The 60,948-nt window shown below is 51.0% G+C and overlaps 2 protein-coding genes across 2 annotated transcripts; both read right to left on the bottom strand.

Moving 5' to 3' along the window:
- Positions 1 to 1,445: 1,445 nt before the first annotated feature.
- Positions 1,446 to 22,804, bottom strand: E2f2 (E2F transcription factor 2). Its single transcript, XM_047560004.1, has 7 exons — positions 22,130 to 22,804; positions 16,367 to 16,472; positions 13,559 to 13,778; positions 12,629 to 12,787; positions 11,553 to 11,667; positions 9,750 to 9,942; positions 1,446 to 4,284 (listed from the first exon to the last, which is right to left on the bottom strand). Exons 1-7 carry the CDS (start codon positions 22,376 to 22,378, stop codon positions 4,025 to 4,027), a joined length of 1,302 nt encoding a protein of 433 aa, XP_047415960.1. The 5' UTR covers positions 22,379 to 22,804; the 3' UTR covers positions 1,446 to 4,024.
- Positions 22,805 to 46,782: 23,978 nt separating this feature from the next.
- Id3 (inhibitor of DNA binding 3) lies at positions 46,783 to 48,341 on the bottom strand. The gene is made up of 3 exons (XM_047564576.1): positions 47,962 to 48,341; positions 47,772 to 47,854; positions 46,783 to 47,263 (listed from the first exon to the last, which is right to left on the bottom strand). The coding sequence occupies exons 1-2, from the start codon at positions 48,259 to 48,261 to the stop codon at positions 47,795 to 47,797; spliced, it is 360 nt and encodes a 119-aa protein (XP_047420532.1). The 5' UTR covers positions 48,262 to 48,341; the 3' UTR covers positions 46,783 to 47,263; positions 47,772 to 47,794.
- Between the last annotated feature and the right edge of the window lie 12,607 nt (positions 48,342 to 60,948).

Raw genomic sequence — 60,948 nt, 5'->3', positions numbered from 1 at the left:
TGTTCCAGAGGGGCCGGCACCATCTTGTATTGCCACCAACAATGCATAGGGCTCCCTGGGTGCAGACCTTCTTCACTGACTGGCGATAACTGACGTCACAGTCCTGTGGCTGAATGAGGTCATGCCGTGTGGAGGACCATGCTGTGCCCAGACACGGTGCGGAGCCTTGGCCAAGGCGGCCCTCTCCCCTGGTGCTGAGGCTCCAGACCTGAGGCCTCCCTGCGCAAGCCTTCCGCGTCGGCTCACCCGGTGACCAGCTCAGACCCTCCCTGTTAGGCAGCTAGTTCCCGTGGTCAGACCTGGTCCCTGGACCCCAGTGCCCTCCAGGTCTGTGTAGACCCTTTGTTCAGCGGGCTTTCGGGGTCATTCTTTTTGGCTCTTGGCAGGCAGTGTCCCATGATCTCTGCCCTTATCTGCTGAGACAGGACAGTACTGATCGCTCAGCCTGGAACAGGAGCCTCCTCTCCCCCACAGGCTTCTGGCTACTCCTGCTCATCCTCGTAGACACTGCTTCCTCCAGGAAGCCTTCCCTAATGGCTCCCTGCCCCACCCCCGCTACTGCTCCAACCGTCTCATCACTAGTGACCATGCTTCTGCCTGGTGAGCCTCCGAGGCCTGGCTCTCACCCACCTCCCCTCCCCACTGCCTCGCTCGCAAGTCAGTAACCCGTAAATGACCTTATCTGAGGGTGAAGCATTCATGAGGACGTGTTTGTGATGAGACCCACAAAAGGCTTCTGACCCTGCCCTTGCGGCCCAGGAGGCACCTGCTTGGTGGGATTGGAGCACAGGGCATCCTGGGTGGAGAGGAGTGTGTGCATAGGCCCAGCACAGGCTGTGTGGCTGTGGGTGGCAGGAAGGAGTGGCCGAGGGAGCTGGAACACTAGGTAGAGATGGCAGGACCCTCAGTGACCAAGCGAAGGTCCTCCTGAGGGAAGAGAGGCGCCATGGGCGGGCATGAAGTAGAGGGACTACTGAGAACATTCTGGAAAGCTCTCTGGGTCGTGGTGGGCATGTGCCCTCCAACTCTGGCTACACTAGAACCCTCCTGAGGGCTCACCAGGACCCAGAATTGTCCACAGGCCTGGGTAAGTTCCTAGGTAACAGTGGTGCTGCCGTCGGGGGCCTCCACTCGAGAATCACTGGTGCAGAGGACAGGATGGAGGAGAGCACAGAACCACAGAGACGGTCAGGGAAGCCACTGGCCCAGCCCATTCAAGGGTGACCAAGGTAGGGTGGTCATGTTCCAGATCTGGGTGCTGCTCACCCCTCGGTGTCTTCATGCTGAGATTTCAGGTATGGTGACAAGCCAGGCTGGGTGGGGGGAGGCTGCGTCTGGGGCAATCAGCGGGGTAAACGTGTTCCTGGCGGAGAGCACCCCACCCCTAGACCCACAGTTGGTCATGCGTGTAACTCAGAAAGCAGGACAAAGACTGGCATCCAGAGTCCCCAGGCTGCTGTGCTTTAATGCCCGAACATCCCAAGACAAGGAGGATCCGCCGCGCTCATCAGGGCCCACCCAGGGAGCCCGGCCTAGAGGGAAGTGACCCGCATGGAGTCCCAGGCACAGGGACCAAGTTCCCTCCAGCCGGTTCACCCTCAAGACAAACAACAGCTGCAAGGCTTTTTCACGTCTCGCAGGAGCCGGTAGGTTAGCTGGGCTGGTGGCCGTCCTGGTCACTGAGGGTCCTTGTGGGAGAACGGGGGCGGCAGGGGGCGGGGGGGACCTCGGGATACAACGACAAGAACAGGGAAGACATTTCCAAACAACTTCAAAGCTTTCACTTCAAATGCGCCAAGCCACACGACACAGGGTGCCAGGGCACCCTGACTCACTACACGCTGGCCACTGCAGAACGGGGGCTGAGGACACTGCAGGCGGGGAGGGACAGCGGGACTGCCCTGGTCATCTCCCGCCCTCCTGCAGCCTCGGCGGACGCCTTGCTGTGGAGGGGGCGTCGGGACGCCTCGGGTGGTGTCAGGGAATCTCTGAACCTTCAAGTCCACTAAATAGTTAATGCTATTCAGTTCCCTGGGGTCCCGCGCCTTGGATATCCCTGGGGACATGAGTGACTTGGGGGCTGCTGGTGGGGCTGAGAAATTTCCTGGCACACATCATCTACTTCAGAAAGACACTGGCTTTTCTCTTGCCCCGGTTTTAAAGTTCACGTGGCCCTGAAGGAAATCAACACTCCAAATGGCGTTCTCAAAGCGCTCTAGGATCCGGGGGTTTCAACTGTTACTGGCAAGAAAGAGGCCTGACCCCTCAACCTGCGGGCAGGGTGTGACGCGGGCGCCCAGGAAGGCCCCCTGTCCGGCCCTGTGGGGACGGAGCTTGCGGTCTGGCTACACTTCAGCATCAACTCTTCCCAGATGGTCCCACGGGCCTCTTCTCCCTTTTCTGCAATTTGATTCTGGAAGAACACTCCAGAAGGGCCCGAGGCACGGAGGCCAAGCGTCTGTCCTCAGCGCTGGCGCGTGGCTGAGGGGCAGCCCAGCAGAGACCTCGGGACAGCAACATCACCTCCAGCCCTGCCCGCCCCAAACCAGATCCCACCCCCACCCAGGGGCCGAAGCCACGCCCAGCCTGGCTTCCAGGTGGGCTTCTGGGGAAACCCCTGGGAGGTTTGCGGAGTGGAGACCAGACATTTCTACAAAGCATCCGAATTGAGAGAGGGGCGTCGCGAGCGCTGGCCACGCCGGGGAGGAGGCCCAGCCAACCCCAGCTGTCCCAGCTGGACGTCAGCTCACACCAGGCCCCTCCCTCAAGCTCCCCCAACTTCACAGGCCAGCCGGCCACTCAGAAGCAACCCGACGATGCCAACTTCATATTTTAAATCAACTTAATGCTACAAACTTCAAAAGAAAGAAAAGTGCTGCCCGGCTGAGCCCCTGAGGAGCGCAGCTCCCTGAGGGTGGGTGGGGGCCTTTCGCCAGCACCCCGGCACCTCTCTCCAGAGGGCCAGCCTCCGTTCAGCCCGAGCACCCCCATCCCGGGAGGCTGGGTGGGAGGGCCAAGGGACACTGTGGATGGTCAGGCCCCTGGGGGAGGGGGCGAGGCAAAAGACCTCCTGGGCCCCTCACCTGAAGGGGTGACACACGCCTGTCCCACTAACTGCCACAGCCCAGTCTCCAGTGAAGACCCCTTCAGGGAGCGGGGAGGGCAGCGCAGCCTCGGGCCATGCTTCCTGCAGGGCCCTGCCCTCAGCCCACCTCCCGTGGTCCTGCCTCTGCCTCCCTGGACACGCGACTGAGGAAAGGTGTCTGCCAGGGTGGCCACTCCAGTCCTGCCGGCTTTCCTCTGGAGCTCTTCCCTGCTGCTTCCCTGGAAGATCACTTTTACATTCTAAGGTGATGACCAGGTAAGGATTCCCTAAGGAAGGGGTCTCCTGGACTGGCTGCTCCTATTTCCACAGGAGCCACAGAGCTGCCTGCCCCAAGATGGCGACCAGAACCTCCTCTGAGATGAAGACCGGGAACCCCAGGCTGACACCTCAGGTGGAGAGAGGCCGAGGGCTGGCACTGACTAGAATCACGAGGCCTAAGTGCAACGAGCTTTCTGGCAAACTGGACAGCTCCTCAGAGGCCATGCCCACCACTGTGGGGACAGCCAGGAGTTGGTCTAGGCCCCTGGAAGGCCCACCCCTGGACACTGGGCGGGAATGGGCCTGTCTGAGGAGAAGCCTTGCTAGAAACTAGAACAATCCCTGCTAAAACTCAGGAAGAACAAACAAACAAAACTTAACCTGAAATAAATACAAGGGCATTAAGTGCTTCTTGAAATATCAAGGGTCCTCATAACCCCTCAAAAGGAGGCAGGGCCTTTCCCTGAACCTAGTAATTTAGACCTGTGGTCCTTCACGTGAGAGGTCAGAGGTCAGGAGAGGAGGGACAGGCCCAACCCCATCCTCCTCACCAGCTCCTGCTGGCAGGGAGGTGAGAAGGGAGGAGACTCACACCCTGAGGGTGGCAGACCTGTCAGTCTGTCTGTGAGGAGGTAGAGAGGGGTGGTCTGCTGGGGCCCCTCAATTAATCAGCAGGTCCCCAAGGTCGTAGGAGTCGAAGAGATCGCTGATGCCCTCACCCCCATCCAAGCCCCACAGGTAGTCCTCCTGGTCCAAGGGCGGAGAGAAGCTGATCAGGGGGCTGCACGCCAGGGTCGGGGACAGGAGCTGGTCCTCGGTCTGCTGCAGAAGTGGGTGCGGCAGCTCCAGCATGCTGTCGGTGGCCTCCAAGGGGACGAGGGATGGTGGCGGTGGCCCCTGTGGCAGAGTCAGCACCGGTTCTGGAGACAGACAGACAGACAGAGGTCATGCCTGGGCCCGAGCTTGCGGGACAGCCTTCCTGCTTTCTGCACAGCTCTGCACCCTCCTTCCTCCCGCCTGCCCACACCCAGCACCCCGTCCAGAAACCTCCAGCACCACCCACTACCCTTGGCTCTCAAAACCCACCCCGGCTTTGCCACCCAGTCGGCCCTGAGATGGTTTCCTCTTCCCGCATCACCTAGATCCCTCCCGTCAGCACAGATACACTCTGAGAAGTCACCACTTTCCTAAGCATGTTCCCCTAAGGGACAGTCTGTCTGACAAACAATGCGAGAAAATGGACATCCACAGGCAAAAGAATGAGGCTGGACCCTCATCTAACGCCATATACAGCAGTGAACTCAAAAGGAACCGGAGGCCTAAATCTAAGACCTAAAACTGAAAACTCGTAGAGGAAAGTACAGAACAAAAGCTTCCCGACATTGGATCTGGCAATGGTTTCTTGGATATGATACCAAAAGTACAAGCACTAAAATAAAAAAAAGATAAATTGAACTTTATATTTAAAAAATAAATTTTTTTTGCAGTCCCTAGGATTGCACCCAGGGCCTCACACGCTAGGCAAGCTCTTTACCACTGACCTCCACCCCCAGCCCTTTTTGTTTGTTTTGAGACAGGGTCTCACTTAAATTTCCCAGGCTGGCCTCAAACTTGGGATCCTGAAGTTACTGGGATTACAGATGTGCTCCACCACACCCAGCATAAAATTAAAGATTTCATGCCCAAAAGGCAGGATCAGCAGAGTGAAAAGGCAACCCACAGAATGGGAGAAGACACATGTCAATCACGGATCTCGTAAGGGATTAAGAATACACCCAGGGAGCTCCTCAAACTCAACAGGCAAAAAACCCGATTAAAAAAATGGACGGAGGGCTGGGTGCAGCGGCACAGGCCTGTAATCCCAGCAAGTTCGAGGACAGCCGCAGCGACTTAGTGAGACCCTGTCTCAAATATAAGGGGCTGGGGTGTGGCTCAGTGGCAGAGTGCTTGCCTAGCATGTGTGGGGCACTGGGTTCAATCCTTAGCACCCCATAAAAATAAATAAATAAAAATAGAATTGATATATGGCTTGGCAATGCCACTTATGGATATGCACCCAAAAGAAATGAAAAACGGACAGGGGCTCAAAGACACATTTCCTCTCATGCTCACAGCAAGATGTGCACAGAAGCAACCTAAGGTCCTGTTGACAGATGACTGGAAACGCAAAATGGGGCATATATACGTGCAATGGAATATTAGTCAGTCTTCAAAAGGAAGAAAATTTCGACAGATGCTATAACATGGAGGAATCTTAAGGGCTAGGGTTAGGGTTAGGGTCTTGAGGATGTTATATGACAGTGAAATAAGCCAGTCACAAAAAGACAAATACTTCATGACTCCACTCAGGGATATCAGAACAGTCAAAATCCCGGGACTGTGGAATGATGGCTTCCGGGTGTGGGGAAGGAGGAGTGAGGGTCCTCAGGGAATGGATTAGTTTCCAGCAGGTGGCAGTGAGGGTTGCCCAGCAGCATGAACATGCCAACGATCGCTGCACCGCAGACTTGAAAACAGTGAACTGGCCGATTTTCTACTACGGGTCTTACCACACTCTCAGAAACCTTAAGGGAGAAAAGTCTGCCTGACCTCATGACCCCACCTAATGACTAGGCCATCTTATTGCTCCATTTCATCCTAAACTTCCTCAAATATTTGAGAAAGCCTGTGGACTTTCTGCTTCCCCATCACTATTCTTCTTTAGCCCATTTCCATCTGGGGGTCTGTTCCCAACAAGTCACTGCACCCACGACCTCCATGTTGCTGGATCCTCTGCTGGGTTCTTTGGCCTCCTCTTCCAGCCTCCGCGAGTGCTGGGGACAGCAGCCAGGGCCTTGCTGGGCCTGCATCCCCACCCCTCTCTGTCCTCGACTCATCAGACCTTTCAGCAGCTGTTCATGCCACGCTTCTCAAACGCTTTGCTTCCCAGGCAGATTCCCCTGGTTTTCCTCAGACTGGCCACTGCTCAGTCTCCTTGGCTGGATCCTCCTCCCCTTCCCGCTCCTAAGCCTGGAAGGCCCGGGCTCTGCGCCCTAACTCTCCTCTGGCCGCACCCCCCAGCTGATCTCAGAGGCCTTGCCTTTAACTCCCCCTAGCCCGGCAGCTCCCAGGAAGCATCGGGATCCTGCCATCCCCCCTGCATCCAGACCAGGAGCAGGACTGGTCACCGCACCCCCAGCCACACTCCCTGAACTGCCCTCTCCTCCATCCCACTGTTGTGGTCCTGGTCCTTGCCCAGGCCCCTCACCTACATGGTGGCAGGAGCCTCCTCTGTGTCACCTGGCTGTATTGTCACCACCAGCCATCTACTGAAAAACCTGAATGGCTTCCCTCTGGCTTGAGATAAAACCCAGGCTCTGGCCAGGGCTGAAAGGACCCTTGACTGACCCTGCCCACCTCTCCCGGCCCGCCTCGTCCCCGCCAGCTCACGCCTCCCTCACGGCCACGCCGGACATCTGCCACTCCTCGGCACACCACGTTCATGTTCACCCAGGGAGGAAGGTGGCTTCCCACACAGGGACGTGGAATGGGGCACCAGCAACCGCCTGTCCAGTGGACTCTGAGGCTCGGAATGGCACCATTAGTCATTCCTTACGCTCCAACCAAACCAGCTTCAAAGACACCACAGCGCTGCAGGCAGACTGTGACCCGCCTCTAAGTGGCTGGGTGACCTGGCAAGTGGCTTCACGGTTCTGAGCCTCCGATTCCTCCCCTCTGAAGAGAGGACGGTGCCACCATGAAATGATGGGGAGAGGGTGGAACAAACGGTCAGTAATGACAGCTCCATTCACCCAGGGCTCCTGAGGCCTGCTCTGCTCTCCAGGTGAGGCCCCTCCTCTGACACCCACGCCCCCTGAAGGAGCCAATGCCTTCACCTCTATTACAGACGAGGAGAGAGGCCCCCAGAAGTCAAGTAAATCTGAATTTAAAAAATCGGCAGGGGTGCACATCTGTCATCCCAGCTACTTGGGAGGCTGAGGAAGGAGGACCAGCCTTGGCCACTTAGAGACCCTGTCTCAAAATAAAAAGCACACAGGACTGGGGAAGAGGCTCAGGGGTAGAGCACCCCAGGGTTCAATCCCCAGGACAGAAGGCAGGCAGGCAGACAGACCTACAGACAAACCCTGACATCTGTTTAGCACATTGAGGCTGTTACAGGAAGAGGCCAGGCTCGGGAACAAGAATGCCGTGTGACCCCAGCCCTACCTCTCGCCAGACGACAGACTCAGGGCCTCGTTTTCTCACGAGGAAAACAAGAACCTGCCTCACCAAGAAGTTGGAAGCAGTAACTGAGATATCTCACTGTAACTGGAAATCTCGGCCACGGCGGGAGCAGGCTCCTTCCTACAGCGAGAGCACCCGCGGGCTGGGAGTGCAGGTGTCTGCCACCATGCCAGGCCTTGTTTATTCTTTTTAGAGACAGAGTCTTGCTATGTTGCTCAGGCTGGCCCCAAACTACCAGGTTCAAGCAATCCTCCCACCTCAGCCTCCCAAGTAGCTGGGACCACAAGTGCAGGCCACCTGACCACGAGGGAATTTTAAGGGTCCCTATCTTAGAGACATGGAAACTGAAGCTTGCAGAAGTTAAAGTGACTCACCTACAGGAACCGAGTCACTCAGAGGCGAGGTAGCCTCAAACCCAAATCTCCCAGCTTCAAATCCTCTGCCATCAGTTACCCGTAGGTCTCCCTTGGAGCGTCAGAGCCTGGAGGGGCCTTAGAGGCAACTCTTGCTCCACCCCTCCTACGAGGGACACTGAGGCTGCAGGGGTTAGCAGTTCCCCTGGTGACGGCAGATCAGGGCCAGGTCCTGAGACCCAACACTGCTGTGGCCTCTACTTTGGGTCTGACGGGCTGACCTCTGGTGCTCAGACCTCAAAATGAGTCCACGTCAGGCCAGAACGTGGAGTGTGTGTGTTCCTCCTCCGACCTTCACAGGGACAGGACTGAGGAGGGGCAGCCGTGGCCCGCAAGCCAGCATTGGGCTGGCTCCCCCACTGAGCTGTGCGAGTCTCAACTCCTCTGAGATCTTGACCTGTGAACTGAGGTCGAAGCTTTGCTCTTACTTACACTGTGGGGTCAACCCCTCCACCCACGGCCTCGGGGGACACTGAAGTGGAGGTGGTTCTACCTCTGGAGAGCCGTGCGCATGCCAATAGTTGAGTGAGGAGGCAGAATGGGAGGGAAAACAGGGTGGGGCACGAGCCTGGGGCAGGAGATAGGCACTGGGGAGGTGCCCAAAGGGACAGATGGCTGGCAAGAGGAGCCCTGGTTCCTGGACAAGGCCAACAAACACAAGGGAGCTCACTAGAGAAGAGTTGGGAGGATGGGCTCTTGTCCCAGGTCGGCCATCAACTCCTGTGTGACCTTAGGGAAACCACTTGCCCTCTCTGGGCACTCATGTGTAAAATGAAGGGCTGTGTTAGATCAGGGTCAGTAAACTTCTCTACAGGGCTGGAGAGCATTTTGGGCTTTTCAGGACACTTGTGTCTCTGTAATGCAGTCACACCTCTCCAACTCTAAAACTAAAAACCAGGCTGGGGATGTAGCTGGGGATAGAGCATTTGCCTAGCCTGCACGAGGCCCTGGGATTGATCCCCAGCACCACAAGAAAAAAATAAAAAATGAAAACCATTCTTAGCTCATGGGTCATGTGTCGGCAGGCCAGATTTGACCTGCAGGCAACAGTTCATCAAGCTGAGCTGGAGAAATGGAATCCAACCTGTGCTCTGCGGAGCACCCCCACCTGGCTCCCAGCAGGCCAGTTCTGGCCCTGCCTTTGTTGAAAGGCTAGAGTTCTACTTAAAGGAACTCTGCTAAGAAAACAAATAGAATGCTTGCTCACGGGACCTTGGTCCAGCCTGGTGTGTGATCCAGCCACACAAAAGCCAGCCTGCAGGAGGGCCCTGTACAGGCTCCCACCTGAGGACTTCCACCCTCCGGGAAGCTCCTGGGCACTTCCCCTTCCTCCGTGCTCCCAGGAACTCTCCCCCAGTGCTGCCAACTGCACCTCGCACCTCCCAGTCAAGGGTGAGCCCTCCAGTCGGGCCCCTACCTGGACTGACTGCCTGTGGAGAGAGCTGTAGCTTATCAACTCCACAGCCGACTTCCAGATGAGGAAGTCAAGGCAAGAGCTTCGGTGACGCGCAGCTGTAAAGCCGCAGAGCTGGGTTCAGGTCCGAGCCCTCCCGAGCCTGGGAGGGGCACCGGCTGCCCAGCCAGAGCGCTGCCCACGTGCTTCACAGCACAAAGTGTGGTGCACATGTCGGGGGCAGTGACCGCACGCACCCCCAGCTGCTGGAGGACGTGGGCACCCATGCAAACGTGGAAAGGGAAACGGAGGCCAGCTGCTCTCCCCACTGCTGTCCCCTTGCAGAGGGCCCTACCTGAGGGTGCCTCAGGCTCCGGAACTGCAGGGCCGGTGCTGCTGCTGGGCTGGGCGCAGTCAGGGCTGGGGCTGAGGGTGGAGGGGCAGGGGAGGGGCTCCTTGGCAGGACTGTCCAGCTCCTGCACCTCCTCCGGGCACAGGTAGACTTCAATGGGCCCCTGGGTGCTCTTCAGATAGATCTGCAGGTTCTCCTGCAAGAGGAAGAGAAGCTCATGGCCCTGGGCAGCTGGATGCTGACCTGTGGGTTAGTGTGACTGCTCAGACACAGGCGGCTGCCACTGTCCACCTGAGGAAGCTCAAGCCCTGAGCGGGACTCCAGGAGCGTCCCACCTGGCCTGTGGTGGCCATCCGCTGCTCTGGCTGTCCAGCACCCTAGATCCTGTTCTAGGGAGAGCACCTTGGCTTTCCCTTGGGAAATCAGCCTCCCGAGCCTCCGGTCATGTAGTTTTGGGGAGCGCCCCTCCCAGCTCATGGCTGAGCTTGTGATGCAGCTGGGAGAGGCAGTGACCCCGTCCTGAGACGTGGCCTCAGCCCTGTCCCTTCCCTACCGCACTCCAGCCACACAATCTGCGGGTGTCTGCACACACTCCATTAGGGCACACGGACGGTCTACGGAAACCTGGCTCAGTCTTTTTTTTTTTTTTTTTTTTTTGGTGCTGGGGATTGAACCCAGGGCCTTGTGCTCGCGAGGCAGGCACTCTACCAACTGAGCTATCTCCCCAGCCATATGGCTCAGTCTTCAAGACCCTGTTCAGCTGTCCCTCCCAGGTGGCTTCCTCTGGATGTCCTGCTCAGCCTGGGTCTCTTCCCCACGAGGTCCTGAGCTCCTCTGAGGGAGGGATGGGCCTCCATCAACTCTGTAGGCTCCACATCCTTCAAATTCCTTCCAGAGCCCTCACATGTGCCAGACCCTGGGCTGCGGACACAAGGCACGCAGAAAGTTCGCTCATAAAGCCTACACTCCAACAGGAAGCAGGAGGCTCACGCCACCATGCCACATGTGTCCCGGGGAAGGGAGACTTAGTGTGGTGAGAAAGCACAAGAGGCTGTGAGGTCAGAGGGTGATCAGGGAAGGCTTCCTCCAGGAAGTGACTCATGTTGAGGATAAGTAGCAGTAAACCAGGCAGAGAGAGGGAAGAGCATTATGGCTGGAGGGAACGGCACGTGCATAAGGCTGTGCTCAGTGTGGTAGGAGACTGCACACAGGTCAGTGTGGCCACAGCAAAGGCGGATGGGGCAGGCATGGAAGAGGAGACTGGTGAGGTCAGCTGGGGTCAGGGCACTGGAGGTCTCATAGGGAGAGTTAATTTTGATCTTGCCAGGCTACTGGGGGGCTGAGGCAGGAGGATTGCAAGTTCAAAGCCAGCCTTAGGAACTTAGTGAGACCCTGTCTCAAAATTTAAAAAAGGGCTTGGGATGTGGCTCAGGGGTCAAGCGCCCCTGGGTTCAATCCCCAACACATAAACACACATACACAAAGAAATTTTGACCTTGAACCTCAGCACAGTCAGAAGGAAAGGATTTGTGAGTACTAACATGGCTGAGTGTGGGCACACACACCCAGGGCAGGTGGGATACAGACAGAACAGACCTCTGGAGGAACAGATTTCCTCAGGCTAGATTTCCATCTCCGTTACCTTTTCCAGCTTCTGCCATTTCTGCCCCCAGCTTGGAGGCCACCAATACTGCCATGGGCACCCACATGGAACAGCAAAACTCAGGGCTGGGCAGTGCCAGGGACAGAGTCCAGAGAGCTGCCTGAGCCGTCCAACCCTGCCCTTCACCACGTTTGCCCTCTCACCTCCGCCCGGTCAGGCACTTCCAGTCGCGTCTGTGGAGGGGCCTTGACGGCGATCACCGTCTGCTCCTTAAAACTGCCAACAGCTCGGATGTCCTGGTAGGTCACATAGGCCAGTGTAGGGGCAGGAAGAGTCAAGAAAAGTAACTGTCTGATCAGAAGTCCCACCTCCAGTCTCCCAGGCAGGACCTCCACCCACCTCTTCCAAGCCTCCAAACATAACCTTCTCAAAGCTCTTTAAACATCTCAGAAACACTGCAAAAGTATAATCTGTTCTTCAAGTTGGATCCCGTTAGAAAGCAAATGGATAAAAAAAAATCATCTTAAAATACTACTTTATGCCAGGTGCTACTGAGCTGAGGCAGGAGGATCTCAAGTTTGAGGCCAGCCTCAGCAACTTAGGCCCTAAGCAACTTAAAGGGCTTGGAATGTCATTCAGTGGTAGAGCACCCCTGGATTCAATCCCCAGCACCTAAATAAATAAATAAGAAGTTGGACCATACCAAGTTTCTTTTTCAAAGATAAAAAGTGTTCAAATATCAAAGACTTCATGTGGGTCAACCGAACAGTTCAGGAAGGATATGTAACAACATAGAAAAATTGTATGGTAATACACCAAGTGGAGAAAACCTGGGTAACATGAATAATGTTCAGCAGGCACAGAACTATTTAAATAACACACCCAGGTGTGCAGTTAAGGAACAATGCCTACAGGAAGGTGACAGCTCCCTTCTCTCCGTTTTCTCGATTTAAAGGAATGTACTAGCTGGTGGGGTGGGTCCTGCCTGTAGCCCCATCTACTTGGGAGACTGAGGCAGGAGGATCACAGAATTCCAGGGCAGGCTCAGCAACTTAGCAAGACTCCATCTTAAGAAAAAAAAGAAATGTACTTGTCTTATTTTTAATGAGAAAGTAATTTTAACAGGAAGAAATTTTGAGAAGAAAGCCTAAGAAAGGAAGAACATGTATGTCTAACCACTAGGCAGAGAGACTCCCTGCAGGGAGGGGCTGAAACACCTCTGGACAGCTGTAAACAGGCAGCAGGCCCTGCAGCCCGACCCTTCCCACCACAAGGATATCTCTTGTTGGCTTTATCCTCAGTCAGGTGCTTGAAGCTCAGGGAGCAGCTCTGGATGAGCTGGTCCAAAGCCTGCTCCTTGCTCATCAGCTCCTTCAGCTCCTGCCCAAGCTGCTGCTGCTTTGCAGGCCGAGTGGGGTCTTCGAACAGTCCCCTGCCTCTGGGAAGAGAGCAGCCCCAGTGTCAGTATCAGCCACATCCCGGGAGCCCCAACTCCAGGGTGGCTGCACAGAGCCGTGCCAGTGGATCGGGTGAAACTCCAGAACAAGGGTGGCCACACAGCCGGCAAGGGTGTCCCCTGGGCTGTGCAAATCAGTGGTCGTGCACAGCTCCCAGGGAACTGCCCTGGATTGGAACCCGAGGCTGGAGGATGGGCTGGGGAGAAGCGAGTGAAGGCCTGAACCCCATTTTTGGAGGGCTCTCAACTCCGCCCATCCCGATGCGCCAGCCTCTCTCCCAAATGAACGGGAGTGACCTTGGTCCTGCCTCCCCTGCCAGGGCTTTCTTAGGGTTCATGCCAGGGCTGTAGGTCTGTCCTTGACGTTAGAGTGGGGACAGCAGTCCGGGTTACGCCTACTCAGCGCCCCGGGGACTTTCTAAGCTAAGAGCTGGGGATCTTGACATCCCTGACACCAGGAAGGATCTGGGGTCCTTGCAGGCCTTTACACCTCCTAGAAGTCTTTCTCCACTGTCCCCACCTAACTGTCACTCCAGCATGGCACCAGTCTCTTCCACCCGACTCAGAGCCATTGGCTCCGCCCCAGCATGTAAACCTGTTGGTCGTTCTCAGCCACCCGGCATTTGTGCCCTTGGAAGCTGCCCTCGGCCCCGCCCCTGACATCCACACCCATTGGCTATTGCCCCTGGCTCCGCCCACAGCAGTGCACCCATAGGATGGTGCCGACCTGCCCGGCCCCGCCCGGACACTCACACCCACTGGATGTTGTTCTTGGCCTTCTTGCGGATGAGCTGGATGCCCTCCAGCACGTTGGTGATGTCGTAGATGCGCCGCTTCTGCACATCCAGCACCTCGGCAGCCCAGTTCAGGTCCAGGACCCCATCCTCCGACTCGCTCAGGAGGTAAATGAACTTCTTCGTGAGAAGCCCCAGCGATGTGTCATACCGAGTCTTCTCCCCGGGGGATTTGGGGGCTGAGGAGGAGAAAGGCCCACTCACAGCTCAGGCAGGACCAGCCTGGGCCATCTCCACCGACCTGCACCCTTGAAGTACCACCCTCCGTCACCCACTTTCCAGTCTACAGAACACTGTGAGGCAGGGAGACTGATACCTACTAGCAAAATGACTTGCTCAAGGTGTCAGGCCAGGGGGCACTGTCAAGACTGGAAGACAAGTGTCCTGACTCAGGACACCTTTCCACCACAGCTCAGAGCAACTGGATCAACTGCAGCTGCTGGCTGTGTGCAGGTCACTGATGCGAGCACTTTCTATATGTTAATACATCTAATCCTCACAACACCACTTAAGGTTGGTGTAGAACCATCCCCACGCCATAGATGAGAATAGGAGACACCAACAGGTTAAGTAACCTGGTCAGCTCACTCAGCTACAAAGTGGCAAATCTGGAATTCTAACCCAGGCAGTTTGGCTCTGGTCTTCCTTCTTAACCATTATCCTATCCTGTCAGTTATGCCAGGAATTTGAATTTACCGTAGGGAGGGAACTGGGAAACCTGATTTGTTGGAGTTCTTTTTTTCTTCTCTCAGTACCAGGGACTGAACCCAGGAGTGCCTTACCACTAAGCTACATCCCTAGTCCTTCTTATATTTTGTTTTGAGACAGGGTGTCCCTAAGCTGCTGAGGCTGGCCTCAAACTTGCAATCCTCCTGTCTGTCTTCAAGGGCACTGGGATTACAGGCAAAGTGCCACTGTGTCTGGAGACAAACTTGATTTTGAGAACATTTTTATAGACACACACTTGCCTTCTCTTTCCATGGGTAGCCCTGTCATTATCTGAGGGGAATCAGTCATATAACATCAAATGGGGTGAATTTATAGAAAAAAAAAAATCCCTTCCTCAATGAAGTGGATGTCACAAGACTATATCTCAGCCACAGCATCTTAAACCATAAGGGGCCTTTTGCAATCAAGTGACTTGCAAGTCACATAGCAAGAGAGTGGTCAAACTAGTTCTGGAACTTGAATTTTAGAGATTCTCAGATTCCTCAGGAAAGGACCTGCAGAATTCTTTAAAGCACAGACAGCAAGTGTTTGGCACACAGACTGTTTTAGCAGGTTCTGTGCTCGTGGCAGACATCACTAATTGATCAACACAGTTTTTCACTAATCCTGCTGAATTTAGAATCCTTCAATATAGTGCTCTGGGCAGCCTCTACCAATCAACTGAAGAGGAACCTTTCTCTTCATTCCTGATCTAGTTGTATCTTGTTTTACAGATAAGATGACTAAAGTTCACAGAAGAGTGACCAGTCAAGTCAGAGTCCTGCCTGGACACTCAGATTCCTGACCCTCACATGTCCCACCTTATGATGGTACGGTTATGAGGTGTCCCCCAAAAGCTCCTGTGTTAATGCAGGAATAGTCACAAGTGAAATGACTAGATTATGAGAGCTGTAACCCAAACGGTCCATCCCACTTTGAAGACTAACTGGGTGGTATTGCAGGTAGGTGGGGTGTGGCTAGAGAAGGTGGGTCACTGGAGGCGTGTCCTAGAAGGCCGCTTCCTGTGGCCACTTCCTGGTTGTCATGAGCGGGCAGTGCTCTTTCACCATGCCCTCTGCCCCAATGTTCTGCCTCATCTTGGGTCCAGAGCAATGGAGGGGGCTGACCGTACACTGAACTTCTGAAACCACGAGCCCAAAATAAATTTTTCCTCTAAGTTGCTCTTGTTGGGTATTTTGGTCACAGTGAAAAAAAGCTAACACAGACCTAGTTATATACCTTCTTCATTAGTTCTCTGGAAAAACTGGCATTTCTCACACACATTTGCTTAAACTGCCAATTTAACAAGAATTTGGACTGAAGTCTTGAGAGGCAGAAATCCCCTCCAATTTAGCTTTTGGAAATCTCCAGTTGGACAGCCTCAGGATCTTAAAAACTTCATAGGTGGCCAGGCACAGTGGCACATGCCTGTAATCCCAGAACCTCAGGAGACTCAGGTAGGAGGATTACAGGTTCAAGGTCAGCCTCAGAACTTAGCTAGAGACCCTGCCTTGAAAATAAAAAAATATAAAAAAGGGCTAGGGATGCAGCTCAGTGGTAAAGTGCCCCTGGGTTCCATCCCCAGCACCAAAACAAAAACAAAACCCTCACGGATGGCCCAGGCTGGATTGATCCAAGCTTCAAGGCCCCTTGAATCACATACTTAGCTCTCTGGATGTGGGGAAAAGACCCTGGTTAGCCCTATTCCTGAGCTGCTGTCTCTATTAGAAAAGGTCAGACTGAACTAAATACAAAAACTTAAAAACAGCAGGCTCTCAAAGTGTCGGTCATAACATTCAGCTCATGGGAACAGCCCGTGGTATGGAAGCAGGGCAAGACTTCCATTGACTTGAGCCCTGACTCCACTTACTAGCTGTGTGACCTTGGGCAAGTCACTTGAGCTCTCTGACTCTCACGTTGCCTTAGACAGGATCAAGCAGGAGAATACACAGGAACCTTGATAAACCAGAAAATGCAAATATTGCTCCTGATGATTTGGGTAGGGTTGTTGCCCTCTGCCACCCCCCCCCACCCTGAGATGCCTTTTGGGAGCTCTTACTCTTGGGGCTGGGGAGGCCATCCACTCGAATGCACTTCCCCTTGGGAGTCCGGAATTCCGGGACCACTGGCTTCCCGATGCCCTCCAGGTCCAGCTTCCTTTTGGCCTTGAAGATATAGGGAGAGAGATGCAGTAAGAACCGGTCTGTCTTTTGACTTTCCCTGACCTGGGGCACTAGCAGCGACCTCCTGTTCGCCACCAGTCCTTGAAGCATGACCACACTTACTGGTAAGGAGACATTGATGACCTGAGAGGTAAGCGTTCAGAAAAGGGATGTCCTGTTTCCTGAGGGCAAATAAAAATCCCATTTTTGAGCTGGGCATGGTGGTGCACGCCTGTGATCCCAGCAATTCCGGGTGCCGAGGCAGGAGAATCACAAAGTCAAGCCGGTCTCAGCAACTTAGCAAGCCCTAAGCACTTTAGCAAGACCCTATCTCAAAATAAAAAATAAAGAGGGCTGGGGAGGGGCTGGGGATATAGCTCAGTTGGTAGAGTGCTTGCCTTGCACGCACAAGGCTCTGGGTTCAATTCCCAGCACCACGAAAACAAAACAAAACAAAACAAAAAGGGCTGGGGATGTGGTCAGTGGTTAAGTGCTCCTGAATTTGATCTCTGGTACAAAGTAAAATAAAATAAACCTCTCTGAGGCCCAGGCACTGGAGGCCCTACCAAATCCAGTGTGGCCAAAGGCTCAGGGTTCCTAACCACAGGCCCAAGGCCACCTCTACCCCCAGCCCCAGGCCCAGAGGACACACAAGGGGAAGTAGCAGATGAGGCCTAACCACGTCAGGTTGACCAGGACCAGCCCCTCTGCAAAACACAGCTGACCCAGCCAGCTGATGCCCATCACAGCCCCACAGCTGGCCCTTATCAGGGTGTGGCCTAGCATCCGCCCAGGCCCTGGGGACTTCCTGGCGTGATGCCACACCCCAGGGAGGCGTCCACACTGGGAAATAGTGCAAACACCCCCCACCCTCATGCTTGGGCTCTGCCTCGAGGGATCCAGGGTCCCCCGAAGAGGCTTTTAGCCATTCTTTCTCTGCTGAGAAGCAGACAAAGCCCTTCCCCAGTGTCTTAAAGACAGGCAGCTGAGGCCCCTGCTGCCCCTCCCCATTCCCAGCAAGCTTGGGAAACACCTGCTGGGGAAATCAAACCACAGACCCATCTGCTCCTCTCCACCCAGCAGCCGCGGCCCAGCTAGGGCCTTTCTGCCCGGAAAAGGGCCTCCCTTCTGGTTAGGGCTGGGCAGGGGCAGGGCAGGGCCAGGGCTAGGGCACTGGGGCACTGGGGCACAGGTCAGAGAGCCATCTGGAGTCTCCAGCTCCTCTGCAGACTCACTATGTGACCTGGGAAAATGCTCTGCTTCTAGAAGCCTCAGTTTCTTTCTCTGTAAAATGGGGCAGATAATACTTCCAGGGCTATTGTACAGATTCAGAAGGACAGTCTGTAAAATTTTCAGTCTGTGACTCAGCACACAGTAGGTATTCAGGAAATGCACAGCCCCACACCTAAAATCCAATCTCACCATCTTCCGTGACACAGTTCTGGGGGCCACTGGGCCCATTTCCTTCCTCTCCTGTCCTGAGTTACCCAGACACCCCCACCCTGACTTAAGGGCTTATTTTAACACTCGGTGGTGAGGTCATGCTCAGCAGGCTGAGTCTACTAACCGCTGCTAAGCACAGCTGGGCTGACAGGTGTGGGATGGGGGGACGGTGACAACTCCTGCAGTCAGCTCCCCTCCCCCACTCCTGCCTCCTCCAGGAAGTCTTCCTGGACTGACTGGAGGAACTCTGCTCCTTGGTTGGAGGAGCCTGAATATGACTCTTCTCTCATCCACCCCTGCCCAGGCCCAGACATAATCCAAACACCTCCCTGCTCATTCCTCTGGAACCTCCCTTGAATATTCCTTATCTGCCTCTCAACTGGTGAAGTCCTAGATTCTAGGAATCAAGCCTCATCCTGGCATTAGAGAAGCCCAGTCATTGCGCAGTACGAGCCAAGCCTCAAAATCCACTTCCCTGAGCCTTCCCAACACCGCCGGTCCCCACTTCACAGTTGAAGGAGTTGAGGCTGGTGAGCTCCCGGCCTCTGTCCAGCCTGTCAGGGTCGCCCACCCCAGGTCCCTTCATCTATCCCTTGTAAGAAATACAAAGGGCAGGGAGACAGGTGGAACTGACGCCCCCAGAGTCTCCAGAGCACTCAGCTCCCCACCAGAACCTCACCCCCTGCAGAGCCAGAGGCGCGAGGGCCCTGAGCAGAGACCTGCAGGGGGCCGGGCACATGCTCCTGCAGTCCTGCCACAGTGGGACTGGCACTCCTGGCAGGCAAGAGGACTCTGGCGTTAAGCGGGCGCCCATGCTCACGCAAAGGCAGAGCCAAGGTTCGAACCCAGGTCCGTCTGACTCCAGGGCCACGCAAAGCTGTCTCAGCTCAATGCCACATACATTCCCCCAGGATTTGCTGGTACTGGGGCCAAAGCTGGCATAGCCAGCCGTCACTACACACATACACGCGAGCCCCCTCCCTTCTTTTACTCCCCCTGACCCTAGTCCTTACTCCCAGGGTCCTTAAGCAGCAGTGTCCCCCACCTCGGGACACCTCCGACACCAAGGCACTACCCAGAAGTCATTGGGCAGTGGCTGGGTTGAGCCTGCAGAACTGAGGTGGCAGAGAGTAACCCCAAGGAGAGGCTGATCACAGGCCTGGGGACACACCGACCTAGTTCACAGCCCGGCCTCCCCCTTCTTAGGTGGGTGAGCAGCAGTCAGGTGGCCTCTTGAACCACCTGTAAAATGGGGACAATTCACTCCACCTCTGCTGAGGAGTGAGCAAGTGAGTGGCAAAAGCCTCTGCCCTGCCCAGGCCAGTGCTCACGCAGGCAGCTGCCAGGACTAAGGCACCAGCAAGGGTCAAGTTTAAGGGTGAGCTGAAAGAGACAGCTGCGAGGGGCCAAGAAAAGCAGAGGCCTATGACCCAGAGACCAGGAAGGCTCCTGCCTCCTTGACAGCCCCTTCAACCTGGTTAGAATTCAAGAACATCCTGCCCACCCTCAGAGAGAACACAGTGACCTATAGGAAGCCCCAGGTCAAGCCCCTTACTGGCAGCAAGGTAAGGAAACTCAGGCTCAGAAAAGGGGAAGTGACTTGCCCAAGGTCACACAGAGTGGAGCCAAGTCTCTCCCAACCCCTAAGTTAGACAGTGAGGAGTGGAAGCACACAGAAGGGACTGAGCCTCACTTTCGGCCCCCATGGGTGCCACCTGGCAGCCAGCCAGACTGGGATTTCCGGGATGTAGGCCCCTCTGAGCCTACATCTCCTGATCTGCCTTGTGGGGGTCAAGAAAAGAAGGTTTATTTTCAGCCTTTGCAGCATAGCACACACCTGTAGTCCCAGCTACTCAGGAGACTGAGGCAGGAGGATTGCCTTGAGCCCAGGAGTTCAAGGCGAGCCTGGGCAGCATAGCCAGACTCCCACCCCCAGCTCAAAAAAAAAAAGTTTATTTTCTTTTATGGTTCTCAAAGGAAATTTGGAAAATATAGACAAAAAGACAAGAGAACCATTGCAGAATGGTGCAGAATCCCACTGTCTTCACAACTTCCTGCAGAGCAGAAACAGAATTATGTCATGTGCCTGGCCAGAGGGACTCGATGAAGGAGTATCTTCTGAGTCTTCTCCAGGTGGTGGCAAGAACACTGGACAGAGAGCAAGCAGACCTGGGTTCTAGCCTTCATCCTGCCCTTGAACTAGGTTGCCAACACTTTAAAGGACAGCTCCCCCCACAAATCCTGCTCACCCTGCACTTTGCAGCCTGGCCACAAAGCGGGCAGCCACACCCAGGGCTGGGTTTAGAGCTGCTTCAGGTCACACCCTTGTAAAATGAGTAAGCAGGGGGCAGGCCTGCAGATGGGGCTGAGGCCCTGGGCATCTGGGCACCCACAGGAGAAGGGGGCCCTGGGCCTGGCAGGTCTATAGCAGGATCTGATGCAAGCAGAGTCCCCCACTTCTTGGCTCGTAACTTGGGCAAGTGACTTCACTACTCTGCTCAATTTCCTTACCTTCAAGGTGCCTCATCCTAGGCATTTTGACCAAGATAACAAATTTGAAGAGTGCCAAGTGGTGTCTGGCATATGAGAGGCACTGAGTAAAAGAGGGCTGTCCTTGCTAAGATTGCTGAGCCCCTCCTGGGACAGGTTTCAGACAGATGCACTCCTGGGAGCATTCAAAGTAGTTCAAAACCACAGCTGTTATTGAAACTCTGAGTCTAAAAGCAGCTGGCCAGAGGAGAGATGGCCCTGCCACAGAGTCCCCTTCCCTGGGGACACTAGCTTCTATTTCAGTAGTACTGGGGAAAGTCAAGGCTGCATAGAAGGATGCCTGTGGGTCAGGTCCCTCTACCCAATCTCCCTGTATGACCTTGGACAGGTCACATCCCCTCTCTGACCTTCAGTTTCACCTGTAACACAGAGCTACTAATTCCACCTACTTAAGAGGCTACAGAATGCTTTCAACTATAAAATACTGAACACAAGACACTGGAAAATAATGGTTATTCTCAGTTGCTTGACCTATAAAATGAGGATGATAGCACACTGCCTCCTGCCCTCCTAGTTGGAAATAATGGGCAGGAAATGCTCTGGGGCAGTAAAACAAACCCTGATTCCAGTAGCAGGAATTGGGGCTCTCCCTGCAATCAGAGATGGCTGGGAATCCGTGCCTGTTGACTGGCACAGGTCTCACCAGAGGCCTGGCAGTGGCAGGTACCCACTTAGTACACACACAACTGAGCCAACTGCAACACCCCCACTTCCTCTCACTGGAGCATGTTCCCAAAACCAAGGACCTGGAGCTGGAAGTGACCCACGGTGAGCTAGCCCCACACATAGCCCACGCACACATGCACTTTAAAGAAGAGGAAACTGAGGCCCAGACTCATCCAAATACAGTGGATTAGTGGCATAAGGACTAAAACCAGGCTCCCCTAGCCCCACCCCATCCCCAATCCCCCAGGCCCTTTCCCACTCCACCCCCAGTCTAAGACTGTTTCGGTTCACATTGGCTCCAGGAATTCCACTCCCACAAAACACACCCTGTGCTGTTGGATGCCACCATACTTTGGGCCCTCCCTGGCAACGGGCAGGGGCATGAGGGAATAGCCCAACTGAACAGGAACCCCAGGGGGTTGCCTGTATTTGCATCTGCTACTGCCTATCTGGGAGCCAAGGCTGGGCTGGGGAAAAGACCTAGGGCATATACTTGGGAAGGAGTTGGCTGCGTGGACAGTCTGGAGTCTGTCCAAGCCAGACTGGATCAGAGAGAGCCACCAGACCTATCTTCCTGTCTTAAGTCCCCAGGGTATCCGCAGCCCTGGGGACAAGCAGCAGGTGCTGGGTACTGGGTTTTGGACCAAACAATAAAGAAATGAATGAATAGTGGCAATGTTGAGTGCCTTGTGGTCTTCTCCAGAGTCACCCGGTACTAAGGACATTGGATTGAGTCTCCAGACTCCCAATTTTGTGCCCAGTACACCCCACTACAGGGGACAGATTATTTCATCCGAACTCAGAAAACGAGGGTTTTTTTGTTTTTTGTTTTTTTTTGGCTCAGTTATTAGGGGCAATGGATTGTTTTGGAAACTGAAAGCTCATCTTTTCCCTCCCCCAAACTCAAACCTGCTTCGCTCAAACTGAGTCTCAGGAGACCCTCCCTCCTATTCCCCACCCAGAAAAGCACAGGGAAAAGCAGTGGGGGTCCCCAGAATTACCGGCAGCCGGCCTGCCGGCGAGCATCGCACAACTTGACCCTCCGGTCCGTGGGGAGTGGCGTCGAGGCAGGTGCTAGATGCCGCGGCAGGAGGCACCGTCTGCGGGTACAGCGAGGTGTAGTAGGTGGTGGCCCGGCAGAGCTGGGGGCTACTGAGGCCGGGTGGCCACAGCTCGGTGGGGCTCAAAGAAGTCACCCCCTTTGGGGGCTGCGCAGCGGCCGGAGCCAGGGCGCGGGGTCCGCGTAGCATGGCGAGTGTGGCGCCCCCTACCCAACGGCTCTGGCGCGCCCGCGGGCACCTGCGGGCTCCGGAGCCTGCAGCGACTCACACAGCCGGCGGCATGGCGCGGAGGCCGGGGGAAGCCGCCAATGGACGTCTACCCGGCAAGGCCGGACCCTCCCTTCCTGGCCTAAGGCCGAGCAGCGCTTGGAGATCGCGGCTTGGAGACCGCCTGGCGGCGGTGGCACTGCCAGGAGCTGTCCCGCCCCGAGGGCGGCCGCCTCCCGGGACTGCCCCGCGATCCGAAGGCCTTGGGGCGCTTGGGGTCCGGCCGGCTCTGGGCAGAAGCCTCGGGCGCCTGCGGGCTGGGCAGAGACGCGGCGTGCTCGGACGCGGCAGGGGTCCCTGACAGCCCGGCTCGCTCCCGGCTAGCTCTCCGGTCCCCAAGCCTTTCTCTGTCTCTTTTTTCTTCTCTCTTTTTTTTAGCGCCAAACTGCGTGCCGCGAAATTCAGATCTCCCGCGGAAAATGCGGCGCTTTGGTTGGCTGCTGCAACACGTGCAGGCTCCGCCCCCCGGAAAGGACCGGTCTTGGAAGCGACGATTGCAACACGAGCTTTACAGCTTAAAGGGGCCGTGACACCTGCTGTCGGCCCTGTAGCCGGGCGTCCGCAGCCCGCGAAACTGAGATAGAAGCTGACGGGACCCACAGCACAGGATTGAGCAGCTCATTGAAAAAGGGGCCTGGCTTCCCTGGGGATGGGGGGTCTGGTATGGAATCCAAACCTGAGCCTGGACCCTCCAGTGGATTTCCGAGGTCACAGGGCCCTTTGTTAATTTGCATGGTTCGGCTATATTATAATGCATTTATATCCCTTTTCCCACTAAAATGAAAGCTAGGAACCTGTTACCTCACTTGGCAGGGGGACGAGGGATGGATCCTAACATTTATGCCTCTTCACAGAGAAAACTAACATCTATTGGGTACCTACTGTATGCAAGCACCATGCTAGATCATTAAATGTGTTGTTTTATTTAATTTACACCAACAGTCCTGGGAAGAGCAATGATTATCCTTATGGGAAAGGTGGAGAGTCTGAGAAGCAGGATAACTTACCCAAGGTCATACAGAGAGATTAGAAAACTGACTTGAAACTGATTTGAAAACTGACTCTAGAATCTGGGACAATCCAGCTCTGGAGTCCTTGTTTGTTCCAGTAAATGGTTTCTCTCTAACTCTCCTAAACCATGCCCTGCCCCTCGTAGGCACAGCTGGAGTGAGGGTCCAGAGTACAGAGCTGTGTCTTGTTTACAGTTGTATTCTGAGGACTCAGGGACACTTGCACATCTCTAGGTTTCTCCTAGACAATCCTTTTGTCACTAGAGCCTCGCTCCCTCATTCAGAAACCTTCATTCCTCATTTCTCCAGTTCAGAGAGGCTCAGAGAAGTGACCTTGGTAGTGAGGGGCAGAGCTGCCACTCACTTCCAGATCTGCAGAGTCCTGCCTGGTGCCATGTGGCTAGTATGCAAGTCTGAGCCTTGGCATTCAAAACCTGGAGTCACTTCCCAGCTACAGACCTCATCAGTGATCTGGCCCAGGCTTTGTTGACAGCAGGTCTGGATTGAAACTGGGGTTCTGTTGCTTTACCAGCTGTGACACCAGGCAAGTTTTGTTTGTTTTCTGGTACTGACAATTAAACCCAGGGGCACTTTACCACTAACTCCCAACTCCCATCCCCGTTTTTTTTTGTTTTTTTTTTTTTTTTTTTTTTGGAGACAAGGGTCTGGCTAAGTTTCCCAGGCTGGCCTTGAACTTGCAATCCTCCTGCCTCAGCTTCCTGAGTTGCTTGAATTGCAGACCTGAGCCACCATGTCTGGCCTCAGGCAGGTTTTAAAATTTCTCCAAACCTTGGTTTTCTCCTCTCTAATCCCACTTACCTTATGGGATTGTGGGGAAATCTCATGAGATAAGGCATGTAAAGCTTTTGGCACAGGACCTGGTTCATAAGGGGCTTCGAGAATTGGCAGCTGTTGCTACCTCTCTTACCTTATCTGCCCTGTACAGACCCTTTTAGTCTGCATATCTCACTGATACTTGGAGGCCCAGCTTAAACCCCACTTCCTCCAGGAAGCCCGCCTTGCCTGCTTTCCCTCTCTCAGCTAGGGTGCCTCTTGCTTTGGACCCTTAGTGTATCCTGCTTCAACAAACAAGGCTTTGGTTCCATGCCTCGTTTGTCAGGTTCTAAGCTCCTTGAAGGGTCTAGATCAGATCTCTGATTGCTCCTCGGCATGCAGGGCCTGGCTTGGCACACGATAGGTAAATAATAAATATTGATTACGGTTCACTTATCTACCCAGCAGAGTAGCAGAAGCTAATGAGATCTGAAATCAGAAAGTCAGGAGGCCTCGATAAAATCCTGCTCTCTCTTTTCTAGCTGAGCACCTGGATGACTGTTCCTCCACCCTCTCAACCTTAGTTTCCTCAACCATCAAATGCAGATAATGCTTCCCCACAGCCTATTTCCCAGGACTTCTGAGACATTATTAAAATGATGATGGTGCTGATGACCACTTGTGTTTATTGAGAATCTGCCATGTGCCGGGCTCCAGCCACTGCACCTTGAACATCTCCTCTGATCTTTACAACACACCTCTGAGACAGGCACTGTTATTATCCCCATTTTACAGATGAGGGAACCTGGAAGGAATTGTGGCAGAGCAGGTTTGGGGAAGAAGCAGGGCCCCAGGGCCAGGGAGGGAAATGGGGGTGGCAGGGTGAGGCTGAGAGGAAAGAAGGGAGCCAGCGAGGGGGCCCAGAGCCAGCTCCCTGTGGTTGAGTTTCGGGCAGCTGGGGCTGACTTTAGAGTTTCACCGCCTGGGAACTGACAAATTCCTGCAAGAGGTGTGGGTGCGGATCTGAAGCCTGTCTCCCTGGGCTCCAATTCTTTTTTTTTTTTTTTTTTTTTTTCATTGATACCAGGGATTGAACCCAGAGGTGCTTAACCACTGAGTCACATCCCCAGCCCTTTTTTAGTTTTTATTTTGAGACAGGGTCTCACTAAATTGCTTAGGGCCTTGCTAAGTTGCTGAGGCTGGCTTTGAACTTGTGATCCTCCTGCCTCAGCCTCCTGAAATGCTGGGATTACAGGCTTACGCTACTGTGCCAGGCTGGGCTCCAATTCTTACTCCAGGTTTTCTAAGCATGATCTTGGTCAGGTCACTGAACCTCTCTGAGCCTCAATTTCTTCATCTTTGAAATAGGAATGGCAAAAGTGACCTCTCCCTTTACAGTGAGGATTCAATAGAGTGTTGGATATGATATCCTTAGGGGGGTGCCAGGCACCCACATGCTTGATGTAAATACCAAGCAACACATGTTACATACATTGTTTTGTTGAAACCTCCTGACTACCGGATAACACAGGTTCCATTTGGATAGAGGAGGAAACTGAGACTGAAATGTGTAAAGGGATCTGGCGAAGTTCTGGTTAGAGATGAGAAATCAGGGGGGCTGGGGATGTGGCTTGGGGGAGAGCACTTGCCTAGTATGTGTGAGACCGTGACTTTGATCCCCAGCACCAAAAACAACAACAAAAAATGAAATCAGGATCTGAGTTCAGATCTGTCTCCTTTGGTCTTTTGAACAAAGAAACAGTCCCAGAACCCCTGCGAAGGAGGGTATGTTCTACCCTTGAGCCAGGGGCTCCAGGGCTGCAGACATTGTTGAAGACGGACACTGTGTCCCACAACTAGATGAACTGGAGATGATGGGACTATCTTTCAGTTGAGGAAACTGAGGCAAAAGGGCATTAAGCAACTTGCCTGAGGCCACAGAGCTGATGAATGAGGAATTCCCTGTCCCAGCCAGGCCCAGATAGCCCTGGAAACCCCTGGAAACGCCCCCAAACCAATGCAAATTCTCTCTCTCTCTCTCTCTCTCTCTCTCTCTCTCTCTCTCTCTCTCTCTCTCTGTCTCTCTCTATCTATCTCTCTCTCAGACAGTAAAGGGCCTCAAAGTTGCTGAGGCTGACCTCAAACTTGTGATCCTCCTGCTTCAGCCTCCCAGGTGACTGGGATTACAGGCATGCACTTCTGTGCCCAGCTGCAAACTTCCATTCCTGCTGGGTAGCTTATTGCTGGTAGATCTTCTCCTGAAAAATATCTCAGATCCTTGCAGGTAAAGTCCTCCTGAAGGCACAGACCTCCTGTTCCAGGAACCTCGGTGGATCACCTATTCAGATGAATCCAAAGCCAGAGGGAAACCAGATCAGGAGTGTAGAAAAGAAGGGAGAAGAATCTCTGCCCCATTTTTGTGATTCTCCTGTTCTACAATAAACACACAGTACTCTGGTCGTTGGAGAAAAACGAAGTTGTTTAAAGGGCTGGGGATGTAGTGTGGTGGAGCACTTGCCTAGTGTACGCAGAATCCTGGGTTCCTTCCCTAGTCCTGCAAATAGAAAGAGAGAGAGAGGGAGAAAGGAGGGAGGGAGGGAGGGAAGAAGCCTTTGCTTGCAGGCAGTTCTGCTAATGATAACACTTTACTGAAAAACGGTAATGTGAGGCTCACAGGCTTCCTAACAGCGAAGGGCACGTGGTAAGCACTATTTGAAAGCTTCTAAATGCATGAAACCCCAGCCCTGGCTTCCTTACGCTGTGCACCAGTGCCCGAGGCTGAGCCTCAGCTCCCTTACCTGGGAAACGGGGCTAGCCATGGCTGTCCCCTAGGGCGATTGTGTTGAAAGGAATCTGGGACGGGATATGAATGTGCTCCGTGTGTGTGAAAATTTATTGAGGAAACAAAAGATCTGGACAGACAGCTCTCCAGAGAAGATGTACAGAGGCCAAAAGCACGTGAAGGACGTTCGGCATCATGTCATCAAAGAAATGATACAAACAATTCAATTCTGCTCCACATTCACTGGAAAGGTTGTGATAAAAGAAATGGAAAATAACACCCTTTCGGCCAGGATGTGGAGAAATGGGAACTTTCATACCTTGTTGGTTGGAACTATATCAGTGCAGCTGCTTTGGCAGTTTCTCAGAAAGTCACAGGCGGACATACTATATAACCCAGAAATTTTGCTCCTAGGAATATAACCAGGACAACTGAAAACATGTGTCCACATAAAAATGTGCACAAAAGCCAGGCAAGAGGGCACATCTGCAATCCCAGCTATACCGGAGGCTGAGGTAGGAGGATCACAAGTTCAAGGTCAGCCTCAGCAACTCATCTCCCAGAATTAAAAATAAAATAAGTGGGGAGGTAGCTCAGTAGTAGAGCAATTGCCTAGCATGTGTGAGGCCCTGGGTCCAATCTCCAGGTCCAAAAAAAAAAAAGTGTAGACAAATTCATAGGAGCAGCATTATTTGTAATAACAAACAAACAACAAAAAAAATTGGGGCGGGATTGTAGCTCAGTGGTAGAGTACTTGCCTGGCACATGTGAAGCACTGGGATTGATCCTCAGCACCACATAAAAATAAATAAAGAAAATAAAGGTATTGTGTCCAACTCCAACTAAAAAATATTTTTTAAATATAGAAAAAAATCAAATGTGCATCAAATAATGATTAAACAAAATGAAGTCTCCACACAGTAGAATATTAGACAGCCATAAAAAGGAAAGAAGGTTCACTGGATGAACCTGAACAAATGCCAAGTGAAAGAAAGCAGACACCAAAGGACCCATCTTGAAGGATTCTGTTTTGATGGCACTTTCAGTGTGGGCGAACCTACAGAGACAGAAAGTAGACTCGGTTGCTGGGGATGGGTTAGTCTCATTTTACAGAAAGGAAAATCAGGCTTAGAGAAGCCAAGAGCTACTATGCCCTGCTACCTGTGTGACTTTGAGCTGGTGACGTCACCTCTCTGAGCCTTAGTTATCCCGATGGTGAAGTGGAGATAGTGATGGGCACCTGAGAGGGTGGTGCAGGAGTAGTTGTGAATACCTTCCAGGGCAGGCCTGGCCACTAGGAGCCCTTGGTGTGTCTCTTCCCCTCTCTCCTGCCTTTGGGTGGAGCTGTCCAAGTTTAAAGGTTAAGGCTGCCATCTAGTGGTGACCATGGCACCTGCAGAAGCCTCTGTGGTTGGCTGGGAAGGAGACAAAGATGAAGGATGCAGCCCTGTGGGCAAGGCCAGAGCCACCAGTTTGACCAGATTCTTTCCAGATGTTTCCAGACCCTGGCGATGTTTTCCACAGATGTTGGGTCCTGTGGAGGTGGCCCCACTTGAAAGGAGGGTCGTGAGATTCAAGTCCCAGTAGAGGTACCCAGAGTAGCTTGGGGGAAAAACCTCACCTACAATTTGTGGAATTATCAGTTTACTCCCTGCTGCTCCTGAGCAACTTCTTTAAATCCCACACCTGAGCTGGGGGTGGTGGCACAGGCCTGTAATCCCAGTGACTTGTGAGGCTGAGGCAGGAGGAAGTCCCTGTCTCAAAATAAAAAATAAAAAGGTCTAGGGATGTAGCTCAGTGGTAGAACACTCCTGGGTTCAATCCTCAACACTGAGAAAAGAAAAGAAAAGAAAAGAAAGACAAACCCACGCAGAATTGAAAACCAGAAAAGCAAAATCAAGAATCCAGATCAAGCAGGAAGTGGTGGAAGTTGTCCCAGGTACTAGGGAGGCTGAAGTGGGAGGTTCACTATAGCCCAGGAATTCGAGGTCAGTCTGGGCAACAGAGCAAGACCTCTTCCCCAGAGGAAGGAAGGAAGGAAGGAAAGAAAGAAAGGGGAAAAAAGAGAGAAAAAAGAAAAAATCCAGATCAGGGCTGCAAGTGGTGGAGTGTGTACCTAGCATGTGCTCCTATCCCCGCTTGCTCTCCCCCGGGCCATTTGATCCCCAGCACCAGAAAAAAAAAAAAAAAAAAAAAAAAAATCCAGATCAATTGGCTAACATTGAAAAATAAAACTCAGAACTCTTTGGAAATGAACGAGACATCCAGTCTTTGGAATCCTGTGGTGCTGGCCTCAGGATGGTGGTGATCACTCATACCCCATCCACCTTTGTGAAGCTGCCCCTGCCCCCTGCTGCCCAACACCTTAGCAACTCAATCTGTCACCAATTCACCTGGCAATGGCGATTGTTTTTACTTACGCTCTGTGTTCCCCATGGGATTGAAGCCACTCCTCTTTATCCTCTTCTTTATCTTCCCACCCCAGTGTTTCCCACAGCCGGACACACAGAATTACCTATTGAACTAATCTCCATGGACGGTCTCTGGAACAGGTGAAAGATCACTCACAGTCCCTTCAGAAGGCCTGTGACTCTGCACAGAGGGAAATGCTAGCTGGGGACCCTGTGGGCCACAGAGGCCATTACAGGGGCTGGAATTCCCGTGAACCCCCTTCTCCAGACCTGCACAGAGAGAGGCATGACTTTTTTTGCTTTTCTTTCTTTCTTTTTCCTGTTTGAAAATGTAAATCTTTAAGGATTTTAGTTACATTGTCCTAGTGGTCAGGAATGTAAACACAACATTTAGTCTGGATAATGGCATAAGTGCCACCATGAGCTGTAGTGTGAACCCCCAAAGCCGTCTAGTTTTGTAATAGTTTTTTCATGAATGTGCTAAGAAGAAAAATCTAAGAGTCCTTCTTTCATATCCTCCAGTCTTACTCTTGTTGTACATCTGAAGTTACACTAAAAGAATGATTGTCTTTCCTTTTAAATGTCCAGATAGACTTATGCTTTGGTTATAATTTTCTTACCAGGTACTTAAGACCAAGTTGGTCAAAATTGACCTCGTTTCCATCTATTGTTAAGAGTCAGCTTAGTTTCCTTAGGGGTCACTCTTGTGTACTTGGGAGAAGCCTCGTGGCTTCTTTAGCTTTGTCCTACCAGTTGAGCTACCTGCCAGGCTGGGTCAGGGTCTTGCTTCCCTTGGAAGCATCAGGGACAGATTCCTTTACAACAGCCGTCCTCTTTGCAGGATGTGCAAAGGTTGGCTTCCTGTTCTCTAGGGCCTCATTGATCCCCCTGATCAGGAGGTCTTGTGGACCAGAGTTGAAAAGCCCTTAGGGAAGTCTCCTCCATCCCTGGGTTCAAGCTGACCTTAGAGGGCAAGAGCCAAATATTGACTATTTCTTTCTTGACCTTTCATTTCTTAATTTTTCCTCCCAAGTTTTGGTTTTAAACATCTAGCAAGTCAGTTTCACCAGTCTTAAAGTAGGAATACTGGATTTTACAATTATTTACCCCTTCCATTTAACTGGCATCAGTATTAGTATTGGAAATCAGCCTTCTATCCTGTCTGTCCAATAGATGATGCCTTATTATCTTAAATTAACTTAGGTTATAATATTAGAAGTCATACTTCTGCAAGGCACTAATAGGCAATGGTTATAAAGTTTACAATGAAAACAAAAAATGAACTTGCCAACAGTAAAAACATATTTAGTTTGCATAATAGGTATGAACCAAGAAACACAATTTTTATAATCCCAGACCTTTACTTCAAACTTTAGTTTGAAGAATACCAGCTTGGTAAAATGTTCTTTTAAGCCTTATGTTTTAAAAATTTGTATAAATTGGAGATATGAATATATCTAGTATACTAAGAAGCCAGGAACAGTACCACAATCATACTGATGTTCTTATATTAACCAAATTTAGCATTTAAAGAAAAATTTATAATCTGTAGTGTAGTGTAGTACTCTAAAATGACAGCTGTTTGTTTAACCAGAGTTGTACAAATGTTAATCTCTTTAAGAGTAATTTCCTCAAATAAGAAAACCCAACAGACACAAGAAATTGTCTTGATAGATAAGAGCAGACTAATGTTTTAAGAAACCCTTGTCACCCTTAACACACAGAGAATGAAATTCTGGCTCATATCAGTATGTTCATATTTGACCCTAAAAACCTTAAATAACTTTAACTGATTGTGCTAATTATATCCAACTGAATCACCACAGACTTTTTGAGACTTACCCTCCACAAACCTTGTGTAACTTATTTAGATGTTCTACAACTTGTTTACATCCTTAGTTCTTCCCTCTTTTTCATTTTGGACTTTTACACAAGAATATTACTTTACCGGACAAAACACCCTCTCATCTAAAAATGTTACTTTCACCTTCTAATTTCCCATACCAAAATATATTTCCATAGCTATAACTTTCTTTTATCTTTTTCAGTTTCAGACCCCTTTCTTAAATTTATATTCTGAAACAATCCTTATGAACGTTATCTATGCATTTAATTTACACAACAAACGTCATTCTGGGAAAGGGATCAGACAATCTAGAATACACAAAAACTGTGCCTTAGTCTTTTTCAGAGATTGCACTCAAGGGATTGGAGCACAGGATATTTTGACCCTGACGTGTCTCCCTTATCATTATCATAATGTCATCAACTTTAATGAGTTTTCCATGGTCAGTGGTACCCAATCTCCTTTTGGGGCCTTTTTTTCTTTTATTAGGCATATTGACATTCCGTGAAGGAGGCTCCAGCGAGGTGATCCGTAGCTGCCTGGGGCCAGGCTGAGAGAGAGTGCTGGGAAGGCCAGCACTGGGTTGGAGGGATTTAACTCTTTGGTAACCCTTTCTTTTGGTGTCCTGCTGTCCTTGCATATCAGAGGCAGTGCCTTTTGGCAACTTCAACTTAGTTCCTGACTGTTCAGACTCCTTATCATATAACTTTATGAATATCTGTACATAACAGAATCTTCTACATACCTGCCCCTGAAAGATTAACTCCAACTGTAAAATTGTATAATTATCCAGAAAACTGTTTAAAGGCCAGCTTGTGTTACAGTGAAACATCTTCTCTTAGGCCCATACCTCTAGATGGTCCGTTCTGCCAAGACTTTTCCCCAGACACTATCAGTAAGATAACATAGCATGGCCTATGTCTTAAAGGGCCAGTAACAGAAACGAAAAACAGAAAAGGGCAGATCACCAGAACCAGGGCTGACAGACGGGAACCTTTAAAACAGACAAACTTGCACATTCAAATTTTTCCTGAGTTTGGATAGTGAAGGACACAGGGCGGGTGGAGGAGTGGGAGTCCCTGCAGCTAGCTCAGGCTCTCCTTCCCGTTCATCCTTGGCACCCTTCTTGGGGTCAGAAGTCCTTGAGTGTTGGCTTTTAGGAAGCCTAAGGTTTGAGTCAGAATCCTGAAGGCTTCTTGGATCCGAACATTTGGGATTTTTCCATTTTTCTTTCCTGTGTCCATCTGGAGAGAGGAGAAAACCATTTAGGGAAGAACTTACTGAAAGGACAGAAAGCTTATCCTGTGGCCGATGGTTCCTGAAGAGTTGGTCTGTTCCTCCTGAGTCTGCTTTGGGCTCATCCATTCTTGCCGGGCTGGAGTGTCGGCTGAAGGGAACCCAGATCTTTTTCTCCAGTGGAGACTGCTAATCTGCAGCTGTCCTAGGGTCTTTAGATGCTTTAGCCCAAGCCAGTCGTTGGATGTGGTGGTCGCACGGCTGTAATACCATCTAATCTGGAGGCTCAGGTGGGAGAACTGCAAGTTCAAGGTCAACATGGGCAATTTAGCAAGACCCTGTCAGAGAAGTTCCGCTTCTTCCCTAACTCAGGAGAAGGTTTGCAACTAATTATGACATCCGCGACTTGACTTTTCACTTTTCTTCTTCTCTGTGCAGTGCTGGGGATGAAAGTAGGGCCTCACACACGCTACGCGAGTGCTCTACCACCGAGCCATACGGAGGCAGGGTAGGACAAGGAGAGGTAGAAAGGAGATCGGCAGGGAAGGGAAGAAACTGTGGTTTTAAATCTGAGCAGTTCCTGTAACACCCTCCCTTTACTCCTTCACTGTTTTCCTCCACACCTAAATTCATTTTTTTAGACCTTTACTTATTTTTATGTAGTGCCGAGGATCAATGCCGGTGCCTCACACACGCTAGGCAAGCGCTCTACCACCAAGCTGCAGCCCCAGCCCCAGCCCAGCCACACCTAAATTCTGAAAAGTCCTTGAGTCTTACTGTGAGTCTAGGTGCTCAAGGCCGCCAGACATTGCTAGCTTACACAACATATCTTATTTAGACTAAATAAAGCCAAGGGAAAATATTATGAGAGACTTATGATCTGGGCATAGTCCAAACATTATCTATTGACTGGATGACACCCACCTAGAGCTCCTGTGACCCCCGCTGTACACCACAGGTAAGACAACAGAGCTCACCAGGCTGCGCACCCTAGCGCTTCCCAGTCACTATTTACAAAGATTCCTTTAAAAAGAGCACTTGCCTGGTGGGAGGCTAAGGCAGGAGGATCATGAGTTCAAGGCCAGCCTAAGCAACTTAGTAAGACCCAGTCTCAAAAAAAAAAAAAAAAGAACTTGGAACATAGGTTGGTGGTAAAGCATTCCTGGGTTTGATTCCCAGTTCAAGAAAGAGGAGGAGAAGGAGGAGGAGGAGGAGGAGAATGAAGAGGGAAGGGAAGAGGAGAAGAAGAAGAACCCATGGCCTCAAAAGCAGGTCAGGGGGCTGGGGAGATAGCTCAGTCGGTAGAGTGCTTACAAGCTTGCAAGGCCCTGGGTTCAATCCCCAGCACCCCCCACCCCCCAAAAAAAGCAGGTCAGAATTTGGAGCACAGGCATTTCTTCTCCCTCCAAGTGTGTGTGTCCCACTCTGTGGCTGCTTTCCTGAATAAATCTCCTTGCTTTCTTAAATAAATAAATCTTTCTTTGTGCCTTTTTTTTTTTTTTTTTTTTTTTGCAGTACTGGGGATTTGAACTCAGGGCCTTGTGCTTGCAAGGCAAGCACTCTACCAACTGAGCTATATCCCCAGCCCTTGTGCCTCTTTTGACACATCCCGAAATTAGTCTCTGTGATTCGAAAACCTCCAGGGCCAAGTTGAGATCCCCTTCTCCTCTCTGGGGGACCTCCTGGGATCCCTAGCCAGTGACAATACCACCAGCAAAATCCAGAAACTTGTTGAGCACTGACATAATGCCACCAGTGGAAAAATTCACACCTGACCTCACGTGGCAGGTCACAGCCAAACGGCAGGCACACTAAAAAATGTAGAAAACCACCTTCAGAGTATGCGCATAAGGCGTATGTGAAACACCAGTGAGCTTTGAGTTTAGACCTGGGCCTCATCCTCAAGATACCTCAATAGGTACTTGCAAACATGCCAAAACCTGAAATCCCAAACTCCTCTTTCTATTCCTAAGCACTTTGGATAAAGGATGCTGAGTATATTCACAGGTGAGCCGCTTCAGTTATCACAGTAGCCCTGAGTCACCCTGAGGCCAGGAGTAGTTCAGTGGTACACCTGGAGGCAAGAGCTTAGGACTGTCAGAGCCCTGGACGGTATTTATTTGCTATGAGAGGGTCGCCTTTCTGAAGGCTCACAAAGCTTCATACCTGTGATCCCCAGAATATCCTTTGAGGTGTGTGTTATCATCACTCCCGTTTTACAGGTGAAGAAACTGAGACTCAGGGCCACAGGACAGGGGATGGATGAGGCTGGTTTTGAGCCACTGCAGTCTGGATTCACCATCTCAGTACTCAGTACTCCCTTCCTCTGGATGCTCTGGCTTGGGCATGTGCAAGTAGGATAAGTACACCCACCTGTGGGGGAGAGGTAAGGCCTGTGAATATCAGGAAGAAGTCATGACTTTGTTGGGGAGAGGGGTACTAGGGACTTAACCCAGGGGTGCTGAGTCATATCCCCAGCCCTTATTATTATTTTTATTTTGATACAGGGTCTTACTAAATTGCTTAGGGCCTTGCTAAGTTGCTGAGGATGCCCCCGAACTTGCGCTCCTCCTGCCTCAACCTCCCGAGCAGCAGGGATTACAGGAGGGCACTACCATACCTGACTCATTACTTTCCTCTCCAGAGCTGCAACTGACAATTGCAGCCACTCACCACCAGAGGGGAGTCATGTGCCAGAAACCTGAATCTCTCCCTGGCGCGGTTGAGGGGTCCAATGTTGAGAACTTGCCTGGGCTGTTCTGCCCTGTGCCCAGCCCTGGGATCAAGGGCATTTCTCAGCATGGTGGAGCTCCAGGAGCTGACCCAAAGGCTTAGACCCATTCAAAGCTCCTCTAACACATCAGTTCTGGGATGGGGAGGGTGGGGGATGGATGTTGAGGGAGACCCAGCTGTGTCCCATTTGGTGGTGGCAGTGGTAGGGGGTGGCAATTATCATCAGCCCCCCCTGCTGGAGGCTGGGTTCCTGGAGCCACAGCTGCAGGGTGGGGGTGGGGGTGCAGGGAGGGCTTCGAATTGTCTCCCTAGAGGTTTCCATGGTTACAGATTGATGCAGGCAGCCCACTAGACTAGGGCCTTTATCTGTATTGTCTCCTCTGGAAACAATGGGCTTTGGAGATGGGGGGACACTATGTAAATCACTTCTGCACAGGGGCCTTGATGCCCTGCTCTGCAAACCCCCTGACCCCAGCTACCAGGGTCGAGGGAGGTGGGTGCAGGAATCAGCCTTGGTAATCATTCTTTGCTCTGGGGTACCACGGCCCTGCTCCTGGGACTGGAGAAGACGGTGTGAGACCACTTAAGCATATCTGGGCCTCCCGAATGGCCAAGCGGCCAGGGCCTCCAGGCACTATGTAATGAGCACACTGGGTCAAGGCTAACCGGCTGGAGTTATTACCTGCAGGAGCTTCAGTTTCCTCCTCTGGAAAAGTGGGGACAACACCCATTTTATCACTGCTGGGAGACACCAGGCCCAAATAGGTACTCAGAGAGTTACCTGAGCTCAGAGGGATTCCTGGGGTATCTTAGTATGTAGGGCTGGCTCTGCGACTGAGGCCTTAGCAAGGCCCCTTCTCTCTGGGCTTCAGTTGCTCCATCTGGGTCTTGACTCGAACAATTTATAAAGGAAGAAGCAAGATGATAAGAAAGGGTTTGGTAAAACCAGAAATCGGGTCAGTAGCACACAACCCTGCCTTCTAGGACTTCCATCAAGTTAGAAAACATGCCATGTGATCACAGGGCCCTGTGGCGCGTCTGCAGGACACGCCTTTATGTAAGGCAAGTCAGGAATTAGTCCCCTCTTAGAGATAAGGAAACTGAGGGTTGCTATTGTTGTTTCCTGGTCAATCTGGCTCCAAAATGCGTAAGGTCCAACAATAAAATTATTTGGTCTGCAGTATGGAATAGAGAATTTGCCTAAGGGAAAAATAAAACAACTTCTTCATGTTTAAGTATCAGCAGAGAAAAGTGAAAACTTCTCCACGTCTATTACTCATCCTTCCATACAAGACACCCAGCACAGAGCCTGGAACACTGTATTCGATAAGTGAAAATTCTTGTCCTGTCAACATTATTATTGAATGTTTTACTCCACGCCATATTTAACCATATAATCATCACAGATTTTATGCCAATTTTTTTTTTTTTTTTTTTGCGGTACTGGGGATGGAACTCAGGGCCTTGTGCTTACAAGGCAAGCACTCTACCAGCTGAGCTATCTCCCCAGCCCTATGCCAATTCTTTTGCAAAAATGTGGGGTGCAACCATCATGTGGACTTTTAAAAAATGTGCTGGTAATAAGAATCATGCATTCCTAAACTGTGTTAGGTGAAAAATTAGGGTGCACAGAATACTCATGAATATGCTTGTCAATATTAAAATTGAATAGTCCAGACTTGGGAGGCTGAGGCAGGAGGATGGCAAGTTAGGGTCAGCCTCAGTAACTTAGCCAGACCCTATCTCAAAATTAAAAAGTAAAAAGGGCTGGGATGTGGCTCAGTGGTAAATTGCCCCTGAATTTGATCCCAGTCTAAAAAGAGAAAGAGAGAGAGAGAAATAAAAATTGAATAGTCTAAATCAACACATATCATTTTTTCCTGACAGTTTAGTGAACATTTTTCCAGTCTGAAAAAAAAAAGTTAAAACATTAGCATTAGTTGTTATTGATTTGTGCATCCCAGTCGAAACATACTTGATAAAAAATTCATTACAGTGTTGCAAAGTATGGACTTACAAAATTTAATCTCCATTGGAAGATTCTGTGTTGCCATCATTGGTTTCCTTATCTGACACATCTTCCTCACTGCTACTCATAAAATGTGTTAAAACTAGGAGTAGTGGCGCACACCTGTAATCCCAGCAGCTAGGGAGGCTGAGACAGGAGGATCGCCAAGTTTGAGGACAGCCTCACAATTTAATAAGACCCTCAGCAACTTAGCAAGACTCTGTCTCAAAATAAATCAAAAAGGACTGGGGAGGTAGCTCAGTGATAAAGTTCTCCCAAATTCAATCCCCAGTACTGGGAAAAAAGATGTTTACCCTTGGTAAACCCTTGGTACTGTAGCACTCTGAACAAACCACTCAATCGACTTTCAGAAACGGACTGACAAAGTGCATGAGTATCACACAGGAAGACAAATGCACCTTCACGCCCAGGAGAATCCATAGCGGCTCTGTTTAGCTTCTTAACCAACATGAGGAACAGAATTATACCATACCGTGAGTATGATATGAAAGGTTGTAAGTTAATTTTCAGATTGAAAAACACAGGATGTGATAAATACGCAGTGTTGACATTAAGCAGAGAAAAACTATTTCACACTGAGGACACAGAGGCAGAGAAAACTCCCTCCTGACTTTGAGAAATTCAGGCTGATGAGAGGGGAGTGAGAAACACCAATCCCCCTCTTGTTTAATATACATCACCTGATAGAATTCTCAAAATTACTTTGGGAGGTAAGTTTTTTTCTTCCCATTTTTAGAGATAAAGGAACCAAGTTTCCAATGGGCTTCAGCAAATGGCCCACACAGTGTAAAATACAAATAAACATGAAATAGGACACGTTTGGGGGGAAATCATTTTATTAGTTTAGCAGACATGTTTGAAAGCAATGATGTATACAAATTATATAAGGCACATAAATCACAGCTCCGTTTTATTAAAGAATGTACAAAAGGTTGAGCAACGTGGCTGCACACCCATGACCCGTTACTCGGGAGGCTAAGGCAGGAGGATCTCAAGTTCAAGGACTGTCTGGGCAGTCTTAGCAGGACCCTGTCTTCAAATTTTCAAATCTTTAAGAAGGACTGACAATGCAGCTCAGTGGTGGAGCCCTTGGCTAGCATGCAGGAGGCTCTGCGTTCAATCCCCAACACCGGAAGAAACATGACTTTCACTGAGTTAAAAAGCAAGCCAAGGGCTGGGGAGATAGCTCAGTTGGTAGAGTGCTTGCCTTGCAACAAGCACAAGGCCCTGGGTTCGACCCATGGTACCACCAAAAAAAAACAAAAAAAAAAAACAAGCCAAAGTCGGGTGCGGTGGCACACGCCCATAATCACAGTGACTGGGGAGGCTGAGGCTGGAGGACTGTGAGTTCAAAGCAGCCTCAGCAATGGCGAGGAACTAAGCAACTCAGTGAGACCTTGTCTCTAAATAAAATACAAAATAGGGTTGGGGATGTGGCTCAGTGGCTGAGTGCCCCTGAGTTGAGTCGCCGGTACCCCCACTACAAAACATACACACACACTCGTCAGTCTTCTAGAGAGCACTCATTTACGGAACAATAACTAGATGCTGGGCACTGTCAGAATGCTTCTCTGAACCTCACAAGAACCCTGAAAGGTAGTCATGGTTAGTTCCCTTTCACAAATGAAAAAGTCTCAGAGAGGTAAAGTTATATGCCCAGGCTTGAACAGCAAGGCAGGGATAGAGCCAGGGCTGGGACCTGGGCCAGGACTTCCTTGTGGGTGAGTTCTGCCAAGGAATAAGCTGCTGAGGCCCTCAGCTCCCTTGCCTCCCTCCGGGGAGCGTGATGAGGGGGCTTCTGAGCAGCTCTTCCAGGTGAGAGGGTTCGTCTCAGCCCATTTGGGAAGCAGCAGGCATAGCACAGCCTCTCAAAGTGTGGATATGTGGGCATGTGTGCACGGGTGGGCACATATGTGACTCTGTGTGAAGCTGGCCCCGGGCCGGGTCTCTCAAAGCCATGTGATAAAAATCTGGTACATCTTCCTGAATTGTCAATTTTACTCAAAAGACAAAATAAAAAAGAGAGGCATCATGGTTTTATATGAAGAAGACGCAGATGGCTATAGAACGTCTACTTCCGTGGTGTGCTGAGATAATGAATGGACTAGCTTTTGCAGGAGACGGCGTGTGCTCAAGTCCTGAGCTAGGAGTTCTGTATGTGAACCGGTCCCCAACCACAACTGTGCGTGGTGGGGAGTTCCCATTTTACTGATGCAGACCGGGGGGACAAGAGAAGTTAAGCCACATGGCCAAGTTCACACAGTGAGTAAGTGGAAGACAGCAAGAATCTCAATACCCAAATATTAGGACTCCTGTGTTAACCACTGCTTGTTCAATGAGAAGTTTACAAGATTAACTCTCGAGGTGGCCATAGTGAAGCAGAGGAACCCCCCACCTTGGCCTCCTCCTGATTAAATGATAAAGGCTGCCCATGTGAGCAGCCTGTCTGTGTCATGTGCCCTATCGCTGTCATCTGATTTCATTCCTATACCACTCTATGTGAGAGGTACCATTGGGTGGAAAAACAGACTCAGAGAAGGGTACCTTCTAGACAGTCACACAGCCAAGCAGCAGCAGAGACAGAATTTTTTTTCCAATGGTCCTGGAGATTGAGTCCAGGGCCTCAAACATGCTAGATATGTGCCGCATCCGCTGCATCATACCCCAGTCCCAGAGAGGCTTGAAGGTAGGTCTCTCTGGTGGCAGATCTGCTGCTCCTGCCCAGGATCATACCACCGCTGGCCTCCAGGTCCTCTGCCCTCTGGGTCATGTCCCCTTTCCCTAACTCCTACACTCTGCTAGAGAAGGAGTTCTCACCAGTGAGCTGGTTCTGGGTCAGACTGAGCCTGCCCAGGTTCACGGGTCTGAATTCTGTTCCTGCACCAGCTGAGGTCACACTTGTCATGAAATTATTCCAGATGAGAAAAGTAGTAGCCAGGTGTGGCTACTGCTGACACACACCCGGCCCCCACCTCCAGCAACACACACTTTTTTTTTCAGTAGAGGGGACTGAAACCCCGGGTTGCTCTACCATTAGATTATACCCCCAGATCCCCAGTCTTTTTTAATTTTTAATTTTGAGACCAGGTCTCACTAAGTTGCCGAGGCTGACCTTGAATTGGGCGATCCTCCGGCCTCAGCCTCCCATCACTGAGATTATAGGCATGCACCACCATGCCTGACTTTATTTTTTATTTTGAGACAGAGTCTCACTAAATTGTGCAGGATGGCCTGGAACTTGTGATCCTCCTGTCTCAGCCACATGCACAAGCCACAGCGTACGATGTAACTGTCATTGCTTGAGTGTCACTCACGTCCTAGCAGGCCTCTAGGTGCTTCCCAATTCAGTTCTTCACTCGGTTCTTCCCTGCACTTCTGTGGACAGGTTTCAGGATTCTCACAGCGTTACAGGGAGGAGCCTGAGGCTCCGAGAGGTGAAGCGGCCTCCGGAGTGGAAACACTGGGCTGTAGCCCTGCTTCCCACCATTCCTCAGGGCCTCAGGATGCCCCTGTGTGGTGAGGAAGGGGCTGCGAAGGCAGGCAGGCCTGAGATCCCATGCCCGGAAAGGCAGGAAGGAACCCCCTCCATCAGGAATCTGACCCTCAAGCCCAGCAAACTCCCAGGTGGGAGTCACCCAGGGCCTACTAAGCGCCAGACATTTTATATGTCATCTAATTTTATCATCATATCAATCATGTAAGGCTCAGAGAGGACAAATAACTTACCTGTGATGGCACAGCTAATAAATGACAAAGCTGGGATTATTAACCACAGGTCTGATTCCCAGGCTCACGGAGACAAAGCACCAGTGGGGCCACCGTGGTGGGAGAAGCCAAGTCTGCAGGATGTATTGGTTTGTACCATGTTTTATTAGGTATGTTTTCCTTATTCCTTGGTGACTCTGGGGACTGAACCCAAGATTCTGCACATGCTAGGCAAATACTCTACCACTGAGCTACATCTCCGAGTTGTACCAAGTTTTAAAACAGCGATAGAGAGCAACATTTTGGGCTCTGACACTTCCTTCAGGGCAAACTGGGTTAGGTCTCCAAGGATCTGTGCGTCTCATAGGAGCTGAAATGGAAGCAGTCTGCCCCGCCCTGCTGGCACTATAAAACGCTGGGCACTAATACACAGCCTTTTCTTTGTTACCAGGGGCGCTTTACCACTGAGTCACATCCCCACATCACCCTCCTTTTTCTCTCTCCCTTTTTTTTTTTTTTTTTTTTTTTTTTGAGACAGGGCCTCCCTAAGTTGCTGAGGCGGGCCTTGAACTCACAATCCTCCTCCTTCCTCAGCCTCCTGTGCTACTGGGATTACAGGGTGTGCCACTACACCCAGCTGGTATAAATGGCCTCTTTTGAACATTCTCCTTGCCACTCTCTTTGTGGAGTTGAATTTGCACTGGAAAATGTGATTGACAGGATGTTGGACCAATAGATAGGCTCCCTGGGGCTCACCTGGATGAACCCCAGAAGGAAGCTGGGATCCCAGTGGCTCCACACTTGACACATCTGGACCCATAGTAAGACTACCAGTTTCTGGTCTTGATGGGGAAGGGAGTCACGTTGGGGAGAACATGTCTAATGGTCCCCAGGTCCTCAGCCCTTCCCTGCATTATCTGCAGTGGCTTAGTTCCCTGGGAGTATCTTGAAACTTTTTTGGATGCTTAGAAGTCTCATCTTAGACTGGACAGAAAGGCAAGGTTTAGCAAGAACCAGGATCATCAAGCAGGCAGGTTATTCTGGGGAGCCTACAGGGCTATGAGTACCCTCATTACATACAACGCACACTTTTAGCTCCAAAGCCCCAACTGCCAGCTGGCCAGCAACCACCTTGACTTAGGGTAACGAGTTCCATATGTCCCTGTAAGAACCCAGCTAAGCTCTTCCCCAGCAGTTCTCCTGTTCCCTCCCTCCCCAGCTTCAGACTCACATTTGACCACTCTTGTTCCTTTCGTTTCTCATGAGGGTGAGAGGGAGAGGGCCGAGTGGGCAATAAACGGGGACCTTGATTTGAGGAATCACCATTCCCTGACTTTCCTTTCCCAGAACCTCGGCCTTGGGGCAGCATCTTGAAAAAGCCCCGCTCTGGAAGCTGGAAGGCTTGGGTTCCAGACTTGCCTTGACCAACAACTTGTTAGTGTACCTGAGCGGACTCCTGCCCTTCTTTGGGCCACAAATGTGACGTTGAACGACCCTTCTATCCCTGATGGGCTTTAGATTTATGAACACATGAAGGAAGGAGAATCAACTGCATGTTACCCATGGGTGGCTCCAGGGTGGGATCCCTTGGAAGCCGGCCTCCCTACTCTGGTCAGCTCTGCTGCCTGAGCTCCCTTTGACAAGTGAGGCCCCAGGAGGACAGCAGCCTGTAGCATCTGGCACTAAGTAAGAGCAGGGTGGTGGGGAGGAGAGAGGGTGTCCCCAGCTGGAAGGGCAGCTCTAGAGCCTGGGTGGGGAAGTGGGTGGGTCATGGCGAGCCGCCACGCAGGGATATGAATCCGAGCTCAGAGAGCTGAAAAGAACTCACCCTCTTATCTGGTGTGTCAAAAGCAACCCCCAAATCCTAGTGTCAAGGTGACCTCCCTACTCTGACACGAACTGACCCCCACGCCCTGATTATTTAAGCCAGGCAAGACTGCCTACGCCACTTGTGCCCACGCTTATCCCCAAACCTTGCCACAGACTGGCTGAACCCCAAGTCTAGCCACGATCCCATCGGTCACTGTGCTGCACAGGGATCTGCTGCAGAATGACCCCTTGACCTTGCTGCTGACTGACCCCTCGCAAGAGAAATAACCAGAGAACAATTCAGTGCTAAACTCGGGGTGAAACAGGACATCACAGGGGCGAGAACGGGGCGGGGGCGGAGAGCGGGGCGGAGGGCAGAGGCTTCCCGGAGGAGCCCCGCGGCCTGAGGCCACTCTCAGAAGGTCGGAGAGGCCTTGCGCGGGGCACGTCGCAGGCGCTCGAGGAATGCAAGCTGCCTGAAAGAATGAAGGAAGGAAGGAACGGGGTGCGAGGCAGGCGGCCGCGGCCGGGGCACAACGGCCGAGGCAGGAAGCGGGGTGGGGGCGCGCCGAGGCTGCAGCGGCCCGAGCGCAGCTGGGGGCAGCGAGAGAGCAGTGGGGTCAGCGACTCCGCCGGGCGGGGGCCCCCCCAGGCCGGGCGGCTGGGAACTGGGAGGCCGCGCTGCTGGCAGAGCGGCGGGGGCGCCGCGAGGCTCCGGATGGGCTGCGAGCCCCGCCCGCGGGCTGCGGAGGGAGCCGGAGCCAGAGCGGAGCCAGAGCTCAGACATCCGGGCGCCAGCGAACACCTGCGAGCGGCCCCCAGGGCCCGCGGGGGGAGCGCGGGGCGCCGGGCCGGGGGCGGGGCGAGGGGCGGGGACGCTCGGCTCCGCCCAGCCGGGCTCCGGGCCACGTGTTCCGGGCGCCTCCCGGGTGCAGGCGCCGAGCAGCCGCGGGCGCCGAGTGCCTCTCCCCGCCGGGGCCAGCGAGTGTGTAGAGGACGGCTCTGGAAGCAGCTCTGCGGGAGACTGATGGAGGTTTTTAGGGTGCAGCTTGGGGCGTGGGGAAGAGTGGGGGCCCTGAGAGGCGATGAGGCCGGAAGACGGATCATTGAAGGCCGCCCCGCCCTATAAAGAGATCTTAACTTTCTCAAAGGGGCACCATTTCTGGTGTTAGAGGCATGAATTTGAGCCCCTGCTTTGTTCCTTAGGAGCTGTGTGGCCCTGGGCAAGTTACTTTTGCCTCTTCTGAGCTTGTTTATTTACAAAGGAAAGATAATTCCCGAATGTCTGAATTTCAGAGCTCATACGAAGATCGCCTGCGAAATAAGCGCAAGACAGTCTGTTGACTGTGCATCTTGTAATTCAGGGAGCCTAGTAGATATTTTACGAGCATTGTCTGTTATCCGAATCACAAACCTGGAAGGGGAGGTACCATCATCCCCCTTGCACAGAGGAGGGGGAGACCTGGGGTGGCCTAAGGTCTTTCCTTCAACAGGTTCCTGTGGGGACCAAATATATGCCCCACTCAGAATGTCAGGGGAAGGAGCCCATCTAAAGTCAAGGCAAGAACTTGGGCTTTGAAGCTAGAGAAAGTGACCTTCCTAAACCCCACTCTGGATCAAGCTATTCAGCTTGTCTTTTCTCTGTAAAACAAGAATAATGATACTCACCTTGTTGGGTTGTAGTGACAATTAAAATAAAATGAAATGGAAGCTGGTACCTAGTAGGCATTTGCTAAGTGATTATGATGGAGACACTATTCTCTGTGCGTTTTCTGACCTAGGGCCAAATTGCTTTCACTCTCTAATGACTAATGGATTGGCGTGCTGGCCTAAGCTTTTGTCCTGGCCACCTGAGCAGCTCAGCCCTAGGAGTCCTGACAAGCAATTTCCTTGGAATTAGCTTAATAATACCTCGTAGGTGTGTGATGCATTTCAAAGAACTTTCCCACCATTATCTTCTGTCCATGGAGGCAGCTGGGGAAGAGAAAAAGGCTCAGGGAGGTGAAGTGGCTTGCTCAAGGTCACATGGCAGTTGAGAGCTATGACTCTTTCAATTCTTCCCCACTCCTGCAACTTCTGAGCAAGCAGGAGGCCCCAGACTGGAAAAAGGTATAGGCCATGGAGCTCAATGCCTGACTCCATCGCTGTTAATGGTGTAATTAATGCAGTTAATGAGGTGGGGCTAGGCACCTCAACTGCTTCTTCAAAATCAACTCCCTTTGACAGATGTGGAAACTGAGGCTCAAGAGAGTCAATCTTGCTGGGTCAGTTAGCACAAGCCTATGATCCCATCGTTGGGATACTGAGGAAGAAGGATTGCAAGTTTGAGGCCAGCCTCTGAAACTTAGGACACCCGGTCTCAAAGTTTAAGAAAAGGGCTGGGGTTGTGGCTCAGCGGTAGAGAGCTTGCCTACCATGTGTGAGGCACTGGATTCAATCCTCAGCACCACATATAAATAAATAAAATAAAGGTGTTGTGTCCACCTACAACTAAAAATAATTTCTGAATTTTTTAATTTTTTAAAAGTTGGGGTGGGGATGTGCGTGCCTGGGAATGTAGCTTAGTGGTAAAGTGCCCTGGGTTCAATCCCCAGTACCAAAAAGAAAGACAGTCTCTAGACTACAGTTATGCAGGCTAGAGAGTAGAGGAAAAGTAGGAATTCTTACCCTTGTTTAGCTGATCCCCCCGCCTCCCCCCCAACCATCTTAGCACTCCTATGGCCAATCCAGGGTAGACCCAGCTGGGGTCTTAAAGTCTGATTGAGGCAAGGGCTTATATGGAAGTAAGGGCTTCTGGAGGGGCAGACATGCAGTGGTGGGGAGGGCATGTATATTTTGAAAAGTGTTCATACCTTCATCAGATCATCAGACAGCAGGATGTGAAACATGCTAAGAACCAATGGTCAGTCTGGGAGGATGGTTGGCAAAGACAGGTTGCCCCCACAAATGCCCCTGTTCACCCCAGAAAGCTCACCAGGTTAAGGCACAAAGGGTAATGATGTGACTTGTTATGAAATATTAAAGTAACACATGCCAGGGGCCAACACACAGATGAGATCATATCATAAACAGGAATCCAGTGAAGCTAGGTGCCTTGTGGAGCCCACCCACCTGGGGAGTCACCAGGTGGGGAGCAGTTGGGGAGGGCATAGGTTGGAGGCTTGCCTTTTACCCCATACCCAGGCCTGGCCCCCTGTTTACCACAATTCTAGTCCCTGAAGTTAGGGTTCAAATCCCATTCTTGCTTTCAAGGAGCTGAGAACCTGGTTCAGCCCATGACTGAGTCCCACTTCCCCATCCCCATGCAGGCACAAAGATGCTCACAGAACCAATTCCCAAGGAGGGGTAGGAACACTGGAAGGAGTGAGCTCAGGGCCCCAGTCTCTACAGCATTAAGAGGATTAGTACCAGTACTTCCCAACCAGCTGGCAGGTCCTCACCAGAATAGCTGCAGATTTGATAAGAGAATCTGCTCTTTTTTCCAACTTTGGAACCCCCTGGGGGAAGCCAGGCCAGAGAGCATGACGGAAATGAAACTAGGCCTAATGCTGAGTTTATTCATCTCAGAAATGGGTCTGTCAGCCACCACCCCTGACTGGGCACCAGATGAGGCACACTGGAGGCTCCACTATTACCACATCCCCTGCTAGAAAGACATTAATAATGACATTCAAGACAGGGCTAGATCTCAAGGGACCTGAGAATCAAGTCCCCAACTGGCTGGGTGAAATTGTACTGGTCTTCTATAAGATGAAGGGGAAGGACCAAGCTTTTTTTTTTTCCTGTTCCCAACCCCCAATAGATATGGGATTCCCATCATGAGCCCTGTCCACCACCCCACCCCTCAGTTTTAACTGGGAGTTCTCCCCCTCCTAAGGATACATGCAACTCTGCTTTTCCCAAGTTCCAAGGGTATTTATTTTCCTCAAGTTAGCATGTAAGAAAATTCGTACAAGGAATGATCATAATGAGGGTCTGACGAGGTCACATACCAAGTGTTTAAAAATCGTTTATTATGCAAAATGTTAACTTTTATAAAAAGTTTAATATACATCGCATGATTACAGAAAGTCACCTTCCTGCAAAAAGGTACAAAAAAAGCTATATACTCTATTATAGAGTTCACAATCAGGGCAACAGAGCCTTTCTCCAGGGAGACCAGAAGACAGCTCTAACGCCGCCGTGAAGCAGCCACTCCCCCTCCTCCAGTCCTCCACTCCGAGAAGAGTCTTTAAAACTTGGGGTGGGGTGGGGGCAGGGTGACGTTGCTCAGCTGGTGACCAGCGCTAGCTCTGGCTCTTCAGGCCACCCAAGTTCACAGTCCTTTGCTCCTGGGCGCCAGGTCCAGCCTCAAGGCAGGGGTTTGGGGAAGTAAAGTGGGCAGGGCGAGGTTGGGGCTCATCCATGCCCTTGAGCTTCCGGCCGGAGAGGGTCCCCGGGTCCCAGGCGGAACGGGCGCCAGCACCTGCGTTCTGGGCGGGGGAGGAAAGAAGAGCAGGGAGCCGTCAGTTTCCGCCGAGCGCGCCGAGGCGGGGGCCGTCCGCAGACTGGCCGGCGCCAGGGAGGAAACTTGGTCTCTACCTCCAGCTGATAACTCCGCGCCCCACACTGCCCCCACCCAGTTGGCGCCAAAAGACCACTGGCGGAGCTACCACTACCCCTCCCTCCTTGGAAGGGGACTAAGAAAGGCACAGCTGCATTTACGGTTCCAATCAGAAAAGGATTTCATTTAGTCGGGACCTGCATCCACTTTCTGGATCTTTGGCCTCCGGGAAAGGCAGGGGCAATGTCCATTTAAGTCCGAAAAAAGCACGTTACATGGAAAATGTTTCTGTCATTCATTTGAAGTAACCATGGACAAGTCATTTGTCCCTCTGGCCTCAGTTCCTCTAAAACGAGGGAAGGGTAATCTTCTCTAAAGGACATGCTAATTCCAACTCCGGGATTTGCAGTGTAACCCTCCCCAGGAGGGATCCTCACCTGGAGGTGCCGGGACGGCCGGGTCAGTGACAGAAGCTCCTGTTGTCGTTGGAGATCACAAGCTCCGGAGCAAGCTCAGCTGTCTGAGAAAGGAGGAGAGAGTTATGCAAGGAACTCGCGATGCTCTGGAGGACTCGCAGCATCCCAGCCCCTCCGCACAACCCTGTCCAGCCCCGGCTCCCACACGCACCTGGATGGGGAGATGCGGACCGTCTGGGGGTCCAGGGGCCGGCTCGGCCAGAACCACCTGGAGGTCGAGGATATAGTCGATGACGCGCTGCAGGATTTCCACCTGGCTAAGCTGAGTGCCCCTCGGGACTCCAGGCACCAGTTCTCGCAGGCGCGAGTAGCAGTGGTTCATGTCGTCCAGGAGGCTCAGCGGCTCCTCCGCCGCTGGGCTCTTGCCGCGGCCCCGCGCGATAGCCAGACTGCGTTCAGACAGGCAGCAGACTGCCTCGTAGCAGCCGCGCACAGGGCTCAGCGCCTTCATGTTGAAGAATGAAGCTAAAGAGGCAAAACGACCAAGCAACCACTAGCGCAGCTTCCAATGCTCGCAAGCAGGCCGCTGCCGGCTCTTATGGAGCCCGACCAGAAGCCACGCCCCTTTATTCAAAACAGCTCTTCCGCCACGCCTTCGCCGACCCTGGGCCCCGCCTCTCCCAACCCTGGGCCCCGCCTCTCCCAACCCTGGGCGTCCACAGCCGGCTTAAATTGCTAACAGGCTTCCTCCCGCTGGTCTGACGCCGAAGACCGCGGAGCCGCGGATTCAAAGAATGAGGAAGCGCTGATACTAGGGAGAGGCGGGCCTCTTCGCCAGCAAGGACTTAAAAAATCACTTAAAACCATTAACTTTAAGAATTTGCCTTTTCCTGGCAGTGTCCCAGATCTTTGAGCTCCCCTGCCCCCTGCCAGTCCACCCTTAGCCCAACACTGGTTCGAACCCACAGCTCCTCCGAGGTCATAAATCCCTGAACAGCCAAGCTTTTTTTTTTTTTAAGCAAAAGATTTTTCAGGGGAAACTTGTAAGGAATTAGTGCCGCCTTGTTCCCCAATTTGCTGTTCGTCTGACCTCCAGACTCACTGGCGTCAGGAATTATCTTGTGACCAGAGGGGAAAAAAATTAATTGCGGTGAAGCTGAGGTTACAATGAAGAAAACAGATTTGGGCTAGGCGCTGAGATTGCAGGAGGAGGAGGGGAAAGGGGTTTGAGCAAAGAACACTATTTATTTGAGCAACAGGGGGAAAGAAGAAAGCTGCCTGAAGCCATACTTTTTGCGTGGGGAAAGAAAAGAGCTCAGACGTTTGCTGCATGAACTCCATAAGGAACCCAGTATATGCCCAGTTGTGCTTTGGAAGTGAGTTTGATTAAAATTTTGGGCAGCGTTTCAAAGATGGGGAACCAGAGGGAGCAATTTCTAAAAAACCTTTTTTAGGAGACCCTTCCTTATTGGGTCAGCAAATCTCTCTTAACTGTTGGTGTCCCCTCTTTCCACACACTACTGTGCAGAAAACAATGTTAATTTCGTGACTCTTTTGTCTGTCCCTTTTCTGATATGGAAGGGCAGCCACCTGGACTTGATTATTCTCAGCCCTGCTGAAGTAGCTCCAGCTCTATCTAAGAGACCAGGAAAGGGACCAGCAGGCAGGCAAGCTGAATCCTGTATTCCAACAGGACATTTTGCTCAGTATTCTTTGCTTGTCTTCTTGTCACCTCCCAGGATATTTGGGAATATGCTATCCCAAGATGCTGGGTTCTATCATGGAAATGACCAAGTGGGATTCTCCCAGTGATTGCTTTCTTAATCAATTTCTTGGTAAATATTTATAAAGTGACTTCCCATAGACCAGTGGCTCCTGCTTCTCAAGAATCTCACAATTTGGGGAGACAAGATTAACACAGGAAACAATTAAGAGTTCAATAGTGTGTGGTACTGATTAACAGGACAATGGGAGCTCTGAACTGGGTGAGTCTCAAAGTAGTTACAGTGGAGCCTGGCTCAGTGATACACACAACTGTAATCCCAGCAATTTGGGAAGCTGAGGCAAGAGGATAGAAAGTTCCAAGCCGGCCTCAGCAGCTTGGCCAGACCCTGTCTCAAAATAAAAAATAAAAAGGATTGGATTGGGGATGATGTAGCTCAGGGTAGAATGTCCCTGAGTTCAATCCCTAGTACCAAAAAAAAAAAAAAAAAAAAAAAAAAAAAAAAAAAAAAAAGATTTAGTGGAAAGGACACTGGACTTCAAATTGGAAACCTTGGGTTGAACATGCCAGCTCTGTCAATCATTGGTCATGAAATGGGGTACCCTGGCTTTAGTTACCTTGTGAGGACAATGAGGAGATGGTGCTAAGTGATTATTTTACATTCTTTTTGACTCTAGAAGTCTTAAGGTTTGTAAAACTTGGGAAGGCAGGTGTGGGAAGGCAAAGGGCCCAGAGAGGTGATGTAAAACATGCCCAGTACCATACACAAGTAATAGTAGAGCCAGTTTTGAAGTCTTGTTCTTTTCCATCACACCACGGACTCCGAAAGAGGTCTTCCAAAAATTTCTTCTTGGAATATCAATGTTTTCAAGAGCCATTTCAATATAAGAAAGAAAAGGGAAAGAGACCTGTGGGTAGATAAATCAGTCTCCATATGCTATAGGAGTTAAGTGCCAGCCATTTGCTCACAGGAAGGGAAGATAGTGGCTCTAGAGATTCCTGGATGACCAGACAGAAGATCCTTTCTTTTTCTGTCATGCAGATTTCTGTGGTTGGTGCAAAACTGTCATGCCAGGAGGTTCTAGAAAAATCATGGTCTTCAGAACCAGTCAGACTTATGTTGAAATTCTTATTATTCCCTTTTACTGTGTTAACTTTGGCTAAGTCACCTCTGTGTACCTCAGTTTTCCTCTCTATAAAATGGAGCTAATCACACTGACCTCATTCACTCCACAAATGACTATTAAATGCCTTTTCTCTGCAAGGGGCTTGCCGTATTCCTTCTGTCAGATCCCTGGGTTTCTCTGGTGCCTGGGGACCTCGCATGGAGCCTGGTGTGTGGTGGTACTGAGCCACCCAGATTCTCCCTTCTTTTCCCTCAATTATTACTGCTGAAGCCTCAGGCTTGTACAGTGGTTAATGGTTCGCAAAGCACCTTCACATTTATTATTTCCCAGGATGCTTCCAGGCTGAAATGCCCGTGGGCAGTGTGACATAAGACAGAAGGATGCGGTGGGATTAGCAAGCGGAATTATGTCCCGTCTGTGCCAATAACTTGCCCTGAGACAAATTTCTTTTCTTCCTGGACCTTATTTTGCTGGTGGGGGGAAGCAAATGAACTTCAAGGGTCTTCTCCAACCTATGATTCTAATTCTGAAAGAAGCGGGTTAACGGTTGGATTGGGAAAGCTCAATAGTTGAAACCCAAAGACTTCTCTCCCTACCAGCAGCCTGGACGGCCTCGCTGAGCCTTCTGCAACTTGTTTAGCGGTGGCGGGGCCTCAGCCTCTTATTCCAAATGCCTCTGAACTTTCTGTTCCCAGTTCTGCTTCTTTTACCAGCTTTTTCCCCCCTCTTGCATTTTTTATTTTTATGAAAGGATGTCATTAAGGCTTTTGTCTGCGCTGTTTTTGTTTCAGAACTTTTCTCACAATCCTATTTTTTGTTGAGGAATCCGCTCCTTTGCCCAGCTGTGGGTCCCGGTCCCACAGCTGTGTTGATCTAAGACTCAGCCCCAGACAGCCTGGCGCCAGGGTGGGACGTCATGCGTTCACACAGGGATGCGTGTCCCAGGCAACCTTTCCTCGGGCAGTCACCGGCCGGCGACTGCCTCTCCCACCAATGAGGGCCCGACACCCGAGAAAGGGGCGTGGTCTGCACCGCCCCAACCCGCGAGCGGCTTGTGAATTGCAGATGCTGAGAACTTGATAAGGTTCCTTGAATTGGGGCCCTTTAAAGTCTTTCCCCCTTTCTCTTTTAGTTCTTTCTTTGCTTTCTTTTGTTTATTCCTTTTCTTTCCATCTCTTCCTTTATCTATATAGGTATATGTTTTTTCTTTTTCCTTTTTTTTTCTCTTTTTAACTATCTCCTCCCAGTGTCAGGAATCATTTTGTAAGCATTTCCAGGAACTGAATCTTCCTCTGCCAATTTTTTTTTTTTGTTTTAAAGAAAGAAAAGAGAAAGAAAAAAAAATTCACTGATGTACTCTGATTTTTTTTTTTTTTTTTTTTTTTTGAGGAGTTGGCAGAACAATTAGGCTGTACCGTTTGTCTTTAAATTTTTGAAACGTGGTCTTACTGGGATCTTTGAGCTGTTAATTTCAAAGTCAAAGTAATGATGATGAGGATTGCAGATGTCTTTTTGCCTAGCCTAGGCTTCTATCAATTTTGCTATCTTTTCTCCACTTGCATTATGGCCTTGGGGATCAAGGGGACTTTAGAAACTTGACCAGGATAACTGGAGATGTCAGTGACTGACCTGTGGTCAACTTTCACACCTCCTCTGCCTTTGACTCCCTGGCCACACCACCCCCTAAACTCTCCTTAGCATGAGGGCTGTGGCTGGGGTCTCAGAACATTCACAGATGCTGGGTTTCCTTTTTCCTTTTTATTATTTATTCATTGTTTTGGTACCAGGGATTGAACCCAGGGACACTTAACCACAACCCGCACCCCCAGCCCTTTTTATGTTTTATTTTGACTTGCTAAGTTACTTAGAGCCTTGCTGAGTTGCTGAGACTGGCTTTGAACTTGTGATCCTCCTGCCTCAGCCTCCCGAGTTGCTGGAATTACAGGCATGCGCCACAGCGCCTGGTAGATGTTAGGTTTCCTTTAGCGTACCTATTTGCTCACAGATGCCTATAAAGATGTGCTGAAGATTTGACAGCCAGGAATACCTTCTCCCCAGGGTTAGTTTGGACCCCAAAGTACAGCTTGAGACTCGGGTGATACAAAGAAAGCACAGGAGATTTTAAATCAAGACCAGGCTTAAATTTTTGCTACTAAGGGATGACTGAGCTACCAGGCCCAAATCCCAGACTACCCCAGCATGGATCCATCTACAGCTGGGAGGATCCCAAGGGTCAAGGGATGGAAAGTGCTATAGGAACCAAGAAGTTATTTTTATGTGATGCAGCCCCTGTTGAGTGGGACAGGAGGTGCCAGGATCCTGCTGAGGCTGCTCTCAGGAATGTGGGCAATACTGAGAAAGGTAGTGTGGGAACACAGGGACCTAAGACAAGAGGCCTTTTACTTTATGATTATTCATTTGTTTGTTTTTGGTACTGGGGATGCAACCTAGGGATGCTCTACCACAACATACTCCCAGCCCTTTTCTATTTTTTTTCTTTTCTTTTTTTTTTTTTTTAATTTCGAGACAGGCTGTTGCCAGGTTGCCAAGGCTGACCTTGAACTTGTGATTCTCCTGCCTCAGCCTCCCAAGCCACTGGGATTACAGGTGTGGACACCTGGCTAAGACATAAGTCCTTACAGGTGTGGGGACTTAAGCTGTTTTCAAGATGAACTATTCTACAGCTTATAAGCACTCAGCTTTTATTATTAATATCATCATCATCGTTTATTGAGTCCTGTTTGCTCAGACCTGTTTCCCTTCCTTCTCACTTGGGTGTTTGTTTGCAGTTCTGGGGATAGAACCTAGGGCCTCGCACATGCTAGGCTAGCACTCTACCACCTGGCTACACCCCTCGCCCTGGGTTTTCTCACCTGATGGACCAGAAGACAGAGGCTCAGAAAGGCGAATGTGTTTGTCCAGGGTCACATAGCTAGGAAGTGGCAGATCCAAGGTTTGCAACCAGGTGTGTCTGTCTCCAAAGCTTTTGTCCTTCTGCACCTTTGCTTTTCCTTCTGCTCTTCCAAAGGACCTCCTGGAAGGTAGCTCGGATCTCAGAGGGTTTCATTCTGTCAGACAGAAAAAAGTAAGGGTGAACTATTAGGCAGCAGGCAGACAATGAGGGTTTGGGGATGTCACAGGGAAACGTTTTCTATGCAGAGACTCAGAAAGCATAGGAAATTTCTTGGCTATTTCAAGCTGCCTGCTTCAGGAGACATTTATTCTGTTTTTGTTGTTGTTGTTATTGTTTGTTTGTTTTTGTTTTGCACTGAGGATTAAACTGAGGGCCTTGCACATGCTAAGCACACAGTGTGCCATTGAGCTATACCCCACAGTGTTTCTTGTTAAAGTACAGAATGACTACTCTTATTTTGGGGAGGACTAGGGATTAAACCCTGAGGTTACGACTGAGTCACATCCCCAGCTTTTTTTTTTTTTTTTGAGACAAGAGTCTCACCAACTTGCTGAGCATCTCACCAAGTTGCTGAGGCTGGCCTTGAGCTTGGGATCCTCCTGCCTCAGCCTCCCAGGCATACACTGTCGTGTCCAGCCCAGAATGATTACTCTTGTGTATTGGAGTCAGCTTTGGAATTGAGTTCCCTCTTCTCTCCCTTTTCCAACCCAAGGCCAGCTGAGCTCGGTCCAGCCACACTACCCTGAAGTTAACTAACCCCTTACTTCACCAGGTAGGCTGTGACCATGGATGTCCAAGGGCCAGCTTTGCCTCTGAAGTAGAGGGTGGGTACCCATGACAAGCAAGAAAGGAGTTATTTCCTGAGGATCTGTCCTGTGCTGGGTGTATTATCAATTCTACCTTGTATAATCTGCCCTCAAGTTTTTGGGGATTGACATTATTATGATCATTTTTCTAGAGAAAGATACTAAAGTTCAAAGAGATTTTTCCACATGGCTGCTAGGGAAAAAAGTCCAATGATTAGGATTTGAACCTGTAGCTCAAACACTATGCAAAGACCAAGACAGACATTCAGGCTGCAGTGTCCAGACAAAAAGGGACAGTTCCCTCACCTTAGCACTTCTGGGTTGAGGACAGACAAGGACAGCCATTGCCTCATTTCTCTGTTAGGAAGAAGTTTGGAACTTCAAGATTTTTGGAGAACACTGGTAGGTTATGAAGGATTTAAACTCTGATTTAATAAATAGCAAAAGAAAAAAAGAATATATTGCAAAAGTTTTACTGTTTCCAAATTGCTTTCATTTGAGGTTTCGTTGAACATCCCAGCCACCTCCCAAAGCTCACCTGCTTTGTGATCAAGTTGTACTTGTCTCCCTGGTCTCCCATGTCTCTCACAGTATCTGCTACAGACTGGCCATTTAGTAAAGATGGACTGAATTAAGTTCCATTGCAGTAATCACTTCTGGGACGTCACCACTTAGGGGATTTAAAATACAGATGTAGGGCTGGGGTTGAGTGTTTGCCTCTCACGGGGCAAGGCCCTGGGTTTGGGTCCCAGTATTGAAAAAGTAAATAAAAATTAAAATAGGCATGGTGGTGCATGCCTCTAATATCAGCTACTCTGAAGGCTGAGGCAGAAGGAACAAAAGTTCGGGGCCAGCCTGGGCAACTTAGCAAGACCTTGTCTCCAAATAAAAAATAAAAAGGGCTAGGGATGTAGCTCAGTGGTTAGTTCTTTGCCCTGGGTTCAATCCTTAGTACTGGGTGGAGGAGGGGCACTGAATAAAAGTAAAAAATCCAAATGCAGGTTGTGCTGAAAGCTCTGTGACCCTGGGTACCATGGACTTTCTTACAGACAGATGCCCACAGCTGGATCAGTGCCCCCTCAGATGGGAGTTCAGGAAAGGCCTTGGAAAGATGATGGGGTTCAAGGGCAGAAACGATGGAAGGCCAAAAAAGGCCTTGAAGAGTCGTGTCCACTCTGCCCAAATATTGTCTTGTCTTGGCCTGGGTCCCAGCAGCAGTTCACATGCTGCCAAGGGAGTAAGGCTGGGAGGGGAGGGGGGTGATTGGCCTGGGGAGTGAGCTGGAGCTGAGAGGAGAGCTCTCCTAACCCCAAAAAGGCCAGAGTTCTGCAGCAAGCTGGAAATGCAGGGGTGCCAGAAGGCAGAGGCAGAGACACAGCGCCCTGGGAGCCTCCTGCTGGATAAAATTGTCCCTGAGCTTAATCACTACAGAGGCCCGAGTGTCTGCAGGCCCATGCAGGATAACTTTACTGAGTGCTAACCATGAACGGGGCATTTTACATGTAATTATTTCTCTCAATCCTCATATTGATTGATACTCAGAGAGGTGAGGTTACTTGCCCAAGGTCACACAGCTGTTTGGAGGCAGGACAGGGCTGTGAACTAGAGGGGGGAAAGGTCTTCACACATTGGGGATGGAGGAGATAGGAAACTCATTTGAAATTCACCGTGTTTCACAGAATCTTGCGCTGTCAGGCAGCGTGTGTGTGTGTTCTTCAGCTCTGTGGCGTGGGACCCTCCTTGAGAGCAGTGTGTGGGCCCAGGTGAGGGCGTGTGCCTCGCTCCCAGGGGGCTGCAGCCCGGGACTGCACTGTGCGCTGTCTCGGGTGCGGTGAGCGCCACCGCGTCACAGGACCGCTCCTGGGCGTGCGGCCTTCTCGCTCCGTGCCCACCTCGTTATAAGCGGGTCTTCCCGCACCTCCGGGCCAGGTGCAGAACAGGGCCGAGAACAACGGTCTGGAGCGCCGGGTGGCCTTTCCGCCACTCCCTCACCCGCGACCCTCCCCGCCGGCACCCCGCGCCCCGGCTGCCCCCACGCTGGCCGCCCGACCTCCCGCCCTCGCGCCACCGACCTTTACGGTGGCGGGCGGCGCCCCGGCGGCCCCACCTCGGCCGGCCCGAGCCCCCGCCCGCCGGCCACCCCCGCCCGGCGGTCCCCGGCGGTCCCCGGCGGTCCCCGGCGAGCAGCTGCGGGACACAATCGCCCGGCCCCGCCCCGCCCCCCGCGCAGCCCCTCGCTCAACAAAAGCCGCTTTCTTTCCCCGCCGCAGATTAAAGACCCGGAGGGGGTGAAAAATAGCTTCTCCAGCCGCCGGCGGGGGAGGGGGCGGGAAAAGCCGGGGCTTTGGGGACGCTTTGATGGCGACTGTGTGGGAAACCCGGAGGAATGTGGCCGCGCCGACGACCGCGGCGGGGCCGGGCGCCGGGAGGAGGGTCGGTCCCCGGGGAGCCCCGGACGCGCGCCCCCTGCGTTCCCCGCGCCCCGCGGGCCGAGGGTCTCCGCCCCTGGCCTCGGCCCCTCCTGCCCCTCAGCCGGTTTCCCGAATCCCCGTTTCTCCGTCTGCCTCCGGCTCTCCCTCGGGATCCTCCGCGGCTGCGCGAGCCCCCTCTTCTCCTCCATCTCCCTTTCCCACGTCGGCGCCCTTCCTTGCTCTCCTTGGGTCTCGATCTGGCTCTCTACGTCCCTTCTTTCTCTTTGTCGGACGGTCTCTCTCTCTCTTTGTTTCCTGCCTCTTTCTTGGTGGCCCCTTCTCAGTCTCCTCCTGTGGCTTCCTGGGTCGCTTCAGAGGGATGATGGATTTAGCACCGACTCTCCTGCCTACTTGGAGAGGGCAGGGAAGAGGGGACCCCGGGTCAGGGCAGTTTGCTCACACCCCCCACACACACCCCACGTGTGAGCACAGATGGGAGCCCAGCATGAAGTTCTAGCACCCAGGACCACGGCGGGGAGACCTGGGGAGACCTGGTCAGCTAGATCGAAATAGCATGGGAATAGGGGCTCTTGAAGGCCTCCAAGGGTTGAGAATTATTTTCAGATCAGTTTAAGTCTCTGAAAGGAATTCCTGGCCCAGGACCGGATGGTGGCCTTGGGACCCTGATGGGAAATGGGTTGGCCCCCTCCCCTCTAGTCCTTGGAACAGGCGTGGGGGAGGAAGGGGTTGTCAAGACAAAGGGCTTCCAGGTGGCCAAGGGCGGAGATCTTCCACGTAAAGACCGGGAGGTACTGGGGGAAGGCTGAACCTGGGATCCCGGAAACCCAGCTTTTTGCACTTGGCTCTGCCACTTGGTGACACACCAGTGCAAATTCCTTCTCCTCGCTAAGCATCATTTTCCCCACCTGTAAAATGAGATGTTTGTTTACATCAGTGGTCCTCCGCCTTTAATTCCACCCACAGATCCCAAGGTCTGCTGTATTCCAAATGTAGTGCTTATATTAATCAATCTGCTTTCTCATTTTGTTATTCATGAAAGACAAGCATTCAGTCGGGGGTTCTGATTAGCATGGTTCCTTACCCTGCAAAGCTGGTCTGATTCAAAGAGCTAAGACACCCCAGACAGACCTCCAGAGATATCCCAACCCTGGCTGATGACACCCCCAAAGCTCTTGAGGTTTTCCTAGTCTGGGCAGCAAGATCCCATGGGAAAACACAGGTTTTTGGGAGTTAGACAAGTTGGGTTTAGGTCCTGAGTTGACCAATGTCCAGCTCTGACCTTGGGGAGGTGACAACCTCCTTCCTTTTCCTTATCTGTAAAAAGGAGATATTCATAATGTCCACCCCCCCCAGGATTATGGTGAGCACTGAATCAGATAACAGAAATGTAAGTAACAGGTGCTCAGTAAATAGTAACTGTTACGATTTTCCCAGGCTCTTACACCAAAGCTGCCCAATGCAAGCCACCGTGTGTAATTTAAAGATCTTTAGGAACCGTAGTTTTTTAAAAAAGAATAGTAAAATTAATCTCAATAATATAATTTTACCTAACTGTATGTATACAAAACATTATTATTCCAACATGCAATTGATACAAAAAGCTATTATTTTTACATTAGTTTTCCTGGCAAAATTTGGTGTGCGTTATATAATTCAGCATATCTCAGTTTGGACTAGGCACATTTCAGGTGCTCTTAGCCACACAAGGCTAGGGGCTAGCCTTGTGCTGCTCTCTTTAGTTAAAGTCAAGGTAGACATTAGGGAGGAGAAGAACTGAGCCTTGAAGCTAGCTGGGATTTGGATTCAGAGAAGGCAGGAGGAAAGCAGAAGGGCAGGCACGGAATGGCATCAGTTAAGGGACTGATGAGCTGGATGGGCAGAAGCAAGGGGGTGGGGTGGACACTGGCCAAGGCTGGATAAGTAGGTGGAGGTGGGATGTCTGGAGAATTTTGAATGCTGGACTAAAGAGCGTAAAGCCTGCGAGTATGTAGAGTAGGAGGGAGAAGGTGGTCATATAAGTCATTCTGGGTCTGAAATTTACCTGACACTATTGAAACCTCCATTAGTACTAGCTGTGATTCACTGAGGATATACCGTGACCAGACACTGTGCTGAACACTTTAATCTCTCATTTATTTCTCTCAATAACCTTCACACATGGCTGATGGGAATGTAAAACTTTGGAGAACATTTTGGCAATGTTTTAAAAAGTGAAATCTAACCGGGCATGGTGGTGCACACTTGTAATCTCAGTGACTGAGACAGAAGGTTTGCAAGTTCCAGGCCCGCCTCGGTGACTTAGTGAGAACCTCAGCAATTTAGAGGGACCCTGTATCAAAATAAAAAAAATAAAAAGGGCTGGGGATGTGACTCAGTAGTAAAGCACCCCTGGGTTCAATCCCCAGTATCCTCTCAAAAATAAATAAATAATAAAAGTTTAAGCATAAGATTGACATACCATCCAGCAATCTTCCTGACAGGCATTTACCCAAGAGAAAGGAAAACCTGTCTACCCAAAGACTGGAACAGGGACGTTCATAGCAGCATTGTTTGTAATGACTAAAAAGTGGAAATGGCTCAAATGGATGACTGGATCAACAAACTATGGGATAGACAATGGAACAGTATTCAGCCATTAAAAGGAATGACTGCTGAAATATGTCATGGCGGGTGGATGGACTTCACAAATACGCAAAGTGGAAGGAGCGAGACACAAAGGACCCCGTAATATACAGTTCCATTTATGTGAAATTCCCATAAAAGGCAAAACCTAGAGAGACAGGAAGTGCTGGCAGGGCAGCGGCGTGATTGCTAATGGACACAGGGTTTGTGTGGGGATGATGAAAATATCCTCAAATTGATGTGGCAATGGTTGCATAACTCTGCAAATATGCTAAAAATCATTGAATTGTGTACTTAGAGTGTGTATGTTTTATGGTATGTAAATTATACTCATTAAAACTCTTAAAAAGAAAGAAAGAGGGGCTGGGTTGTGGCTCAGTGGTGGAGCACTTGCCTAGCATGTGTGAGGCACTGGGTTCTATTCTCAGCACCGCATATAAATAAATAAAATAAAGATCCACTGACAACTAAAAAAATATTTATAAAAAAAGGAAGGAAGAAAAGGTGAGGCGCAGTGGCCTGTCTGAAGTCCCAGCTCCGTGGTAGACTGAGGCAGGAGGATGGCTTGGGCCTAGGAGTTTGTGCCCAGTGAGAGCCTGTCTCCAGAAAAAAAGAATTCTCCCAACAATTTTCAGGACAGACACCATCGCCACTGAACTGCTGTGGACATCTCTGCAAGGTGACACCACTGGCCTCAAACCTGCAAACGTGCCCCTGACCTCGGTTCTCCTTCCCGGGAATCGCTGGGCCGCGCCCTCTGCCTCTCAACTCACCAGTTTGGTGCCATCCATGTTTTCAGGTCACATCACCTGCTTCTCAGAGGTGAGGGTCAGTCAGGGGAGGCGGCAGAGGACCTGGGCTAGAATCGGGAGGCTGGGAAAGCCTCATGGGAAAGCTCAGGCCACAGCTGGGCCACGGTCATCTGCGGCAAGCTCCAGGCTGACACCCCCTCCCCAACACTGTCTCTCTCCCAAGGGAGAGAGGAACTTGGCTCCAAAACTGAGGCCAGAATGTAAACCAGAGTCTTGACCTGACCCCCACCCTGGAATCCTCTGAATCTGGGACCGTGAAGGGGGAGGGGCTGATCCCAAGCCAAACTAACCAAGGAAAACCAGCTGCCCTGTTACTTATCATGATTCCATAGGACAGGGCAAGTTGAAAACCGTGGGATTTGGAGTCTTGAACACCTAGTTCAAGCCCTGCTTTCTGTCTCCAAACTCAAGCACCATCTCCAAGCCTGGATTTCCTTTTCTTTGAAATGGATGCAACGACTCTCCCCTTAGAGGGTGCATGTAAGGATTTGAGGGGCCAGAAGTTAAATTTACTTAATTTTAGATCACCTTTATTATGCCTTCAGTCGTTAGGGTTTTTAATAATTTCCCCACTCAAAATAAGAAAATAGTTAATATGAAGAGTTGGTATTAATGGGCACTCATCTTGTACTATTTCAAGATTTTTACACACATTAACTCATTAATCTTAATAACAACCCTATGGAGTAAGTGTTATTATTTCTCCCACTTTACAGTTGAGGAAACCGAGACTCAATCTTTAATGTGTTGCTCAACGTCAAG

The sequence above is a fragment of the Sciurus carolinensis genome, chromosome 1 (genome assembly GCF_902686445.1).
Source record: "Sciurus carolinensis chromosome 1, mSciCar1.2, whole genome shotgun sequence".
Classification (NCBI taxonomy): domain Eukaryota; kingdom Metazoa; phylum Chordata; class Mammalia; order Rodentia; family Sciuridae; genus Sciurus; species Sciurus carolinensis.
The sequence above is the reverse complement of the archived record's forward strand: the minus strand, read 5'-3'. Positions and strand labels throughout refer to the sequence as shown.

What these genes read in the sequence shown, in the direction of transcription:
- Id3 (XM_047564576.1), bottom strand. Translation starts at nt 48,261, where the DNA reads ATGAAGGCGCTGAGCCCTGTGCGCGGCTGCTACGAGGCAGTCTGCTGC. An exon ending in GTCCGCATCTCCCCATCCAG is followed by an intron (nt 47,855 to 47,961) that starts GTGCGTGTGGGA and finishes CTCCTTTCTCAG; the next exon opens with ACAGCTGAGCTTGCTCCGGA.
- E2f2 (XM_047560004.1), bottom strand. Translation starts at nt 22,378, where the DNA reads ATGCTACGCGGACCCCGCGCCCTGGCTCCGGCCGCTGCGCAGCCCCCA. An exon ending in GAGGATAAAGCCAACAAGAG is followed by an intron (nt 11,668 to 12,628) that starts ATATCCTTGTGG and finishes TCCTGCCCCTAC; the next exon opens with ACTGGCCTATGTGACCTACC. An exon ending in AAGTGCCTGACCGGGCGGAG is followed by an intron (nt 9,943 to 11,552) that starts GTGAGAGGGCAA and finishes TTCCTCTTGCAG; the next exon opens with GAGAACCTGCAGATCTATCT.